The 72,089-nt window shown below is 38.7% G+C and overlaps 3 protein-coding genes, 1 long non-coding RNA gene and 1 pseudogene across 7 annotated transcripts; 3 read left to right on the forward strand and 2 right to left on the reverse strand.

The window, feature by feature from the left end:
- Positions 1 to 7,653: 7,653 nt before the first annotated feature.
- On the forward strand, positions 7,654 to 11,182 carry LOC147496249 (uncharacterized). The gene is made up of 7 exons (XM_086561546.1): positions 7,654 to 7,774; positions 7,880 to 7,963; positions 8,648 to 9,258; positions 9,434 to 9,599; positions 9,893 to 10,070; positions 10,144 to 10,381; positions 10,721 to 11,182. The coding sequence occupies exons 1-7, from the start codon at positions 7,654 to 7,656 to the stop codon at positions 11,180 to 11,182; spliced, it is 1,860 nt and encodes a 619-aa protein (XP_086417672.1).
- Positions 11,183 to 22,791: 11,609 nt separating this feature from the next.
- LOC147496250 (protein NUCLEAR FUSION DEFECTIVE 4 pseudogene) lies at positions 22,792 to 25,960 on the reverse strand (annotated as a pseudogene).
- A 2,726-nt stretch (positions 25,961 to 28,686) lies between these two features.
- LOC147496251 (uncharacterized) lies at positions 28,687 to 30,843 on the forward strand. Of its 3 annotated transcripts, XR_015196553.1 has the most exons (4): positions 28,687 to 28,896; positions 29,230 to 29,270; positions 29,805 to 29,921; positions 30,076 to 30,592. It is a non-coding gene; the product is annotated as an uncharacterized LOC147496251 (long non-coding RNA). The 3 variants fall into 3 exon arrangements; XR_015196552.1 differs by lacking the exon at positions 29,230 to 29,270; XR_015196554.1 differs by lacking the exons at positions 28,687 to 28,896; positions 29,230 to 29,270 and adding an exon at positions 30,602 to 30,843 and having other exon boundaries at positions 29,743 to 29,921; positions 30,076 to 30,184.
- A 6,822-nt stretch (positions 30,844 to 37,665) lies between these two features.
- Positions 37,666 to 38,547, forward strand: LOC147496252 (uncharacterized). The gene is made up of 2 exons (XM_086561557.1): positions 37,666 to 37,831; positions 38,066 to 38,547. Exons 1-2 carry the CDS (start codon positions 37,666 to 37,668, stop codon positions 38,545 to 38,547), a joined length of 648 nt encoding a protein of 215 aa, XP_086417683.1.
- A 419-nt stretch (positions 38,548 to 38,966) lies between these two features.
- Positions 38,967 to 55,719, reverse strand: LOC147496253 (uncharacterized). 2 transcript variants are annotated; one of them, XM_086559244.1, is made up of 5 exons: positions 55,330 to 55,719; positions 48,511 to 49,344; positions 47,724 to 47,873; positions 39,443 to 39,694; positions 38,967 to 39,259 (listed from the first exon to the last, which is right to left on the reverse strand). In XM_086559244.1, exons 2-5 carry the CDS (start codon positions 49,336 to 49,338, stop codon positions 39,251 to 39,253), a joined length of 1,239 nt encoding a protein of 412 aa, XP_086415370.1. In that variant the 5' UTR covers positions 49,339 to 49,344; positions 55,330 to 55,719; the 3' UTR covers positions 38,967 to 39,250. The 2 variants fall into 2 exon arrangements, with proteins under 2 accessions (XP_086415370.1, XP_086415371.1); XM_086559245.1 differs by having other exon boundaries at positions 55,071 to 55,345.
- Between the last annotated feature and the right edge of the window lie 16,370 nt (positions 55,720 to 72,089).

Raw genomic sequence — 72,089 nt, forward strand, 5'->3', positions numbered from 1 at the left:
ATTGGTTGTTTTGTTTTGTTGGGTTAGGTTGTTTGGAGTAGTGGGATTATGATGGGTGATAGTGGGGTGGCTGATTGTTGGTGATGGAAGCCGGTTTTCTTCATCGGGTGGAAGCTCGGAGAAAACATTAATGGCGGCTTGCCCAAACACTGCAGTAAAGCAGTTTGAATGGTTTTTAGTTGATATTGTTGGTTGTGGATGTTGGGTTGAGCGTTGTAGAGTGGTGGGGGCTGTTGAAAGCTTGTAGCGACCATTAATGGAGGCGAAAATTTCTTCCGTGATCTAGTTTTGGTGATGTTTGGATTGAATGATTTAGAGTTATTGGCTTTATTAAAGTTGTAGGGTTTGTGTATAGGAGTCGAACCGACTTGATGAAATGGGAGTGGGTGGCCGGCGCGATTTGGTGGCCGGTGGTGGAAGAGGTTGCTGGAACTAATGGAGAAGATGACGACTTGGGCCTGGGTCGGTTTCAGTTCTTGGGCCTTAGCTTGTTTTGTTTGGATGGGCCAGATTCTATTTTAGTTGGTTTGGTCCATTTTCTTTTAAGTCTTTGGGCCAGAACTTAGATTGTTTTGTTGGGCCGGTTTCAGTTTGATTTTTGGACCGAACCACTTAAACTGTTTATGAGTTTTTGGGAGTTGAGAGTGCGTCACACCTCGGAGATCGAAGAGTCGGGAACAAATAATGTTTTTCCGAATTCTGTCGAAATTCGGGGTGTGACATTCCCTTTATCCAGTTGCTTCTGTAAGTAGTTATTATGTTCTTTCTCTCTTCTGAATCTCTGACGCAACATTTCTAAAGGCACATCTTCATATCCTATCTCCATATTCTCTGAATCCGCTTTGTTTGCCTCTAGATCTTGAGAATGAGTTATTAGAGCCTGAAGTCGTGTACGTCTAGATCTGCGTTGTCGTGGCACCTGGAGGTTTGAAGGCTGAGCTTATAGATCTGGAGCGACTGGTTGATTCATCAAGGTCTGACTAATCGGAACTTCGGGATTGGGTAAGTTGTTTTCTTTTTCTTGTTGTAATCTTGCGTTCTTGCTCACTTGAGATCTTGTTGTTTTTGCCATTACCGAATCTTGGAAGAAAGAACGTGGATGGAGGTTCGTTAGTAAGAACCACAGACGGCGCCAATTATGTTTGGGTAAGAACTCGCCCAAACACACCAATGGTTTCGTAAGGGAGGTTGTTGTAATGAATTGTTGAGACTGTACCTTCAATGGCTGCCTATGTATCCAAATCGTTCTATGAAATCAAGTCTCTCAAATGAACGTAGTTCTTTGTTTCAAATGAATGGGGTATTTATAGGATAATAATGAGAAATATCATTTCCTTAATTGCTAGAAAATCTTATGTAATTATGTAAAGTCTTAATATATATGGAAGCATATCTTGACAAATATGTTTTATAAATCTAAACCTGCTATATCTAGCTTATGGCACCATAATTTTGGGCAGCACAGCCACGCCATAATTTTAGGCAGGGCAGGCACGCCATAATTTTGGGCAGGGCAGACACGCCATAATTTTGGGCAGGGCAGGCACGCTATAATTTTGGGCAGGGCCGGCACGCCATAATTTTGGGCAAGACAGACACGCCATAATTTTGGGCAGCACAGGCACGCCATAATTTTGGGCGGCGTTGGCATGCCATAATCTTGGGCATCGTGCCTAGTAGTGAGTGGCACTATAATGGTACCCAACAATGGTTGTTTATAAGGGTGCAGATATGGTGGCACATACAATAATGTCATCCACATATACAAGCAGATAAGTGCGGCCCCCAGAGTTATGCCTAACAAATAATGTATGGTCTGAGTGACACCTGGTAAATCCATACTGTAGCACAACCTCACTGAATCTAGTGAACCAGGCTCGTGGTGACTGCTTAAGCCCATATAAAGACTTACAGAGTCGACACACTTTCCCAGCATATTCCCCCTCACCACAAAAGCCTGGTGGGGGATCCATGTAAATTGTCTCGCCCAGATCTCTGTGAAAGAAGGCATTCTTCACATCCAACTGATGAAGATGCCAATCATAAGAGGCAGCCAGGGAAATAAGAAGTCGAACAGATTTTAACTTGGCTACCGGAGCAAAGGCCGAACCAAAGTCACATCTAGGTCCCTGTGTAAATCCCTTAGCAACCAAACGAGCCTTATACCGTTCAATTATACCATCTGCCAAGTACTTCACTGTAAAAACCCATTTGCATCCAACATGGCGAGTCTTGGGAGGTAAAACAACCATTTCCCAAGTCTGATTTTGCTCAAGGGCTGTCATCTCAGCCTGCATAGCGGCTACCCAATGTGGATCTGACAGAGCCTCATAAATTGATCGCGGTATCTGAATGGAGGAAACCGAAGTCAGATATGTCTGATAGGAAGTAGATACACCCTGATAAAAGACAAACTGTGTAATAGGATGGTTAGTGGGAAAACCGTATTTGTTTGGGGAATGCCTGGTCCTGGAAGGAAATCGAGGGGGCTCAACAACAGGAGCAATCATAGGGGAATCAACAGTATGAGCAATCACAGTAGGTAGATCACTAGAAGGTGAAGGAATGTTACCTGAGGCAGTGGGCAGAGCATGAGCATGAGTAGGAGTGCGACGGGTATACACCTGTAATGGTTTAGTAGGAGGGACCACCAGAGGAGTATCAAAGATAGGAACAGGGTAAACAGCGGAAGACACCTCCTCTGGGGAAGACAAAGGTTCCTGCACAGATGCATAAGGACAAAAATATGCACTGTGCTCAACAAATGTGACATCCAAGGTATGATAGAGGCGACGACTAGGTGGATGATAACAATGATACCCCTTGGACATAGGGGAATACCCTAGAAATACACACCGAATGGATTTATCATCCAATTTGGTTCGTGTAGGACTCTTATCACGAACATAGCAAACACAGCCAAACACCCAGGGAATAATGGAAAACAGAACACGACTGGGGTATACAACCTGAAGAGGGGCCTTACCATTAAGAACTCTACTGGGTGTGCGGTTTCGAAGGTAGGCAACGGTAAGAACCGCATAATGCCAGTAGGACTGAGGAACATGCATATCTTGCAACAAACACCGAACTACATCCATAAGACTTCAATTTTTTTGTTCAGCAACACCATTTTGCTCAGGTGTATAAGGACAGGTCAGTTGCTAAAGGATACCCTGTTGGTTAAGATGGGTGACAAATTCGTTGGAAACATACTCCTTCGCATTATCAAACCGAAGTTCGGGAACCACGATATTGAACTGAGTTTTAATGAGCTGGAGAAACTGAGTGAAAATAGGGAGAACCTCATATTTCTTGCGAAGTAAATAGATCCAAGTACACCGAGTATGGTCATCTATAAAGGCCACGTAGTACCTATGGCCAGAGAGGGTAGTCACAGGAGAAGGGTCCCAAACATCCGTATGAATCACATCAAGCATACAAGGAGATCTAGAAATGCGAGGAATATAAGAATAACGCATATGTTTAGACAAAGAACAAGTATCATAATGAAAAAGAGTATTTTTGCATGCTTTTATTAATTCATGAAATAAAGTACATAGATACTTGAAGTTGACATGGCCCAACCGAGCATGCCAACTTTTCAAAGACTCGGTAGAAAACAAATAACGGCCTAACACAGGCAACACACTAGCATGCAAACTCGATACTGGTGGAACAGGTACTGGGACAAGGGGGGGGATCTCCAAAGTAGTATAGTCTCGCATGCTCATAGCCCCTGCCAAAAATTTGCCTCGTACTCAGGTTCTGAAGATAACAAGAATGGGGTAAGAAAATAACAGAACAGTGATAATCTTTAGCAAGACGACTAACAAATAACAAGCTAAGTGCAAAGTGAGGAACATGTAAGACTGACTCTAAAGAGATAGCAGAGGATAACTGAATAGTACCTTTATGGGTAATAATGGTGTATGATCTATCCACAAGGTGGACGTGATGTGAAAAGGGTGTGCTATCAGACAATAATCTAGACTCACCAGTCATATGATCATTTGCCCCGGAATCAAGGACGTTCAACTAGATGGAGACGGGGAACGAACATGGAACGCAGTAGGTGTACCTGTGACAGCAGTCATGGCAGAATTGCTAGATGTCCCCTCATGTAGAGACATAACATGCATAAGCTGATCAATCTGTCTTTGGGTAAAAGTCCCAGAATCCTCAAAAATTCCCCCTGAATGATGACTACCAGAAATATCAGCAATAGCTGCAAAACGAGGCTTGCTGCCTCCTAAAACCCCCTTTTGGGATGAAGCTCTGGATGCAACTGATAGCAACTATCAATAAGGTGGCCACTGCCCTTGCAATGATTGCAAAAGCGTCCATGAGTGTTCCCGGATGGAACAATAGAACGAAAGCCAACAGAAGACCCCTGGGGTTGAATAGTAGCAACAAACGCCATCAGATCAGTAGAAGACGGTGCATCAGAAACCACTGGAGAAGAAGTAATCCGAACACGGTGCTCATGTTTCTCAATAACGGCATACTCCTCACCAAGAGATGGAAGAGGTGCAGTATTGAGAACTTGAGTGCGAATGGCTTCAAAATCATAGTGAATACCAATAAGGAACTGATGAACTCTCTGCTTTTCCTCACGCTTTTGAAGAGCGGCCATAATAGTCAGTGTCATACCAGTAATACTAGATAGGGAAGTGTAAGTATAAAGCTCCTCCCAGCGCTTCTTCAAGTACCCAAAGTAAGCTAAGACAGAAAGAGCCCCCTGTGTAGGCTGACCCAACTCATGGTAGAGCTCATAAATTCGAACCTCATTGTTCGTAGTAGCATAAATTTTGGAGATAGTGATATTAACCCTTTTTGTGGTGTAAAGAATTGATGATTCTTCTCCGTTCAGTGTTAACTCAAGTTCCTTACTCACGGTTATTCGTTTGTTTAGTTCGAGTAGGGATTCATTCCAACCTAAAGTCTAGGACAACATTACAACTTTATTGTGCTCTTTAGGAAACTAGTGAGTAAGTTTTTGATATATGCTAAGTCTTGATTGTTTTAATTCCTATCGGACACTTATCATGCAAGACACGAAAATAGATTGAAGTTGATGTTTGACAAGATAAATCAAAAGAAAGAAAAGGTAGGGGCTTATGCTACTCATGCAAGGTCTCACTATATTTCTTCTAGAATCGGATTACTATAATTTCTAATCCGTTTTGGGTTCATTAACAACCCCCAAACGGATTAAGAATCGATCCCTAGCGAGATAAACTCATCTCTAAGTCCATCTTACTAGCATGAGGAGTTGAACTGTTATTTCATCTCTGAAATACCATCTCAACTCCTGGACTCATACAACATACTCCTATCAATTAGAGGAACATGAGGTCAAATAGGACTCGCGCGCGCGCGGCTATCCCAGGCATGAAAAAGGTGGTGCATGCGAGTCATTCTCAACCTCCAGGCCTCAAGTTTGGCCGGACACTACCATTTTGGGGTAGGGTGCTACATGGGTCCTAAGTTCTAAGCAGTTAATCCTATTTCTAAGAAACATATACGAAACCTCACATGAGCATCATTAACCCTCCACCTTGGACGGTTTTAGCTCATGATCCTTTGATTATTGAAAGGTATGATTTATGTATGTTGAATTTCAAGAAAGAAGAAGAATAAGAATACAAGAGATAAATTTTTAAGCTAGAAAGGAATGACTTTTATTTTGAAACCTCATTTACCTTCTATTAACACTATTACACTAAGCCTAGTTCTAAAAAAGGAAAAATTACATTAAAAACATGGAATGAATGCTAGATTTCTTTTTCTTTACTCAGATGAGAGAATTCCTTCTCCATCCCACGGAAGCCCAAATATTAACTATCTTCTTATCTAAAAATTAAAAGCATTTTGACACCTTGCATTTTTTTCATTATTAGCACCTAATTCCATCTAAATCCATTAATTGCATGCAAGGTGTCCACTTTGTGCCAATTATTTGCACATTTGTCTTGACTTGCATGATGACTCATCAAATCTTGCAGGCCCGCATAGTGGGTCCACGTGTTGTGTCCAGTGGCGGGCCAGTCTTTTGGCATTTTTATAACTTCCCGCCTTTGCGTAGAGTTCGTCGCACTGATCGTCTGAGCAGCTCACTTGCCGAATTCGGAGTCCTGGTTCAAGAGATATGAGCTTGGAAGCTTTCTGTTTCTGTGCACATAATCCCGTTTCTGACTTGATTCTGTCCTGTTTGAGTCTTTGGGCTTTAGTCTGAATTTGTTAGGCTTCACATGGCTTAATCGGAAAGTTTTATGTATACTCCCTATTTCGTGCTTAAATGCTGGCTTTATTATCATTTTTACGTTGCTTGCTCCAACCTGCAAAAACACGAAAATACGATTATTTCATGATTATTAAGTACAAAATTAACTGAAATGTTATGTCTCTACGGGGTTTTATAATACAATTTTAGGTGCTTATCAGATAGCAGCCCACACACTACACCAAATTCGTTAGAAAAAGACAAGGCTACCGATGCCCCATTTTTGTCTTTTGTTCGCACGCACCACACGCGTCGTGGAACAAACCCTGAGTGTCGGATCATAGCCTATCAAAAACAAAAAAAGAAAAAGAAAAAGAAAAAAACCCATGACTTTTTCTTATTTCCACCACTCAAAACTAAAAAAACAAAAAACTCTCGCTCTCTCAAATCACTTTCCAAAGATTTGAAACTCACTCTCAAATCCCTCACAAAATTCAAATCACTCGCTCACTCAAATCACTCAATCTAATCGATTCTCTTAATCAAATCACTCAATCTCAAAACCTAATCAACTCTCTTCATCAAATCAACTCTCTCTTCATTATTGAGAATTTCAGGTAAACGCCTTCATCATTTGAGATCTCAAATAAACAATTTTAGCTGTTTTGATTAATTGTTTAACAAATTATTATTGTTTTGATTGATGTACAGGTTGAAAGTAGCTGTTTGATCTTAGTTTTGATCGATATCATCACTAAGTAAACAAACCTTGCTTACTAAAATGCATAATTAAAAGTTATGAAATTAAAAATTACCAATTTCAACATTAGTGTAATACCGTAATATAATGATGATGTTTAGTGGTGGGAAAATTTATTGTTTGGTGTTCTTGCATAGGTAAGGCATGTTTTTAGGTGGTAGAGCTTTGGGGAATATGTATTTGAAATGATAAATATGTATTAGTGGCAACTTAGCGTATTTTAAATGATAAATACATATTTTAAAGTCTTAAACTTGATGTTGTTAAATTGCAAATTAATGTTTCTATGCTGTTTCTCGACTTGGGTTTACCTTATTTTGATGTTTTGACATGTTTTCATTAGTTTTCATACACTTAACTAATTTTTGAATGAGCATGTGAAAATTTCATGAGTTTTTGTGAGTTTAAATGGATAATGAAGACTTATTATTTTGTTTTTAGTTATTGATTGTTCATAATGTTGTGAAATAATATGTACTTATCTACATATTGCATTAAGTAGGGATGAGTTTGTCACGTCCAGACAGAGAATGGATGAAGGAATCAGTGGGGAGTGATGCATATCTAGATGGAATCGAATCATTCCTTGAATTCATGAGAGATAGTTTAGGAAAAGGAATTTGGTCGATCTTCTTGTCCTTGTGCCAAGTGTTGCAATATTCGTGGAATGGTTGATCCAAAAACCATCTTTGCTCATTTGGTTCGTTATGGATTTGAGAAGTCTTACACTACATGGTATTTTCATGGGGAGTCATTTGTAAACAATGTTGGGAATTTTGAACCTTTTGGTTCATCCTCTCATAACTCTCCTGAAGATACCCATCCTCAAGAAATTAACTTTGTGAATGAAGAGCTTAGGACTGTCTAACTTGATGATTTGGATGAATGCGTAGATAATATTAGTTCAGATGAAGATTTCAATGCGGATGAGATTAGTTTGGATGAAGATGTGGATGTCGATTGCTATAATGAACAATGTAACCAAAATCCGGTTAATTTAAAAAAGGAGATGAAGTTCAATAATTTGTGGGAGGATGTGAAGAGACCAATATATTCCTCATGCAGACAAGAAAAAGACTAAGTTATCGAGAATATTGAGTTGATGAACCTCAAGACAAAACATCAGTGGTCTGATAATATCTTCACAGAAGTATTGGATATGCTAAGAGATATTCTTCCTGAAGATAATACATTGCCTCTGTCTGTATATAAGGCTAAAGGGATGATTAAATCTTTAGGTATGGACTATGAAACAATCGATGCATGTCCCAATAATTGCATTTTGTATTGGAAAAAACTTGAAGCTTTTCAAGATTGTCCTAAATGTGGTGTGAGCAGATGGAAGAATGTTGAAGTTGTTGATCTTGTAGTAAAAAAAAGGCTAAACCAGTACCAGCAAAAGTCTTGAGATACTTCCCATTAATACCTAGGTTACAAAGATTGTATAGGTAAGGCTTTGGCTTCAATACTTGTACGTTATCGCATTTACTTCTTACCTTTTTGAATCAATTAGTTTTTAATGAAATATATATATATATATATATATATATATATATATATATTATTGTTCCATGGATTATGGAGAACATGACATGGCATTCGAGGGTGGTGGTTGAAAAATTGAGTGAGACATCCGGTTGACTCTCTCAATTGGAGCACAGTTGATGCAAAGTGGCCAGAATTTTCTACTGAGCTACGCAATGTCCGTCTGGGACTTGCGACAAATGGATTTAATCCGTTTTCTCATTCTAATAGTTCTTATTCGTGTTGGCCCGTTATGATTGTTCCATATAATCTCTCGCCATCTCTTTGTATGGTTAAACAATTTATTATGTTGTCCATGTTGATACCTGGGAAAAGTAGTCCAGGGAAAGACATTGATGTCTATTTGCAACCCCTAATCTCCGAGTTGAATGAGTTGTGGTCTACAGGCACCAAAACATACGACTCTCATAGTAACACCACATTTACTATGAACGCAGTTTTGTTATGGGCCATACATGATTTTCCTGCGTTCGGCATGTTATTGGGTTGTAAGACTGGTGGAAATTATGGTTGTCCTCCATGTGGCAAAAATACATATTCAATTAGGTTAAAACATGGGAATAAGAATGCATATATGGGCACTAGGAGATTTCTTCCAGAGGATCATCCTTTTAGGCGACAAAAAAGACCATTTGATGGGAAGGATGAACATGGGGGAGCTCCAAGAAGATTGAGTGCTTCCGAGGTAAAAAGCAAAGTGGAAAGTTTTGAAACGGTTTATGGAAAGGTAGCACGAAAGAAAGGGAAAAAAATGTTGATGATGAGGGCATGACTGCATGGTCGAAAAAATCAAAACTCTTTAACTTGTCGTATTGGGAGGTAACTTAATTTTCCATTTCTTAATTTGGTTTGTCGTACATCATTATACATCATTGTAATTTGTGTGTTTTCGTGATTAATAGTTCTTGCTTAGTCCTCACAATGTGGATGTAATGCATGTGGAGAAAAACATAGCCGAGAACCTTATTGCGACAATTTTGGAAATGGACAAGAGCAAGGATGGTTTTCAAGCACGCTTAGACTTGAAGGAGCTAGATGAATATAAAGCAACACTTGTGGCCAAAAGAAGTGGGAAATAAGTTGTTGCTACCAAAGGCTGATTTTACTTTATCCCGATCTGAAAAAAAAAATGTTCTTTGAGACCTTGGTCACATTAAAGGTACCTATAGGATATAGTTCCAATTGGAAGCAACGGGTGACCAAGGAAGATTTTCAATTAAAAGGCTTGAAGTCACATGATTATCATGTAATGATGCAACAACTTTTGTCATTATTACTCATGCATTGCTTTAAAGAACATAAGCAATTGTGAGTAGCAATCCGACAATTGTCAACATTTTTCAACATCCTTTGCTCCAAAGAAATATACATCGATGAGCTTGAAGCTGCTAGACAAAGAGTGATCGAAGCGTTGTGCGTTTTTGAGAAGTATTTTCCTCCTTCATTCTTTGTCATCATGATGCACCTTGTTGTGCATTTGGCGGAAGAGATAGAACTTTGTGGACCTGTTTGGTGTCGGTGGATGTATGTTTTCGAACGGTAAGTTCTATGAGTGAGCTATCTATATTTTTGTTATTTTATATGAGTAATATATGTTGTTAATTTGTACTAGGATGATGAGAGACTACAAGAGGCATGTAAAGAATCCAACACATCCTGAAGGTTGTATTGCTGAGCGTTACGTCGTCGAGGAATCAATAATGTATTGTATGGAGCATATGCCTGATGGTTCAAAGGGAAGCTACAAGCGAGGTAAAGAGAGATTCATGAATGACACAGGAGGGCTGAAAAATGAGAAACCTCTCAATAAGAAAGGCGTATATAGATTGAGTAATGTGCAGTACGAACAAGTACGTAGATGGGTGTTACAGTGCTCAAAACTTTCTATTCCATGACAAAAGTAAGTCTACTCTTGTCATGTTTATAATGTTGTATATGAGACCGTGAAGCTCTAAAGACCTATTTAACTTGTCTCTTGTGTCATTTCATTGTAGGAAATACCAAATATACTTGCAAGGATTTAAACCGAGTGGTCGTAAGAGAAAAGGCAACACCGAAACACCAATGAGTTTTATTCCTTGGTTAAGGGAACAAGTATAGTTTCAGTACCTTAGTAATCACTTAGAGTAAATACGTAGGATCATGCAGTTCTTGCAGAATAATATTAGCTTTTGTGGATTTTTTGATAGCTACAAAATGAAGAGGTTTCTCCCATCAAGAGACTTGTTGATGGTCCCAACTTCCAAACGATTTCGTATAACACATACCAAGCCAATGGATATGTGTTTTCTACTGCTGAATGGGACACTAACAAGACAACTCAGAATTCTAGAATTAAAAAGAATGCGATGACTAACTTTCGTGCAAGTGCAAAGGATAAGAAGATTATGTATGATGATACTACTTATTATGGGCTCATTAGACAAATTCTTGAACTCGACTACTTTGATTTCACTATAACTGTTTTTTGTTGTGATTGGGTTCGTGTGGAAGATAAAGTGAATGGATGTTACACTGATCCATATATTAATTTAACATTCGTGGATTTGAGCAAGTTTAAAGGAAGTTCGAAGATTGTAGATGAACCATTTATTCTTGCCTCACAAGCATCACAGGTTTTTTATTGCAAAGACCTAACAAGGAGTGGTTAGAATGTCGTGTTACATGCTCCAGAGAGAATGACTAGAGACATGGATGCGTATGAAAACCCTTTAGTTTTTTAGTCAAGATTGTAACGAGACACTTTTGAGTTCATTAGTGTTAGAAGATAAATGATTGATGTTCACTAATATTAGGTAATATCTAAGTCAAGTGGCTTAACTAATAAAGTTCTTCTTAGTACACTGTCTTATAATGTTCATCTTAGTACAATGTTTTGACATGTTATTGATGATATACTTAAATCTGATTGCATGTATGGCATTATTTGCAGGTCAAGCATAGTGTTTTCCTTCCAACTGTGTTGGGGTTTCTGCTAAGTGTGTATTCGTTGAAATCCATAGGATTGGATATGTCGGGACAGGAGAGCACAGAGGTACTTTCTTTTAAATACGTAAAATTTTAGTTTGTTAATGGTTGCTGCCTAACCGTCTATCTTTTATCCTACTAAGAGCTCAAAGCAAGCGGAAAAGAGGGCTAGGAAGACAATGTTATGATGTGAGGCTGTGATGGCTAGAGATCTCAACGGTGGCATACATATTTCTGATTCAGATACAAAATTTAAATCTAATGAAGGGTTGTCAATTATAGGCACTCTATTTACTCAATACTAAGTTCGCTAGTCCTTTTATACTTGCAAACTCGAGGCCTTCCTTAGTACGTATCCCATTTTTTTTAGCATCTTGGGGGTAGGGATTTCCTTGCAACACAAATAAGAAAAACATTATAATCTATTAAATGTATTGCACCTGTACCTGTACTTGATATCATAACTTTTCTTGATTCCAGGATCATCATCTAGTGATTCCCAAGTTTCTAGAGGTGGAGGTTCTTGTGGTACATATAGTATTTGTTCAGTAATTTTATTTGTTGATAGTTATTCTTTTATATATTCCCACGAATTGACTGACATATTTTTGCCTTTTCAGTAATTTTTTTTAAAAAAAAAATTATAGTCTCTTCCAAGGGAAAGAAGAAAGTTGAATTTGACTCTGACGGATAGCCTGTTGGAGACGGTTCAAAAGGATTTTTTAGTTTGCTTGGTGGGACAACAAAGGCACATTGTCCTATCTCTTATGAGAGTTTCAAAAATGTGCCTAGTCCAACAAAAAACATAGTCTGGAGCAGCGTTGTGGTTAGTCTTATGCTCTTATCCATTATGGTTCTCTCTCTCTTTTTTTAGTGTGAGTCATGCGATGACGTTGATTTGTATTGAATTGCATGTTATACAATGAAGGCAGTTAGTGAGTCCGTAAGAAGTTTGAGAAGAATTCTTGAAACAGAAAGTAGTGATACGATGATTCATATTTGTCCAATGTTACTAATTCAATAGACACAGACACCACATAGTTATAAATTACTGGGTATTTAATTTTGGCAACAATGTTCCTTCCACCAGGTTTATAGTGACTCATAAAAGGTAAACATCTCATAGACATCAGGCTCCATAGAGTTGAACAACCAACTTAGAATCATACAATTGGTCATGGACCAACTATTGTAGGTAGGGTCTGTATTAGTTGGACAAATCATCTTGTTGGGAACAAGCCAATCCATCTTCCCTTTGGCCCCCAAAAATAATCGAACAGAGCGAGCCCAAGAGTGGAAATTCCGCCCATTAAGAATAGCGGTACTAATTTTCTTCGAAGAAGAGAAATTATTCAACAAGGAGACATCGTCCGTACCTTTAGAGTCTTTATCCATCATGATAAGGGATACAGTGCAAATGATAGTACCTTGATGTGAGAAAAAAAATTGAGAATCGCCGGAAACCTACCGGAAAAATGTTATAAATGCTGGAAACCCACAGGAAAACAGCACACGGCGCTCAGATGAGCAGCTCAATGCCATAGGTCAGGCGCAACATGCGTCGCTGCTCGGGCCATGAAGAAGGAAGGGGGTGGCGGCGGCGGCTAGGGTGGTGGTTAGGGTTTGATCTCCTTACTTTTCTCTTCCTGTTTTTTCTAGGAAAGTGTAATTATAACTACTGGCTTCTTTTATTGCAGCATACCACTCGTCTAGTCCAATCAATGGAATAAAGATTTGTTGCATAGAATTCAAAATATTACACAAGCCGTTATGGAGTGTGTTAGTGTGTATATCGTTAACAGTTTCTTTGCATGTTATGTTATATACAAAAGAGTATATTGTCAGAACTTTAACATATATTGTAATTACCACATATCAAACTTGAAAGAGTGTTGATTCATTCTGAAGTCCTGGGAACGGATTTATTGTCACGTCTCTTGTTTGGGGAGAAGGAAGAGAAAATGAATTACTTGCATTCCCTTGTAATCACATGAATGAAAAATTTAGTTCAGCAGGGTGTTGGTATTGAGGATTAGTACATTAAACCACGAGACTGTATATACTTCAAAATGGCTACTTTTGAGAAAACTTAGAGCATCTCTAGGTGGTAGTATCACCTCCAAATTTCTTCAAATTTGCTTCCAAAACTCCGAATTTTGCGGAAATCCAACTCTAGGTGGAAGCAAATCCGGTATTATCACCTGTCTAGCCGCATCCGTGGATGCAAATTTGGGGTTTCGGATCACGCTATTGCAAATGTCGCCCCAAATTTTTTTTTGACTTTGATCAGCACACCACGCCATTACTAATGTCACGTGCCATTTATACTATCGCGTGACACTATCATTGTCGCATGCTCCAATGAGAAAAAAATGGGCAAAAAATGGCCAAAATTCTACATCCATATATCTACACTCAATTCCTTCTTCATTTTACATACACTCAACCCAAACATTCTAATCAAACAACTCAACCATTTCACATCAATCTTCAACAAACAACACACACACATTGCAAAAAAATTGATCATGAAGTGTATAAGTTTTTTCCCCTTCAATCATCATTTTTGTCTTCATCTTCATCTTCTCCGGCAGAAGACTCGGTAGATAGTCTTGATGAGAAATTTGTTAACACCATTCCCCTAATTATGAAGCACAGTTTAGCTGTACTTGCACAAGCATAAGTACATGCTCCGAAGGCACCACATGGTGGTTTAAAGAAGGGTCGAAAAGTGAAACATAGAAACTATGTTTTGACTTTGGAAATATTGAAGGCCAACTACTTCGTCGATCGTCCTGTTTTTTCGAAAGAGGATTTCAAACGGCGCTTTCGTATGAAAAAATCTTTATTCTTTCACATCTTCAACGATATTTAGACTCATTTTAAGTACTTTCAGCCTAAACTTAACAATGCTGGTAAACCTGTGATAGATCCTCTGATCAAGGTGGCTGCAGTTTTGCGTATTATTGGTTATGGTATGGTGGCTAATCAAATTGACGATCAATTATACATTTTCGAGCAATCTAGAAACCAGGCGTTGAGGCATTTCTGTGATGCAATTATCAAATTGTACGGTTCAGCCTACTTGTGAAGGCCAAACATTGCAGACGCAGAACACTTGCTTGCACATTTTGCCAAACGTGGATGGCCGGGTATGTTGGGAAACATTGATTGCATGCATTAGAAATGACATAATTGTCCAACTGGATGGCAAGGTGCTTACAGTGGTCGTTCTGGAAAACCATCTATTATTCTCGAAACTGTTGCAACCGAAGACCTGTGGATATGACATTCTTTCTTTGGGATGCCAGGGTCACATAATGACATCAACGTGTTGGACAACTCACCGGCATTTGAGCACGTGATCAATGGTACTTCCCCATATGTTTATTTTGATGTAAATCATCATAGCTACAATATGGGTTATTATTTAGCTGATGGTATCTATCCTGACTATGTGACATTTATACAAGCAATTTCAAAACCTAATGTTCTAAAGACGAAGTGGTTCGCAACGATGCAGGAAGCTGCAAAGAAAGATATTGAAAGAGCTTTTAGGGTTTTGCAATCTAAATTTGGGATTTTGGCAAAAGCTTGCAAATTATGGTATGTAGAGACAATGGGTACTGTTATCAGAACATGTATCATATTGCACAATATGATAATTGGAGCTAAGAATAAAAATTATGAAATGAGGAGGTACATTCCTAATCCAGAAGAGTAACAACAGATCCCAAGCACCTACTCGGGAATACTACATTGAGGTGACTCCACGAGTTCAATCAAAGACTATGCATGATAGACTTAAAAGCGACCTTGTCGAGCATTTATGGAGCATTAGGGGTGACCGACGTTGATTGTTGTAATTTAATTTAATTTCGTAGATGCATGTTTCTTCTTAATAATCAGTAAACAATGTTAATCAATTTATTTATATATTATATATATATATATATATATATATATATATATATATATATATATATATATATATATATATATATATAGAAAATTAAAACAAACATAATTTAAACTAACATATATTTATAGAAAATAAAAGTTTATTCATATTAAAAAAAAACATATTACGTTACACAGTCATAGAAAATAAAATAATTAACCACTCTTGACCTTTTCCATTACAGCACCCAACCACTCACATTTTCCACACACTAAACACTTCAATATATCAAGACCTTTTCCTTCAAGGTTAGCGAACTTTTTCAGCTCTCTAATACCATTACAGCCATTTGAGCATGATATATGTGCATAGGGGTAATACTTATACCAATGATCATCCTCGCTACATTACGTGCATATTAACAAACTGTCTCCATATATATCTATATAATAAAACAGCTTGGTCTTTTTATGTTGTTATATCAAGCGGTCAAGGAGAAAACAGTTTTGGGATGATCTAATGGTGATCATAAGACTTTTTAATTTAAGAAATAACTAGAGACCTTTTAATTTAAGAAACAACTAAAACAGCCCACAAAGAAATGAAGAAATTGAGGCTATAATAAAGCAACTTGGTCTTTTTATGTTGTTATATCAAGGAGAAACCAGTTTTAGGATGATCTAACATTGACTACAAGACTTTTTAATTTAAGAAATAACTAAAGACTTTTTAATTTAAGAAACAACTAAAACAGCAAAGGAAATGAAGAAATTGAGGCTACGAGCTCCATCTCTTATTCTTTCGGTCTTCTCTCGTTCTTTGATATATCCTCTTCCACCTCACTCACAAAATAAAGCAGCTTGGTCTTTTTATGTTGTTATATCAAGCAGTCCAGGAGAAAACAGTTTTGGGATGATCTAGCGGTGATCACAAGACTTTTTAATTTAAGAAATAATTAAAGACTTTTTAATTTAAGAAACAACCAAAACAACCACAAGGAAATGAAGACATTGAATCTACGAGCTCCATCTCTTATTCTTTCAGTCTTCTCCCCTTCTTTGATATATCCTCTTCCACCTCACTCACAAAATCTCACCATCTCTCACTCACTGCAAATGTCTACATGTTTCCACATGGCCTTCTGTCAAATGCATCTATTATAACCTCATAGAGGTTATAATATGCGAGGCCTTGATCATAAATGGGACATTTTAAGTGTTGGAAGCCTACCGAATGAGTTCAAAAAATTGTTTAAGCTATTCAATTCCGTGTTGGCGCAAAAGAGAAATCAAAACTGTCGAGTGTCGAGATAAATTATCCCAGAGCTTTTCTATAAAGTAGGATGTTCAGTTCCATGGAAGGTGAATTAAACAGACTGAAAACAGGATAATGTTCTTTGAAACTCCAAGAATTAAGCCGGATATACCTAAGTAAAAACAAATCGAACTTCTACAATGCAATATCTGCACGGAGTTTCTCATTTTATCAGTGTGGACTGTGGAGGAATTGTATGCGTGTTCAACAAATAACAAATAGCGTTCGTCTCGAGTCGACTTACAAATAAGATCTAACTTCCATTAAAAAATATTGGATCTAATAACCATTTTGAGTAACATTCTCCCATACTATGACAACTTGGGTGACCTATGAACCATTAAGATAAACAGTTATTTCCTCTTCCATGGTGCTACCAGACAGGACTGGTTAACCAGCACCTTCCTGATCAGTATTATACTAACATAAAAGGAAATGAAGGAGAAAAGGGTCAGAGGCTGGGCTGCAAGAGACTCATCTGGAATTCTATCTCCATACTCATATACTATCAGGTAGGCTTGCATCCACCACCCTGTGCATATATTTCTCTTTCTTCTTTTGACGTCCATCAGTGAAATCAGGAAAACAGGACATGAGGATGTAACTTTCAAGGTTATTTATTGTGGCATAGATCACACTGATCTTCATCAGATGAGGAATGAGATTCACATGACCAATTACCCCTTGGTCCAGGCTAAGCATTTCTCCTATCACCAAACTATGAGAGAAAAATAATGTTTCAATGATAATAAGTGATCCACCTATGGAATGGAGCGCATGCATCCCATTGTAAGACTACTACACAATGTGAACCAATTCACACAATGCACAATTCTCTTTAAGTTGTAGTTCTATTGGTTGGTTAAATCTGATATATGCATGTGTATGAAACTTTATAGGCATGAGGTAGTAGGAGAAGTTTTGGAGGTCGGATCAAATGTAATGAAAAATATAAATTAAAATTGAAAGTGGAAAAGAGTTTGAACCTTTCTAAGTATATTTTTTTTTGGATTTCAATCAGGAGCCTATTTCCTTCAAGGAAACTAATTAACAAATGCTTCCGTTTATCATGTACAGATCATGGAATCATGGTACGTATTTCAACTATTGCTCCCAAAAACATGGTCATAAGGAGTCATGTAACATGCATATTCTCTATTAAGTGATTTCTCAACGGCAATGTATGAACATCAATATCAAAACACATTGAAGTAGTACCACAATTGAACTTATTAGAAAATTAATGTTTTCAAAGTGACATCCACGATATGAAGAAGGTTGCATACTCCCATTCAACTACAGGAAAACCGATTAAGTGATTGGTGGTTTCTCAATGCCATGGCATGCACAACAATATCAAAAGAGCTAGCAAAAACACATTATTGAAGCTAAGTAGCACAATAAATTCAACTTAATATAACATTATTCTTAAGTGGCATCCAAACTATGAAGAAGACATGCGGACTATGGATGAACAAATTGTTCTTAAACGTACATATAGTAAGCCAAGATGATTTTCTATTGCATATTTAGCTAAGGGTATCATAATGACACGAACATGTTCAATTTCAATGTCGGAAAACAGGGGTTAGTGTATAATGACTCGAGTGGCAAAACCACGGGTTAAATTCTAGTATATATATATACCAGGGCATATATCATATATCATTTCAAAAATCTTACTTCTTCACCATCTTCGTTACAGCTTCTATATATGAGTATATAACTTTGGCAATATAGTGCTTTATGACACCTTGCATTCAGATACTTGCATGATAATGCAAGGTGTTTTCTTGAGGTGCAAATTTGGCACCTCTCTTGATCAAGTGTATCAAAATAACATGATTGTTGAGTTGATTCGCTAACGTTAGTATGTTAGCTAGTTTTTTACAATGATTGGCACCTCTCTTGATCGAGTGTATCAAAATAACATGATTGTTGAGTTGATTCGCTAACGTTAGTATGTTAGCTAGTTTTTTACAATGATGAAGAAGAAGCCATGGTAAAATGAAATGGTTGTGGAGATAGTTTTGGAGTATGAGGTGAGAATGAAGCAATTTGCGAATTTTGCGTCTTTTTACTCGATAACACGCACCATTATTGGTAATGACGCGTGACACTGTCGCGCGTAATTACTAATGACGCGCGTGGTAAACCCTACATACAAATTTGCGTTCGATATTTGAGACCACTTAGAATTGGTCAAAATTTGAGGATACTTTTCTTCAAATTTCGCTCTCAAACTTGCAGGTAATACTACTACCTAGAGATGCTCTTAGTATCTAAAAATGAGACTTTACGCTGGAGTGATAGCGGATGCAGTTTGTAACAGTGCAAACCGATTTATAACTAAGATTGAGCATATGATCATACAATTTAGGAATAGTTATCCGAGCATTTGATGACGAAATTGGAGTGGGAGTCTTGTACATTAGAATCGTAGGGAGGTCTCTTGGGAGACAAAATCAATGATTTGAAAATTAAAAGCATACCAACATTTCAAAGAGAAGAAAAAATTGCATTTTTCACATTTTGTATATCCAATCCAGAGAGGCAACTCAAATTGTGATATAAAAAACGGATTCCATTGAATTAAATCACAAGTTGCCAGCTACAACAACTACTCGACATTCGTTGCAAACAAATATTTATTTTCACAGTCCTTTATCCTGAATGGGCATCCTTCAGTCAATTGAACACGGCGCAACTCAGTTTTCACGGGAGGGCATATGAGAGTGCCCCTGTGGAGATTAAAAAGGAAGAGCTGTACGTTATGAAATGATAAGCACACAAAGAAGATGCAAATATCTTGGTTTTTTCGAATTATTTTGTGAAACTTACATGGAGGAGAAGCAAGGACATCCCGAAAGAGTCCAAACAAAGAAGAGATTTTATGTGCTGAAACGAAGGAGAGAGATTTTATGACTGTAGTATATACCTTGAAGAATTCAGCAGGAGACTTGGCATGACGTTTGAGCTTGCCAAGCTCTGCTGGAGGAGGATTCAGAAGATTGCTAAAAACAACACGTACACGATTACAAAGGCGTACTACATTTGCAGCATGCCATACCATTATAGTACCAATATGAATATGCCATGTTGAGTGACATACACTAAATAAATAAAAATATAAAGTGATGCAGTTAGTTTGGCTGCCATGGGTAGGAAAATCATGCGTGTCATCATGGCATACTGATGGTAGCTAGGCTAAAGAATATGGTTACATGGTGTATATGCACTGCTGGAGTGACAAATAGCATTTGCTATTTGCTATTCACTTGCATAACTGGAAAATCACTTAAAACGCCAGGCTACAACTTAGTTGTGCTATCAGGAACAGATAAGCTCAAGTTCAGCCGTTCTAGTCAGGAAATAAGTCGACAAAACTTATTCCTCCAGAAGTGTATAGAGAAATTCACTCAAGAGTTGCATAATCACTCTTCAATATCTTGAACCTGCTTAGAAGAATTGGGAAAACACCAAGTACCCTTGAATGTTGTTGGCTAGCATAGTAGCATTGTGAAGGTAGAATCTAAATGGGACTGGGGCTGCATATCTGGTGAATTTAGTTAATGAACTCAGTGGCTTTCACACATATTTCTCACGACTTATCATAACAACAGATTAGGTTCGTACTTCTTAGTCCCAAGACCAGTAATCAAATTTTCACACCCTTTGAAGTCTTGAGACTGCTGAGCATTAAGAATTTGCAAATCTGAAGCATATAAATGATTGGCTTGCACTAAAAGATTGACAAAAATAATCAGCTAATTTAGCTATATTAACAAAGCTAAGTAAGTTAAAAAACAGGGTTGAAAAATGAATAAGTAAATAAAAACACCAAAATGGTTGGTTCTACAAAAGATTCGGTGTAATCCAAACAGGTGGAGAGTACCGCAAAAGAATGGCCTTGCTTTCGTACAAAAGCTTTATTGTCTCAGTTTCCAGATTGTATATTCCCATATCATGATCAACTAAGCGTCCATAAGTATCAATGCTGACTTTGGGGATGTAGATACAACTTGCCAACTTAGCTTTCATTCGTCCAGGGTACTAGCGTACTCAGTGGCCTTGACAGAGAAAGAAGTATTACTTCAAGGATTCCTCTGTAGATTGAGACAGTCTCCCAACTAAGTTTGCAGCTCTTGCCAGTTGTGCACATGCGCGTACCAACTTATTAGAATATGTCAGTATTAGAATATGTCCAATATGGAAAGTCTCATGTTTCTATAAGTGTGGACATCCATATCTAGTAGTTTCTATTATCATGTTTTAGTTTAGTATAAGTATATAACTTTGGGTAGAGAACAAAGTCTCTCAACCTAAGAACTCTTTAACCCTAATCAATCTCTAGTCTTCTTTGGTCTTCTTCTTGGTATCTCTAATATATCAATGTCACAACTCTCCTAACATCACCACTAACACATAATTCTACATGGTATCGGAGTGACGTTCAGTGGTATGTTAGGAGAGGAAACCCTCACAAGAAAAAAATCAAAATCAGTTTGTTTTAATTTTCAGTATAGTATTCAAGTCAAGTTTCAAGAAGAAGAAGGATTTCTCACAAGAAGAAGTTCTTATATCTCAATTCAAGTTTCACTTTTTTCCCTGGCGGGTTTACTGTTCACCGGCACGATTCACGGGTACTATTCACCGACACTGTTCACGGTACTATTCACCAACACTGTTCATGGTTACTATTCACTGGCATTGTTCACGGTACTGTTCATCGTCATTTTAAAGTAAGTTTTCAAGATTCCACTAGTGTTTAAAGTTTGTTTGAAGAATGTTAGGAGAGAGATCCAAAGTTTCTCAGTATTGGTTTCTTAGTATTGTTTCGCTTCCGCAATCTCTCTGTCTTAGTATTGATAATAGAGGCACAACCTCTCTGTATTCCGGAGTCTTTGAAGTTAGTATTGGACAGGTGCGCACGCTCTCAGTCCGCACGTCAAAAGTTGTTTTCAATATTGTTCCTATTGTATTCAGAAAAGAGAGCGTGGGGCGCGCTCCGGAATTGCCTGAGATGGGTGCGGGGTGCGCTCTTGCTTGACTCAACTTCCAGGTAGTTGGGTGCGGGGAGTGCTCCAATATGCCTTGACGAAGGCGCGCCCGCGCTCTAGCTTCCACTCATCAGTTTTCGAGATTTTTGAAGTATCAAGCCTTTAGAAGGTAGTTTACACTCTCATCCAGGATTGGAGGGGTAATATTGTTTGTATGCCGTTATGGATGTTTGGATTTCTAGCTTCCGCGCAGTTGGTATTGATGTCGTCTTCTATCTCAGTTTCTAGAACATGATCAAGTTGTTTGTTTGAAGTATTATAGGGACACATGACCTCTATCTCACGAGGAATTATTCTTTCTATTTTCTAATGTTCTAGAAGTTCGCAGTCATAAAAAGGCGCGACCCACCCTCCACCTTCTATCGTGAGTATTGTTTGATGCATGTTCTGTTAGAATTTTTTGTGTATTGGAGTATGAAGTATTGTTTTTTAAAGTGGGCATTGGTTGGTTGTATAAGTTGGTATTTGGTTTTCTCTGTTTCAAGTTCAAGTCGGAATAGACAAGTTTTTGTATGTTCGTACTCAGCCTTGTATATTCCAACTTGAGAGGGGGAATAGGGAGATATGAAGACATTCAGAGTATATGAGGGAAGGAGAATATAGAGACGTATGAAAAAGAGTACTCATGTCTCCATATTCCAGCATGCCTTGACATCCCCACTATTCAGTCTTCAGTATTCAGGTAGCAGTCAAGCCTAAACTGCAAGTATGTTACAGTGCGATCAAGCCTAAACCGCACTCATCAGATTCGTAGCGATCCAAGTTATAACTGCACCAGTATTCAGGAGTACCCATAATAGTATTTTGTTAACATTAATAGTGATATTGATAGTAGCAGCCAAGAAGCGTACATCAAGTCAGTGTTATTATTTTCAATTTATATTAGGGTAATTTTGATTTAACCCCCCACAGATGAGTAGCGGTTTGACTAAACCCCCATTTTAAAATCATTTGAGTTTGCCCCCACTCCGGTCAATTTTGTGTGTATGCAATGCATTGGTATTTTAGCTATTGACCATTTTACCCTTATGAAATATTGCCCCCCACATTAACACGTTAAACCTAGCTTTGCGAAAACCCCCCAAACGTTGCCATTATTTAATTCTTACTCTCTCTCTCTCTCGTATTTTACATAATGGCCATTTTGCCCTTATGAAAAGCGTAGTGGCCAAAGGAGCACGAGGAGTACAGTGTGACAAGCGTAGTGGCCTTTGGACTATTCCCGAGTGACTGAGCAATTTGTCCAAGATTGTTACTGTAAACCAATCCAATTGTTCCCCCGCAGAAATATGCAACATAGTAGAGCCAGAAATCACATCTCCTTATAAGCAAATGAGCCGGGTGTTCTTCACCAAGCACTGTTAGTTGATCCTTCACAATTGCCTTCTCACAACACCCTTCCTTCTCTGCCATGTTATACCCAACATCTCCATTGCCATTGTCATTGTAGTTCTCTCGTCCAAGTAGCTCTTTGTGAAGCTCAAGGTCATCAACCTCAACAAGATTAAAACCAGAACCTTCGAGACGAAAGCTAGTATGGATGGTGCAGCGAGCCCATTCTCTTGCAAAGACAATTCCTGGGATACCCAAGGGGAAGACCAATAAGAGAATGGCACCACTGAACAGTAGACGTGCAGTATATGCTGAAGATGAGATTGAATTGAAGAAGAGGAGGTAGAGGCCAGTGAAGACAGCAAGGATGTTGAGGAGTAGGAAAATGAGGGAATCACGGCGAGCGGCTTTGGTAGAGAGGGGTTCAAGGGGAGGTTGGCGTAGTATTGGAATAAGCGCGGCAAAGGAAGTAACTAGAGGGACAAGGGAATTGAGGACAAGGTAGAGTGATGAGCTATCTGTTGAAGAGATTGCATTGGCAATAAGAGTGTATAAAGCTGGGCTTACACCATTAAAGCTAATGGTAAGGGACAATGCAAGAGCTCTATTTGTCGGAAAATTTTTAATGCAGAGGACAAAGCATACAGTATTGAACCAACAGATGCTACAGCCTGCTAGCAAGCACAGAAGAAACACCTACAAACCGAATCATAGACAAGGATAATTAATCATCACAGATATTTCAGGACACCTACAGCAGAAGAGTTTCATAAGAGTAGTTATGCGCAAGTGAAAACTCAGAAAAGCTACATCTTCATTTTTCAAACCAAAGGTGATATATGCTTATGAGTTGATCTGGTGTTACGTATATACTACAGACACTTAGTATTTTAGACACGTTAGAGTTACCTACAATGAGTTCGGATTCCCCTGTACTGGGTGGTGTGTTAACTTTCGCCAACCATAGAGAAAAGTGAAACACAACTTGATCTTCCAGTTTTTAGATCAATCGTGTCGATACCATTGCTAATGATTCAAATTGGTAAGAGCATCTTCAGTGCGGTTATAGGATGTTTATAGTTGAGAAGGCAAACAGTAACTTCAATGAAGAAGATGCCCCATATAAGGGGTAAAGTACGGTGTTAAGCTTTATGGCAACTCCTTATAGTAAAAACAAGAGAAGAGTCGCTGGATAAAACAGTCTAGTGAACTTTTTTTTTTTTTTTTTTTTTCGATAATTCAGTCTAGTGAACTTTACCCAAATAATAAAACAGTAATGAATTTGTTGAGCAGCAAACCAATTGATTATGTTCGTTGATGACATTTGAAAGCAAATTCAACCAAAATCAACAAATTGTCTTAATTGAGAAAATAGATATATTTTAATATTATTATTTTTTTTCACAAAAGACATGCATACAAAAATCGGGCCAGAAAAATTTGGACTGAGCACGCACAGCAGCCTCAGCAAATGTGGTGTATCCAGCAGCAACAACAGTGGAGAGTATTAAATCAGCTTCACTATCACTATCTCTCCAAAAGGTCGCGCTCAAGACGGAAACTCGACACAAATTAGTAAGCCCATCTCTTAAGGTCTTGTCACTCTCCGACGCCTTAATATTCGGCAAGGGTCCATACAACTATACAAGTCATTCCAATTTCAAAAGGAGTTGAGTAGTTGACATACGCACTAATTGATTAATAGAGTTTTCAGCAGTCAAGAGAGAGAGAGAGAATAGAGAGAGTTAGATTAGGGCAATATTTGGGTGGTTTTTCCAAATGGGTATTACGTTTTAATGTGGCGGGAAACCCAACATAAGGGCAAAATGGCCATTATGTAAAATACGAGAGAGAGAGGGTAAGAATTAAATAATGGCAACGTTTGGGGGGTTTTCGCAAAACTAGGTTTAACGTGTTAATGTGGGGGGCAATATTTCATAAGGGTAAAATGGTCAATAGTTAAAATACCAACGTCTGTTACACACAAAATTGACGGAGTGGGGGGCAAACTCAAATGATTTTAAAAATGGGGGGTTTAGTCAAACCGCTACTCATCTGTGGGGGGTTAAGTCAAAATTACCCTTTATATTATGACAGCCATAATAGCGAATGGAGTGAGTAGTAGCCAAGCAGCGCGCCACTAAACCGATGTTATGATTTCAGTTTGTGACTATGGTACACCTTCAGTATTCAGGTTAGGTCATTGCCTACACCGACAGTTTCACCTCCAGAACGTCTCAACAGTTGTTCGAGTTCTTCAACTAAAGACAGTTCTATGCGAAAGGGGGAGCAGTATTCTTATCTTTTGTTTTTTGTAATCCAAGCTGTAATTTGTATAGTTTGCGTAATTATAGCTTGAGGGGGAGTATTAGAATGTCCAATATGGAAAGTCTCATGTTTCTATAAGTGTGGACATCTATATCTAGTAGTTTCTATTATCATGTTTTAGTTTAGTATAAGTATGTAACTCTGGGTAGAAAACAAAGTCTCTCAACCTAAGAACTCTTTAACCCTAATCAATCTCTAGTCTTCCTTGGTCTTCTTCTTGGTGTCTCTAATATATCAATGTCACAACTCTCCTAGCATCACCACTAACACAGAATTCTACACAACTTGTAGACTTCAATTAGTTAAGTATATAGAGGGTCTTATCATATGATGGTGCAAGTGATGTTACACAGTAGGCACAAGGAATTCTGCAAAATCTAATTCCTCTCTGCCTCAATTCGACAAATAAAATTTATCCATCATTCTATCTCCTCTTGAAAATGCAAACTGATTACGAAGCCAAGGTATCCAGCAAGAATCGACTGAATGGTATTGCTGGCTATTTGAGCATTTGGGCATTCTATCATCTCAAATTCTCAATTATGCAACATATGTAGTAAGATTCATTTAATTTTTTTTATCCCTTCCCTTCCCTTCATATATGATATAAGATCTATGTTAATGGAGGGGAGACTATTTTCTGGGATGCTTATTGCATCTGGTTCAAAGCAGAGATAGTTATTTTATTTTATTCATTACAAATTAAAATCTTCAAAACTTAGGGGTTGTTTGTTTTTTTATTTTTAAGCATTCAACACGGAGCGAAAGGTAAATTGTTTGTTTTTATTGGAGTCTTCAGCATTCAAAGGTACCAAACCAACTTCAGCATTCCGCGTTTCTTTTCTCACTGAACGATGAAGAAAGAGTCGCTCAAGTTAGATTTCCACCTATACCCTCTACCCTTCCATAACTTGATAACCCTTCCATAACTCATCTTCTCCTACTTTTGGTTGCTGCGCTCTAATAACTAGGTACGTAAATACCGATTTCTCTACTCTATTTATCTTTGATCCATTCTTAATTAATATGTGTTATGTGTACCGTTTATATAAGATATTATGTAGCCGTCAGTGATAGGTGTAAGCTTGTTAGTTTTAATGAAGAAATTTGTTTCATTCCATAGATTATCTTGTGTTGGTTTGGATCAGTTTTCTTTGTTTTGTATTCTACTATTGTGCATAATTGAGCTATTCAGTGTAGGGAAAAAGATTGCCAAACGTTGGTCTCTTATTTGTCCTATTTAGTGTAAGGAAGCATCAATATTTTTTGCATGCTGATTATCTGTGTTTGGTGGTGTACTAGTCTGAGAAAATCATGTTGCAATATTTGAGTTCCAGAGTTGATGTTTTGTGCCTAGGGATAATTGTAGAATTTTTCAGTAATACACAACGAACATTTATGCTTTGATCGACTTAATCCTTGGATAACCTAAGTCAAGTTTAATCCACTGGCGAACTTTTGGAGAACATATTAGTAAGGCAAAAATCAATGGCTATTGTACCTTAGTCGCCGGCCTTCCCTCGGAACCCAAGTCTATTTTACTTGTGTCTTGAAGAGTGATTTTTGACATATGAGGAGTCTCTTCATTGTTACTCTCAATCTTCACCACTCACGATCCCATTTCAACCTTGGTTGGCGAGAGCTCTAGCTTTTTCAATAAGGGGAGCTATATCGCGGTATCACCCAACCCTCAGCCCGTAGAAGCTTATCTATCTCTGTGAATAAATCAAGTGTTGTACACCTCTTTGGTTGGTTAGTTTCAACCGATAGGAATCCATTTGCGTGCACCATATCGTAGGTTCTAGGGTATGTTGGGAATGTTGGAATCTCTTGTGTATTTCTAAATACTAGTGTGTGTGTGCAAAGTGGAGGAGATGAACAAATGGTATTCTCGCCACTTTAGTGCATAGTAGATAGTCCCACATTGGTTATCCACCACATCGGGGTAGGGTTCGGCCCGGGCTTGGGCTTCTTGTTGTGGGTAGTGGTTTGACCAATAGCCTAAACTTGTTTTGCCTTTTTCTTGAGCAAAGAAGTTTCGAGTGTTCTATTAGGAGTTGGTCTCTCTTTCTCCTAACCTCTATAAATAAGACTGTGAGTCCATAGAGAAAATAGACTTGATCGAAAACTCAACTCGAGAAACGTAAAACTCAAACCAAATTTTTTCTTTCTTCTTCCGGCCGCCGAGAGAGTTATATTGTTTGTTCTAGAGGGTAGTCGTTTCTAGTGCAAAGTCAGGCTACTGTTAACCATTGAATCCTGTGAGGAAGACGCCACTGTTGCCTTTCTGCATCATTGGAAGGGGCGAAATCTTTCCTTAAGATTGTTAGAATCCTCCTTCTAGAAAAACAGTTCAAAAGAACTGTAATTCTAAATCAGCTCAGGACGAATTGGGTATCAAGCCTTATACCACTGGAAAGCTCTTTGAATCAGCTATCCAACACAAGAAGCGGATTGCAAAACCGAGCTCTGAGCTGAAAGTTATAGCAGTTTCCGTAACAAGTGACGTAGCTGTCAAAAAGACGAACTTTGACGTTTTTCTTGATAGAAATCTCATATTTGACTCCCACAAACGTAGGAGAAAGGTCTACAACCATATAGGGTTTGATAAACCACAAAAGATCAATAAATATTGAATCTTTAATTGGTTTCCCTAACAAAAACGAAATTATTAGAAAATTTCTAAAGTCATAACACAATTGAATGACTGGTGAATATAGGAATTAAAACTCATGTTGGTCTCATTATATTGTTATAGCACTTAGTAGAAATATTTTTCATTGAAAAGTATGGGTATTATGATAGTAAGCGTGTGTTAACACATTTTTGGCAAAAATATCCATCTTATGAAAAATAATCTCCTTGTGTTTTCTCATACTAAATATGTCAATATCATTGGTAGAAATTAATCAGATTTTTGATGATAATGTATGTGAGACACACATTCCTACATTAATGGCATAATCGAAATGATAACCCATTGTGTCCTTATAAGGAACTTTGATGTATATTGTCAGATTATCCAAGTACTATAGCAGAGCCATTGATTATGGACTGATATTTAGTAGATTTCCACACTACTACAAAAATGTCAATAGATAGCATTTATTTAATTGCATTTGTAAAAAAACGCTATCTAAAAAACAGATATTGCGTTTGTCAAAGTTAACGCTATCTTTTACTTGTACGTTTTCTGATTCAATTGCGTTTTATGCTTGCCCGCTGTCCCCAAATCCTAGAAAACGCTATCTCAAATTCACACGTGGGTAGAGCGGGCACTTAAGGTTCACACACGCGACAGAACTAGTGAAGGATATAACTCAATTAGAATCTTCAAATCACTAACTTCAGTGAAAAAAACGAAAATGAACACCCTAGAAACAAAATCTGAGAAAGGAACATGATGGTTGATGCAATTTGAAGTTGGAACCGCCGTCATCCCTAGATTGCTGCTACAGGAAACGTAAATATCTCTTTCTAACCCTTCTCTATTTCAAATTGATTTACTTTCTTGTCAAAATCTCCATATATTCTTTTGAAAGTTCGCCCCAATCTTAAAAGTCCAATTTTTTCTTTTAGGTATACCTTCGAGATCCAATTATTCCTTCTTAAATCTGGTTGAAGAACTCTTTCAATATTATAGAATTTATCTAATTTAATTTTCTCTGTTGAATTTTATGCTATTTTGTAGTAGTGGGGCTCCTGTAGAAATGATATACGATGGACCTAGTTCTTTATTCAAATCTTTAGTAGCCATGACACTTTTCAATGATTTGAACTCTTTGAATCAAAACAGGACACTTGTAAATTGGATTGGATAGCTTCCCCTTTGTAAAGGTGAACACTTTCACCTTGAATTGTAAATCATTGTTTTTTAGTGTTGGTAACATGTCAAGACATATCTATTTCTTAGAGTTGTCTTTTCTGGGTATAAAATCTTTTGGATCAAAGTTTACTAATAGCTTATACTATTAGCTGCCCACTTGTGTATTTTTTTCTCTTGCAAGTTCCAATGTCATCTTTAGACTTTGTTTTTGTCGCTTCTTCATAGGTCCTGCCAAAGGAAGGTTGTAAATGTCTCTATGGGAATGATGTACCTACTTGACTTTGCAAAACTACTTGAATTTCTTCTCTGTATTTTTCTTAACTTGTCTTCGCTTCAAAACTGTTTTTTTTTAAGCAAACAATATGTATCAAGATTCAGTCTTCTCTTCTGTCCAGGAATTATGTATTGTTTCTATAGATAGGGCGCCACAACACAATATACATACTTCTACTTGTTAACTGTAGTACTGCAATAATCAACATTTTTGCTACTTGTAACAAAGAAACCTGATAGTTCTGTAAAATCTAATTTGTTTTTTTTTACAGTATTACTATGAACCGATAAAGAACCGCCAGTTTTGTTCGAAAAGAGAGGTCCTTGAATATATAGCAGGTAAAACTTGTGCAAGATCACATAAGAAATCGAAGAATAACTAAGAGACTGTGAGTAGTTTGGTATAAGATATATAATGTATTCTTTTCACAGTCAACTTTTTTTTTTCATGCTTTCTGACTGTTGATAATTGTATATTTATATAGAAGAGCTCTCAACCTATCAAGGTGAAACTTAGATATAATTGTTCCTATTTTGTTGCAGGTATTTCGTGTATGCTGATGGGATATGTGTTGGCTATTCTTTTCTTTCTGCTTTGTTCACAACGAAGGATCGCATGTCTCTGGCATGGACTGACTTCTTCTTTGATCAGGTGACTATAATAACTTGTCAAATGTATCATGCATGAACATAAACAGTCCATATCAGTTATGAAACTTACACACTACCTATGAGAATGATAACTCAATGAAACAAATGTTGTACGTACTACTAGTAGACTCAGAGAACATAGATAAAAAATGAGAACTGAGAACATTACCTGGTTGGTTGCTACCGACTGTGTTGTTCCCGGTTACTTTGTTTAGACTGTAAAGGTTAGTGTAATGTTGAGGTCTTTTAGGTCTGTCTATGCTAATAAATTAGATAATGTAGGTAGTATGTAGGAATGCAGTAGCTTAAATAATCTTTTGGCTTAATTTTGTGTAATTTCTGTCAAGTATCAATGCTAGGGATGAAATATAGACCTAGAAGCTTCAATTTAGATTGAAATTTTGTTGGTAATGAGCAGGTTCGGGATCTGTCACTTAGTAGATTGGTCCAACATTCATTGGTGTCCCAAAGACAGTTAGTAGCCTATTTTTTCTGGAGGGCACTTGTACATTTCTTAAATATCATTCTTGAACCTGTTTTGTACGTCTGCAAAGACTGTTTTGATGTTTCCTAATAGTTCACATTGCCATCTCCCTCGGATTGTAAATTAACCAATGTCAGTATTGCTTATTAACAAAGAAGGGGTGACCATTTACTTTCCTTTATTGTCTCCTCATTTGTTTTTTTGTATTCTTTTTATTAATGTGTTTGTACATGCACACTTTGTTATAAATGTCAGACAGGAACCATTCATAGCTATGGTGCATAATATTGGCTATGGACAAGCCGCGATGATATAAACATTAAACAAGGAGCTGGTTGCTATGGTAAAGAGCATTGTTATCCACATTATTGGATTTATAGTAACTTCCACTACTAGAAAAAGGCACACATATAGCTTTTGTTTAATAGCTTATGTTAAAAAGCGCTATACAAAAAAAATAAGATTGCGTTTGCAAGTGTTTTGCTATCATTTTTATTGAATGGTTCCCAGTGCAATTGTGTTCTTTTGTGGGCGCTGTCGATTAATTCTCTAATCTCTATTCACATGGTTTTCCTATAGTTATATTGGGGAATTGGTAGTTGTTGTAGTGTCTAGGTCCTGGTATACTTTTGGATCCTTATATTGATATTTGTTTAAGAATTGTTAGTATATGAAAGTTGTTTCTTGAACATTATTCCTCCATCTGGTTTTGAATTTCATCCGAAGCTTGTTTTTTTCATGGTACTCAAATCTATTATAGGAGTTTTTTTTTCTCATGCAAGACATTAGTGGTCTAAATATCTATGACATCCTTGAGCCTTGCTACCACAATCCGTAAGCAAGAGAGGTTTCAAATGTTCAAACAAACAAAGAAAGGACTTGTGGGTAAAAGGAAGATACACCGACGCTTATTTGAGGAAGGACTACTTTCTTTGTAAATAACCTAGCTATTGATCCAGGCAAGTGATTTTCACTTTCTACCTTGCTTTTCTAAATTGGATAATTGTAGTTTGAATGAAATCATATTTTAATCTTGCATTGTATTTTACTATGCATGCATATGATTTTCTAGATTCATATTTAGATGTATACGCTCATATGATACTCACATGCTAATATGCTATGTTACATTGTCATGATACATATGCATACTTGGCTTGTAACAAATTATCACTTTATAATTTCATGGGCCTTTTCAACTGAAATATGGTCATATATAGTATAATGTAAGTTATACACAGAACTTAAGTTCTTCCAAGTACTCACTGGTAGACTGCCTAGCCCGAGGGTTGAATCTTAGCTGTCCACATGTGTATTTTTTCTCTTGCAAGTTCTAATGTCATTATTAAACTTTGTTTTTGTCGCTTCTTCGTAGGTCTTGACAAAGGGTTATGTTCACTAACAAAAGATAAGCTGAAGTGATTGGTTGCTCAACTGAATTTTGTTTTGATGTGTTTAACAATAACTCAGGTATATATTCCTTTGTATATTTTGTGATAGTGTGGAATTATCTATGTCTTCTAGCGTGTATATTTATTTTTTTTCTACCGTGTAATTTAGACCACAATAACCCGGCAGGAAGGTTGAATGTATAGGTTGTCAAATTTTGTTTTAAAGGTTACTTTAGATTGATGGAGTGCTCTTGATTCTTTGACTAGTTCCATTGTAAAGTTTGAGATGAAACTAGGCCGCCATTCATGTATAAGTTTTATATTGACTACAACCGGCTTACAACATGTAATATGTTTCTGTCATGTGTAGTAGTTCCTTATGTAACTCATATATTGTTATCTCTACGAAGATAATCACATGCAGGTTAACTCGTTATATTATTCTAGTTATAACCACATATAATTAAGTAATCTTCACGGTCATAATTTGATGTAGTGATTTTTTTCCCTTCAAATCCATTGTATTTCAGTTATTTATTTATTTATTTGATGGATCTATAAGCTCAAAATGGAAAGAGCTCCGCTAGTTGGTAGTGAGAGGTTGATGGTTCAAATCCATCTAGATTCAATTGAATTTGTTTTTGCTGATTTTTAGTTTTGAAATAAAAATTAATGGTGATTCTCAAAAGCAAATTAAAAAGATAATTTATTAAAAGTGCATCTGGATAATAGCATTTTCTAAACACTATAAACCAACAATTGTGTGTATGCAAACGCAATAAATACCATAGCATTTTCTGCAAAACGCAATTAAAATGTTGATAGCGTTTGTAAAATGTGCTATCGATTTGATAGCATTTTTCCACAAAACGCAATAACAATACCCATAAGCGTTTGTAAAATGTCTTTATCGGTTTGATAAATTTTTATCCGAAGTGCTATCGTTTAAAAGCATAGCGAGCCAATTGATAAGCGTTTGTGAAAACGCGTTATCGTTTACTTTTATAAGCGTTTTCGAAAGTGCTATCTATTAACATTTTGTAGTAGTGCCATCATTGTTAGAAGGGTAATATGTTATAAACCTGGATCCAAAGAATGTTTATGTGTTTACCTTTGGTGGAAATTGAGTGTCTTGGATATCATCCAAATTAATCGCCTAGAAAAGGCATGTGATGATCTTTGAGTGGGTTAGCAACCTCTTGGCAAATCTTCCCATTGGCTCTAAACAAACCTCCCGATGTGTATATGTTTTGCAAACCGTCTCATTCGCAATAATAGCTAAGACATGTTATCTTATGTGCAATGGGAAAAATAATACATGTAAGTTGAGATATAACTTAATCAAGCCGCTAGAGATTATGTTAGGTTGGACTTAGTTTGGCCACATGTCTAACTGCGCACCACTTCTTTGGAGGCAAGTGGTTATCGTCGAGGGGATGGGACTTTTGCCTTTAGATAGAGGCGACAGCGACCGACGCAACCCCACCTATGTGATTGGAGATCCCATGAATTAGGTTCAAAGGGAAAAACAAGTCACCTCGCCGCCTCGTATGCTATTGTCTTTCTTTGAGACGTCCCACCCTATGACTAGATAGCATTATTGTATACTTTGTATAACTTGAATAGCAATGAGAAAAGGTTATTTTACTCTTAATGGAATCCATAGTCCATTATTTTTTATGAGATAGTGTATTCTAACCGCTATGTACACTTGATGGATATCCACCTACGTGAATGTAGAACTGGTCGGGTTCTTATGAGTATTCGTGCAAGTACTCTAGAGCATTCACATAACACAGCGTATGAGCTAAAAAGCGCAACACCGCGGTAATCGCATATAATGAAAGAGCAATGTGGGTGCATGTCCTCTATTTTACTACAAGGGAATGTTGGTTCAAAGATTTTTAATCCACCACTTTCACGTATTATAAGACATGTTACCCTATGACCGTTCAAGCCCGTAAAAGCACCGATATCTTATGCATTGTTTTTTTCGATTCTCTCGGCATTTCGTTAACCCATTTCTTTTGTAATATCCTATTCCAAAATAGTGGGGACTATTAGTATTTTGAAATAGTGGGGATTGTTGGAATCTCTTGTGTATTTCTAAATACTAGTGTGTGTGTGCAAAGTGGAGGAGATGAACAAATGGTATTCTCGCCACTTTAGTGCATAGTAGATAGTCCCACATTGGTTATCCACCACATCGGGTAGGGTTGGGCCCGGGCTTGGGCTTATCATTGTTGTGGGTAGTGGTTTGACCAATAGCCTAAACTTGTTTTGCCTTTTTTCTTGAGCGAAGAAGTTTCAGGTGTTCTATTAGGAGTTGGTCTCTCTTTCTCCTAACCTCTATAAATAAGACTGTGAGTCCATAGAAAATAGACTTGATCGAAAACTCAACTCGAGAAAACGTAAAACTCAAACCGGTCATTTTCTTCTTCTTCTTCTTCTTCCGGCCGGCCGAGAGAGTTATATTGTCGTTCTAGAGGGTAGTCCGTTCTAGTGCAAAGTCGGGCTGCTACTTGTTAACCATTGAATCCTCGTGGGAGGAAGACGCCACCGTTGCCTTTACTCATCATTGGAAGGGGCGAAATCTTTCCTTAAGGACTGACTAATCCGCGCCTTGGTTATTCCCGATTCTGCGTCCTTGTTTCTTCATTGCTCTTGTTCCTTTTGTTCTACTTTAGTTGTTCTTTGTGTTCATACAACTATTCTAACAGGGAATGCTTCACACCAATCATGCAATACACCTAAAAATCCCCATCAACGATTAGTGGAAGGTAGTTTTGAGAACTTGTAGGAACCACATTCATGACCCACACGATTTCCCCGCTTCCATAAAGCGAGTTCGGACCACCAAAACGAGCATTCATATCCAAAGACATTTCTCATGTTGTTGTAAGGTGGGGAAGGATCCTCATCACCGTGTCTTTTTGGCTGATCTAAGAATAGAAAGGGCGAGTAGAGACCAATAATTACTTAATCGAAAGGTTGAATTCCAGTTTAGTGCATCCTCGGCAAAGTCCTCACGGTAGTACACTCAATTTCAAGTTCACCGAGCTTGGCTTGAGTCTAGAAGGCGGTATGCCTAGACTTTGAACTGTATGCAAGACTTGTGCTAATCCCAAGAGATTTTGAATCTCAAAGCTTTCTAGTCTGCAAGTTTAAAGCATCTTCTTTTTTTAAGTCCTTTTTCAGTTTTTCCATTCTCAAATTGTTTTGGTGTTAGTGTGTTACACATTGCAGTGGTTTAGACTTTAGATACAATTCAACATGGTTAATAGGGTCCTTCAATTATGGTTGGTTCTAATTTAACCTTTTGTCCTATGTGTGCAACTCCAATAATTTAATATAGAATCTTCTTCTTAACGGAGAATACTGACCTTAAAGGATCACTGAAATGTCAAGAGAAAAAGAAAAAAAGATGATGAAGAGTGAGACCCTTATCCTGTGAATAAGAATGTCCTCTTAGGTAGACTTTCCAAATGCAAAACTGCTCAGGTTCAACTATTTTCCTCCACGGCTCCACTTTCTTTTACATTAGAGAACTTTACCACAAATTTCACTTATATCATTTTCTCAGACTGTAGGATTTTTTCCAGCAATTTTTCGTACTTCTTCTTGTACTTGCTTCATCACATCCGGGTGATTGACAAGTTGAACCATTATGCATATATACAATTCACCATATATACTTTTTCACAATATTTGTTTTTCTTCAAAATTGCATTCGTCTATGCTTCTATGTATTTTTTATTTTATTAGTGCATTACTTTAAATTCATTTAAATAGCTAATGAGTGACATTAGGCATGGGTCTCCAGAAGAAAAAATTAACTCCAAGAGTTAAGAAAGAGAAAAAAAGCAACTCAGGAGGTGGTTGAGAAATCTGCTCCAAATCCTAGGTTAAAGACCGATGATACGTGGAAAAAATGTTTTATCGAAATGTATTTGGACGAGATTAATAGTAAAGGCTTTAGTGAAACTTCATTAAAATTAGAGTCATGGACTAAGATTATTGAAAAAATGAGTAAGAATTACAATGTCCTATACACACAAAGGCAACTCAAGAACCAATGGGATTACCTTAGAAAGCAATATGCGGCATGGAGGTTACTATCAAAACGGACGGGACACGGAGTCGATTTTGTTGGAGGTGTCTTTGAATTCCCGGATGAAGTTTGGGATGACTTAATTGAGGTAGAAACTCACATTTTTTTTGTTCATACAAGTTATATAAGCGTATGTATATTATTTTATTTGTTTAATTTGATTTTTTTTTTGCTATAAACAGAAATATCCATTGACGGGTCAATTTAGGCATGCTCCGTTGGTGAATAGGGAGTTGTTAGAATCCTTGTTTGAGCCCACCCTAGCTTCTGGTGATGAAATGTTTAATCATAAGCATCAAATTCCAATGACGAATCCCCCCAATAATCATATTGCAAAGGTTCAGAATATTGAAAGTGATGGAGATGAGGATAACCAGATTCATGGAGCTGATTACTTCTCTAATGTCACAATTTGTGAAGACTATGATCCCTACACATCACAGGATGTACCCATGGATGACACACAATATAATCCTTCTCATGATATTTCATCTGATAATGAAGAATCTCCTACATATGCACAGAATACTCCAGCAGATGGACCACCTAACCAAAGACAGGTTCCGACTACGTCACGAGTAAAGAGTGACGCAAGTAGCTCGCAACAAAAACGTAAGAGAGATTCGCTTGAGCCAGCAAATCCTCTTGTTAAGAGTATTGGGGAGCTTGTGGAGATGGTGAAGAATGAAACCATGGGAGACAAGAAGCTTGTGGATGAAGGTGATGCGCAGGTGCAAGAGTTATATGTTTTGGGTTTGCTGGATGATTCTCTTTATCTTAACTCCTTGGAAGCTCTTTCCCTCCACTCTTCTCATAACAAGAAGCTTCTGAATCTTCAAGAAAATAGGCTTAAGATCCAATTCCTGAAGAATATTACTTCTAGGATGACATAATTTTTACAAATAATGTGCGTTAATTACTTGGATGACTATCGTATTTACATTTTGTTGACTTGGATTATTGTCATATTATGGTTATTATGATTCAACATTTATGAGTATTTTTGTTGACTTTGATTGTGTATGGTTGCTTTAAACTTGTTACTTTGAGGTTAACATTTGATTTTGTTTTGTTTTGTTTTTTTAAACTTTAATTCAGGGAAAATGACACCACGACAATGGTTATTAGTGTATTTAATCATAATATTCACATGGCTTTTGACAAAGCGTAAGCATATAAGGCAGAAGATATGCATATCCGCGCTTACTGGGAAAATGTATGTACAAGAGCTTCTACATGGAACTTCCACACATATGTTTAACATGTTAAGGTTGAAGAAGCCTGCCTTCATTATGCTATGTGATCACTTTCGGCAAATGGAGTGGCTTCATGATAGTAAACATATTAATGTAGAGGAAAAAATGGCTATGTTTTTAATGACTATTGGTCACAATAAGCGAAATCGATCAATAGTGGATCGATTTCAACATTCAACACAAACCATTAGTAAGTGTTTTCATGAGGTGCTAGTGACAATGCTCTATTTCTCAAAGGAAATGATAATTGATTCACCATTTGACGGGGTTATTCATAAAGGTGGATCTCGTTACCAACGCTGTCTTAAGAGAGGGCCATTTAAAGGAGCAGTTGGAGCTTTGGATGGTACACTAGTAGATGCACACATTCTACTTGATAAGCAAATTCTTTTTCGAGGAAGAGGAGGTAAGGATTGTTTCCAAAATGTTCTTGGTGTATGTGATTTTGATATGAAATTTACTTATGTGATGGTTGGATGGGAAAGGATTGCACATGATGCTCGTGTATTAAACGAGACATTAAGATGGCCTGAAAAAAAACGGATTTCCATTGCCTCCTGAAGGTGCGTATCAAAACAACCTCATCGATCAAATATATATTTTTGGTTTACATACTTATTTATGTGTTTCATTATTATAGGTATGTATTACTTGTGTGATGCTACATACACACATACTAGGGGCTTTATGTGTCTTTATAGGAATGCTAGGTATTGGTTGGCAGATTTTAAGTGCGGTGGTCGTCCTAAAAACAAAGAGGAGAAGTTTAATCAGGCACATTCTTCGCTAAGAAATGTAATTGAGAGAACATTTGGTTTCTTGAAAGCAAGATTCAAGATATTGAAGAAGATGGCTCCATATAGTTTTCGCACACAAGTTCAAATTGTTGTGGCATGCATGGCGATACACAATTTTCTCCGTTGCGTGGCCATTGATGATGATGATCGATTGTTCAAGCGATATGAAAAAGAAAATGTGACTATTCCAGTGAGGTCTTCAATTAACTTTGACAGACCAGAAGCACCACCAAGTATAAATCACACATTTGGACCCGAGGCACATGAATACATGATCAACTTGCGTGATCAAATTGCGGAACAATTGTTTAGTGGACATATATGATCAAGTTTACAAGAGCCGCACTTTGGAGTTACTTGTAATGTCATTTAACTTGGTATTCAGATTTTATGGATGACCTTATGGTTATTGAACTATTATTTATATTTATATTTTTAGTATTTTTTTTTTTATCTCATATTACTATACGAGTCTTTTAGGTGTCAAAATGTTGAATAAACAAAGGAAATTCTGTCAAATCCATTTTTAACTTTTTTGTTTTACAAGTAATCAAGTTAGTGTTTAAAATAGATTGCAAGGGTAAAAATGTCTAAATTATTTATATTCAGCATTCAGAGTCAGGTCATTCTGACAGAAAACAAACATGTTTTTCTGAGTTCAGCATTCAGAATTCAGCATTCAAAAGGTGGGCCATTTAGCATTCAGCATTCAGAGGCTCAAAAAAATAAACGACCCCTTAGACATAGTAATGTTTCACAACTAATAGGAAAGAAGTATACAATGTTATATTCAACTCTAAGTTGAAAATTACCATAACTATATATCTATTATTCCCTTTTGCACAAACATGACACCTTATTTATACTCATTATGGTGTATTGCCAAACTTTCATTTACGGAAATAGTTTGCCTATAGTACTAAGGATTGGTATCCTTCTTCTCGTTCATTCCTTCGACGATAACCAATGGCCACAAGAAAGGTTATTGCTACTCCTACGAGAACCAATGGAAAAGAGTACTTGGTGTACTAGTTGTCCTGCATTAGCAAACAGCATTGAAGTAGTGAACATGGGTTCTAAAATTAACATCTACTAAGAATATAGAAATAATGAGTTTAAAATAGGAATTCAAAGCCCTTTAGGCACAAAATTCAAGTATGCAAGATCATGAGAAAAACTTAGCATGCATCATGAGGGTGGAGAGGAAAATAACGTCATACCTTAACTGGTACACTTAGCAACATATTTTTCGGCAGTTGCTCAGCAATCATAAGGTAGAAGAGTCCCATAACTCCAGTATGCCTTTGGCTGCTGCTGTAATTTGATTCTAAGACTAGAGCCTCTCCATCAGATATCTTGACAGATCCAGGCTGAGGATAACAAGTGGACATTCCTACAATGTAGCCAGCCTCATTGCCCGCTTCTTTACCTTCTCCATAAGCTGCTATAGAAGAGCATATCATCCGACCATCCTAATACATTAGAAAGAGAAATCAGATTGACTCTTTTAGTAGCATTAATACAATTTCCTTAAGCTATGAAGAAACTTCCAAGAAGAAAGAGAGTATGAGGGAGTGGAGGAATGGAAAGATATTTTGGTTTGGCATTTCCTTGAAAAAAGGTTAGCCTTTCCATATGTTAAAAGCACTCTTGAAAAGGCATAGAAATTGAAAGCTTCGATGGAAATTACTACTGATAAAGACCTTTTCTATTCCCAGTTCTCACTTGAGGATAGAAAAATGGTGCTCGAGGAAGGACCAATTTTTATTGCTGGGAGAATTTTTGTAGTAAGGCCATGGTCAGTTGACGCTGAAGTAATGAGGAGCAAGATTGCTACTGTACCAATCTGGATCAAGCTGAGTTGTGGACTTTCTTACCTTGCAAGCTTAATTGTGGACCCTAGGTGTATGGATGAAGCCACCGCAAACAAGAAAAGACTCGATTTCACTAAGGTATAAGTTGAGATACCCTTGTTATTTGAATTCCCTAGTACGGTTTCTACAGAAGTCGGTGGAAGAGACGTACGCCTTGGGATTGAATACCCATGGAAACCCTCATCATGTGCCAAATGTATGAGATTTGGTCATAACACTAATGTAGTAGCCATATTCAGGGATGTATCACATAGGTACTGGGCCAAGAGATAAGACCCAGATCATAGTATGTATTAGGCCCAGAGAATAGGCCCAAGAGCAGACTATGCCCCATGAGTAACCCTAAGAGAGGGATATAAAAAGGAAAGAGGAGAGAAGAGAAAGAGGGGGGAGCTGATAAGAGGGGCAGAGAGGGGTGAGGAAAGAGAGGTGAACTACGGCTTGATCCCTAAATGGGTGCGTAGGGCAATCTAATTGGTGCAGGCCGATCCAAAATAGAGAGGAGTACCAAAGAAAATTAGGTCAGCGGTAATTGGTTATGACAAATGGCGCCGTCTGTAGGGACGATGAGTAGAGAGATGGGGGGGGTGAGAAAAAATGTGGCGGCAAACACTATTTGGGATTTAGAAAAACCAGAGAAAGGTAGGACCTTTCCAGAGAACCTTAACAGAGAGAAGAGGGAAGTTAACAGAAGTACATTGAAGACACTCGTATAAACTTGTCTTGCTTATCATTTCCACCAATTCCAACACTATCATCTCTCCAACCCCAAAACCCAAACCCGACAAAAGAAGAATGGCTATATACTTCACTCAAGTCACCTAAAACACCAACCCAACTCAAAACCCTCCACGCTCAAATCATCAAAATTGGTTTAACACAAAACGACCTTGTCTGCGGTCAACTCTTCTTATATTGCTCTATTTCCAATACCATGAACTATGCTCGTCACCTTTTTGATAAACGCCATCACCCCGAACTCTTCTTTTACAATGCGATGATTAAAGGCTACTCACTAAATGACTTCCATCAAGAGGCATTGACTTTTTATACACTAATGAGGTATTGTTCTGTTACTTGTGATTCTTTTACTTTTCCTGGTGTTTTAAGATCAGTTTCTACTTTTGGAAAGATTCACATTGGTAAAGAGTTGCATGGACTTGGTTTAAAAATGGGTTGTGCTGAAAAACTGATTGTTCAGACTGCTTTGATAGATATGTATTGTGATTATGGTTTGTCGAGTTATGGACGTTGGGTGTTTGATAAGATTGTTGATAAAGATGTTATTTGTTGGAATACTATGATAGCTGGTTATATAAAATGTGGGGAGTATGGGTATGCGAAAGAGGTTTTTGAACTGATGCATTTTAGGAAGGTTTCGAGTTGGAATACTATTGTGGATATTATAAATGTGGGAAACGCGAGGAAGCTATTTATTTGTTTGGGCAAATGTTGGTTTCTGATTTGGTTCCTAAGGAATTCACGTTTCTAGTGTCTTGCGGTCTTGTTCTTCTTGGGAGGATTTTGTGTTGGGGATGTGTAGTCAGAGTCAGAAGATGAAACTTGGGTTTAAGTCAAATCCAGTCTTGGGGAGTGCTTTGGTTGATTTTTATTCTAAATGTGGGTGCTTTCCGAAAGCTTTTGAAATATTCCAGGCTACGGATTGCGGTGATGTAATTTCTCGGACGACGATGATCTCTTCATGTGTAATAGCTCGGGAATGGGGCCTAGCTCTAAGGCTTTATTGTCGGATGATTAAGGTGGGAATTACTCCTAATGAGTTCACTTTTGCAAAGCTCATGATGGCATATTGTTTTCTTGGGTTGAAATATGCTAAATTGGTTCATGCTCATGTGGTGCTATGGGGGATCAGACTGAACAGGAAAATTATATTCCTGCAAGTGCTATAGGTGGCCGGCCAAATGTTGGTAAAAGTAGCATGTTTAATGCATTAGTTGGAGAGGACAGGACAATTGTTAGCCCTATCAATGGTACTACTTGAGATGCAATTGAAACAGAACTTACTGGGCCAGATGGTCAGAAGTTCAAGCTTATTGACACAACTTGGATTAGAAGAAGGGCGGTGGTAGTTTCATTTGGTAGCATAACAAAGGCATTATCAGTGAATTGGGTGCTTCAGGCTATTCGTCTCGCGGATGTCATTGATCTTGTTATTGAGGCTCTGGCTTGTAGAATAGAGCGGGATTACAAGATGGCGGAAAGAATCGAGAGAGAAGGGAAAGGTTGCGTGACCCTTGTTAACAAATGGGATACCATACCAAATAAAAAGTTGCAGACAGCGAGCTATTATGAAGAGGATGTCAGGGAGAGGCTTCGGAGCCTTAATTGGGCGCCAATAGTTTATTCCACTGCAATGGTTGGCCACAGTGTTGAAAAGGTCATGGCTGCTGCTAGTAGTGTGGAAAAAGGTCGAGAAGATGGGAATAGAGTTGGAAAATTACAAGTTCACCTATACAATTTGACTGTAGTCTTACAAAAAGACTGGAAAATTTTGGGTTAGACTCCACCCTTGTTTCTGGGTGTCGCCATCTTCTTCTCACTAGATCTACGGCTTGGAGCCAAACTAGGCAGGCAACACTGGTGGCCAGTCCTGGACGATTTCAGAAATTGAATCTCTACTCGGAGTTTTCGTGCTATTACTGTCAGAATTTGTGCCAGATGTATATGGGCTTTCATGACTTGAGTTCGATTGAATACCAAGTTTTGTGGGTTTAACTTTGAGCGTTCCATCATCTGTATTTCGATCGCCAGAATCTTCATCAACTTGAAAGCTCTCTCGGAAGAGGTCAAATAGCTTCTTTTTCTTACCAGTTGGCAAGAATTCGGGTTTCATGTTTTCTGCTGTACCCATAAAAATAGTTTTATTAAGTTGAGGAGTCCTTATGAAGCTACTCTGACGGTTGGGAGTATTGCCACGAGATGGGGTATTGCCGCGGGATGGAGTAAAATCACCATTGACACTCAGGAAGTCATCGTCGCAATCAGATTCTGACCATGCTTGGGAGTAGAAGAAGATCTCCTCTTTACTACCAAAGTCTCGAAACCCAGTTTGTGGAAGCATCGGAGAAGACTGAGATTTGAAACTCAGTACAGAAACAGACTTGAACTAACCGCCATACCATGAACGAAGGTGATTGGAATCTGATTTGGGTATCTATTTCTTGCTTGTTTGATTCTATGTGTGGCGAAAATTGTTGGATTTGCTGGGACTGAAAACGGATAGAGAAGAAGGTGAATTGGGTCAGGTTCAACCCATTCCAGTTCTGCTGGGCCTGTTCCTATTCTGTGGCAGGTGCACGGTCATAAGTTCTAGCAGTAAGTTATGTGCAAGGTTTGGGTATTGGGTCCTCGTTGAGAGTTTGGTGATGCCATGATGGACATGTGGTTTGCATTGGATATAAACAGTGTGCGTGGTTTGGTGCGCCAATGTAAACATTCATTTGCATGTACATTGTGTGAAATTTGAAGTTGCTACTGCCATCGATTCTGAAGGAAGCAACTTTTTGCGTGCTGAGGGTGTGCTACACGTTGTTATGCATGTATTATACGCTTTATATGTTGCCATTATACAGAAGTTAGTTTCAATGGTGGATACGAGGGGTGTGAACAACTGGTGCTCTGTGAATTCGGATGCGGTCTATGATTGTGGTGGTGATCGACAGATGAGGACAATGATGTAATAAGTTGTATGTCTCGAGTTTAGCTGAGCTTGCACATATGCATGAGTGCGGGGGGAAAAGCCCTCCGCGGACCCTTGTGTCCGAATCAAATAAGGGGCAGGCTGAGCTGTTCCTGGATGTGCATTCCAAAGGAGAGTGGAGGGGTTCGAGAAGACCCTTCGCGGATATGTCATAGGGCTATCCGAGTGAGTGCGGGGGGGATGAGCCCTCCGTGGACCCTCGTGTCCGAATCAAACATGGGGCAGGCTGAGCTGTTCCCGGATAAGCATTCCAAAAGAGAGCGGAGGGGTTCGAAGACCCTTCGCAGATATGTCGTGGGGCTATCTGAATAAGTGCGGGGGGGATGAGCCATCCGTGGACCCTCGTGTCCAAACGTGTGTGGGGGAGGCAGAGCTGTCTCGGACCGGCGTGTCCAAAGCTTCGAGCGGGATAGGATCTGTGGACCCTCGTGTCCAAATAAGCGTGTGGGCGGCGAGCTCGTCCCGACCGGCGTGTCCGGCCTTCGAAAGCGGGATAGGATCCGCATGGACCCTCCGTGTCCAAACAGGCGTGTGGGGCATGCGAGTCATCCGGACCTTCGTCCGGCCTCCAGCCAGATAGGATCCGCGGACATGAGATCCGAATCAAACATGGGGGCAAAGCCGAAGTTGCCCCTCATCGATCTCCACTCCCCGCGAGGCGGTGGGGATGAGCCCTCCGCGGACATGAGATCCGAATCAAACATGGGGGCAAAGCCGAAGTTGCCCACTTTATCGGACTCCATTCCGAGGCGAGGCGGGAGGGATGAGCCCAGCTGCGGACATGAGATCCGAATCAAACATGGGGAAAGGCGAGTTGCCTTCATTGGACTCCATTCCGGAGGCGAGACGGCGGGGGGATGAGCCCTCCGCAGACATGAGATCCGAATCAAACATGGGGGCAAGCTAAGTTGCCCTTCATCAGACTCCATTTCAGAGCAGAGACATCAGGAGGGATGAACCTTCCGCAGACATGAGATCCGAATCAAACATGGGGGCAAGCTGAGTTACCCCTTATCAGACTCCACTCCTGAGCAGAGACAGCGGGGGGGGATGAGCCCTCCGCGGACATGAGATTCGAATCAAGCTTGGGGGCAAGCTGAGTTGCCCCTCATCAGATTTCATTCCAGAGCAGAGACAGCAGGGGGGATGAACCTTCCGCGAGCCGGAGTTCCAAATTACAATTGGTAGCAAGCAGCGTATCCAGATGAAACAATACTATTGAGTTCGACAAAAGAGAAATAGAGGGAACGAGGCCCTTTGCGGACGGGATATCGAGTTCCATGAGTAAGTGCAAAGGGAATGAGACCCTTCGGATCTGAGGTTGAGTTTCTGAAGGGGAAGACTCGTGGATATAGTAGTGAGTTACGTGAAGGAGAGCTTATGCGCAGTGGTGAGACACTCGCGGACATAGTGACAAGCTTTTGAAGAAGGAGAGATGTTGGATGAGGTGAGACACTTCATGGACATAGTAGTGAGTTACGTGAAGGAGAGCTTATGGTCAGGTTGAGACACTCCGGGAAATAGTGGTGAGTTCTCCGGGAGGGATGGTGGTTGAGGTGATACACTCAGGTGGACAGTCGATGAGTTTCGAGAAGGAGAAAGCGGTTAGGCGGAGAAGCGTTCCCACGACATGGTAGTGAGTTCTATGTGAGAGGTCTTTGGCCGGTTGAGACACATCGTGGGGCATTTTATTGAGTTGAAGAGAGAGAGAAAGGGGGAGACCGCCCGTGGATACGCTAATAGGGTATATGAGCGAGAACCGATGGATTGAGTACTTCCGCACATACGGTCCAAAGATCGATGCTGAGTACATGGATATGAAATGTCCCGGAGGAGAAAGACTACGTCTGATCCGCGGATCTTGTGGATATCTAGAGTTCAAAGAGAGAGACAAGGAAGTTTGAGGACTTCTCGGGTCCGCCATCGTCATCGCCGCCGAACCCGAGAGGGGGCAAATGTAGTAGCCATATTCAGGGATGTATCACATAGGTACTGGGCCAAGAGATAAGACCCAGATCATAGTATGTATTAGGCCCAGAGAATAGGCCCAAGAGCAGACTATGCCCCATGAGTAACCCTAAGAGAGGGATATAAAAAGGAAAGAGGAGAGAAGAGAAAGAGGGGGGAGCTGATAAGAGAGGCAGAAAGGGGTGAGGAAAGAGAGGTGAACTACGGCGGCTTGATCCCGAAATGGGTACGTAGGCAACCTAATTGGTGCAGCCGATCCAAAATAGAGAGGAGTACCAGTAAAATTAGAGGCCGCAGTAATTGGTTGCGACAACTAACAAGTGCAGTAATGTTACCCCGCTGCACCTAACACTTCTAGGACCGCAGAACAAGGAGTGGGGACTGAGTGACACTAATACTTCAATTGTGGAAGGAGTTAATTGGCAACCACCAATTCAGGTGGTTATTCAAAATTTAGAGCAACGAACATCTCCTTGTGTGGAGGTACCAAGTGCACCCACAACAGTGGTCGTATTACCAGCTCCAATAGCTCTTTTAAATGGTATTGATAGTGCTCAAGTTGCTGCTACTAGAGCTTAAATGGTAATGGTTGTGGCTACCCCTGCTACTAGTGGTGCTCAAGCTATCATTGGAGACGCACCTTTCAAAACTCAAGTGGTGCTATTAGAACTCTTGCTATGACTGGCTCAAATAGACAAGGTGGAGATCACTTAAATGCTGAAAACCAAGTGCAAAATTTTGATGCAAATATTGCTAGTGGAAACTTCTATACCCCGTTGGTAGATGAACCAAATGGTGGGACAAGTGAACACCATAATAATAACTTGGACAGCCCTGCAAAGTCTCAGGAGCAAGTGATCAATGAAGCTCATCACATTCTTTTGTTGGTGAATACAAGGCTCGAGGGTACCAGGGAAGAAGGTGAAAGGGGATTCACACAGGTCATGTCAAACAATAAGAAAGCAAAGCAGGCCAAGAGAACTAGTGGGTGGCAGCAGTCCCATGTTTCACCACCAAACACTAGATCCAAGCAGATAGAGTAGCTACGGATAGAGCCAGTGCTACAGGGTTAATAGCTGAATTTGAGGAAGGAAGTCCGCATTGGCGTGAAGATGGATCTTTTCCGACAGTGCATTTTGTAGGCTCAATAACTTAAGCCACTTCACAGTGGATAGTTAGCTAGTTTTGTTTGTGCTTTGGGTGTTCAAGTGCTTTTTATAAAGCATTTCTGTAGGCGTCCCCCACCCCCTCTTTCTTAGTCATAAAGTTACTCAGCTTACCTAGCAAAAAAAAAACAGAGAAAGAAGCTTAAAAAGAAGGGAGAAAGCTGGAAAGTTGTTACAGATCTGGACTCAGGAGCATCATGAACCATGGTATTTAAAGTGAAAATGCAATGGGAGCACAATTGACCAGTACTTTGAATGGAACATGAAAAAGACAAGTTGCTTTGTTGTGAGAAAAACCGATAGATGAAAGTAATAGCCACCGGTCAAAAACACAGCAATACGCATTTCCATCTTCTACGAGAACTCCATCTGTTCAGGTATGTTATGCTGACAATCTCAAGCTAATAGTCTTATTCACGACAACTACATCAGTTCAGGCATGTGGTGCTGGTTTGCTAAAAACAGGTGGAGTCCAGTAACTTGAGTATTGTACAGATCGAGGTTTGGTAAGAAAAGTGTACTAGAGCAAAAGGAAAAAGAAAGTATCCTAATACATAGGAAACAGATTGCTCTGGAATACAAAACCTACAGTCTGTAAGTCTCTTCGAGCTTCTTAAGACATTGTTTCCTGACATTTAGATCCTTTTTAACTTTCTTGCTTTCTCCTGCTTGTGCTTGAGCAGGATGCATAGCATCAGAAAGCAAAAAGAAATGACATTGAATAATATAAACAATGATGCTCTGTTAGGAAACAAGGGTAAGTTTATATTACCTCCCCATAAAGAGCTGATCCGAGCCCCCCTGAGTGTAAGTGAGCAACACCATAGACAACATAACCCGCCTTCTGCATGACTATACTAGTTTTTTTGTTATCCAAGCATCCATTTCTAGAAACACCACAGGCCTCAACTTGATATTCAACCTGTGCCAGGAAACATTAGGTGATTTAATATCCAGAGTAATCATAACTTCCAAAATTGTTAGTGTCTTATTTAATAAAATTTGTAACTATTGCATTATACTCATACAGTGCTCAGTAAAGAAATCTATTCAATCCATATCCATCTTGAGGCTTTATTGCAAGGAAATATTTTAATCGTGGTTGGTGCTTAGGCCAACATTTTCAGATTCGGAATCCATAAATGGTGTTGCCAACATTCTCTTCCGATCCTACTTTTTATCATTCAATTACAAAATTTCTTTCACGAGTTTGAGCAAACACTTCAACCCCTAAACTGGTGAGAATGCATCTAAGAAACCAAAGAGCCAAAAAGGACAAAAAAAAAAATTGCATTCCTATTAGATCATACATGTGTGCAAGATTTGAATCAATGTCATGCCCGATAACAAGTATAATAGCAGTTGGAATTTCGAGATGATCTATGCTGCCAACTTAACAATTCTACAAAATCATAGTGTTCAGTAACTATAAAATGCACTCACATCTGTTTTCCTCACTCAGTCTTAATTTAAAAGGTTCTTGAGTGTATCTAGTTGATCTTTTTGAGATGTCTAGATATCTTATAAAAGCATTCTAACTAGTGAGGTTAGTTATATACCTTGCAATCATGTTCAGCAGTGCGCCTCACTGAATCATTCATTCTTCCAGTTCTGTCCCCAGTATCAGTGACATCTAATATATATATTTTGACTGGCACAATGGAATCCACCCAATCAGTCCATTTCACTGTGTATCTCAAGTACAAGTTTCTTTTTATGCTATTGAATCCTTCTTTTATTCTGCATTGAGTCTGATCATAACAACATAGCAACCCTCCGATATAATCCGGCCTCAAAGGTCGATCATATGCATCCCTTGTTATGTTATAAAGATCACACCTGCACTCTGTGCATCCCAAACTATCTACTGCACCTCGTGTATCGATTGCGTGGACATTAACAGACCATCTCTCCTCGTACCCCTCTGGAATATCTGCTGGATTCCCAACTTGTATACCAAAGGGATCAGGAACGTATGTCTCCGTGCGTCGTGTTTCTGATCCAAGCCCATAATACTGCCCAAGATTCTGGCACACTCCACTGTTTCTCAATCGTATAATTTTCAACTCTGTGTCACCATTGTCCTCTTTGGGTGCATAGTATCTTGATATGACCCAATGATGGAGATAGGTTTCATGGAGAGGGATAGGAATCCCCTGCTCATTGACTACTTCAGCATTGAATGATTTAAGAGCAATATGACCTCTTGGAAAGTCGATATTGAAATAAACTTTGTTCACCACAGAACCGGCTCCCTGGACAAACTTAGGGGAGTGGTAGACACCAGTTTTCAATCCATTTTCTTCACTAACAAGAACTTCAAATGCTTGAGCGACTGAGACTAGCAGCAGTGTGGATAACAGATGCAACCAACATGTACGCAACATGTTTTTCTGCAGAAATAAACACCTTGTTAGAACCATACATTTCAATGAAACATGCATATAATTTGCCCATAAGAGATTAAAATAGGTAATGCAAATCATAATGCCGATACTTTTGATGTTTAGAATAGACAGAGGTACACCTTATATTCTTTAACATAAATTTCTTTTTGCTTTTTGTAGAATTTAACACCTAAATAAATAGACAAGACACAATCATTTATAGTGGTTCGGTGCCAATGCGGCGACCTACGTCCACGGGAGAAAAAAGATTTTTTATTTTGCTTGAGATAATAAGAGTTTAGGTTACAGAGAGTTTATATAGCACAACATGAGTGCATATTCGTGTTTATATGTTTCTATAAAGGATTGGAGACTTTCCTTTATAGAAAACATAAGAATCTGATAAATCTCTGCAAACACCGACTAGAGCACTCAAGGCTCCAACTAGCCTTTCAAAGGCGCATCATGCTGCCTTGCCTTTCTTCTCCACACCCCCCCTCAAGTTGGTGCGAAGATATCCAAATGAACCCAACTTGGAGAAATATCATGGAACTTGGAAGGCGGAAGTCCCCTCGGTAAAATGTTCGCAAGCCGTTGGTCACTTCGAACAAAGGAGGTAGTGACAATGTTGAATCAGACTTTTTACGCACAAAGTGACCGTCAATTTCGATATGCTTAGTTCTCTCATGAAATATTGGATTTGCCGCAATATGCATAGCGGCTTGATTATCACAAGAAAGTGTAGTTGGCATATGCAACCCAAAACACAAATCCTTCGGGAAGAGTCGCGAAGCCATATGATTTCACCGGTGGTGGAAGCCATAGCCCCTCAGACTTCGGCTTACGCACTAGAGCGAGCCACTACATTCTCGTTTCTTGCTCTTCCAAGTGACTAAATTACCTCCCACAAAGGTACAATAACCGGAAGTAGACCTCCGATCAACTGGACATCCTGCCCAATCGGCATCTGTGTACGCAGTAATAGATGTATGCCCATTTTTCCGCATCCAAATACCTGCGCTGGTGACCGCTTTCGATATCTGCGGTATTCTAGAAACTGCATTCATATGTGGAGTCCTTGGAGCATGCATAAAACGACTAACCAAGCTCACTGCATAAGAAATATCTGGTTGGATAATAGTTAAATATATTAGTTTACCAACTAATCGCTGATACTGACCAATGTCAGTAAGAAGATCACCAGTGTTGTCCAACTTGGCTCCACTATCAGTTGGAGAATCAGATGGTTTTACCCCCAACTTTCCTGCTTCACTCAAAATATCCAACACATACTTTCTTTGATTCAGAAATATACCTTTTTTTGAATAAGCAATTTCGATCCCAAGAAAATACTTCATAATACCCAGATCCTTGATGGCAAACTTCTTGTGCAGTAACTCCTTGAGCTTAGAAATCTCGATAAGGTCATCACCTGCGATAACTATATCATCAACATAAATAAGAACTATAACCAAGCCTGTCCTGCTAGATTTAACAAATAAGGAAGGATCAGCATCACTCCACTTAAGACCAGTCATAGCTAGAATAGAACTGAGCTTGGCATACCACGCTCGTGGGGATTGTTTAAGTCCATAGATAGCCTTTTTTAACTTGCATACTAATCCGACCTTAGTCTCCTTCGGATGTCCAGGTGGGATGCTCATATACACTTCTTCTTTAAGATCTCCGTGTAAGAATGCATTTTTCACATCCATCTCAAATAATTTCCAGGTCTTGATTCACGACTAGAGATACAAGAACTCTAAACGTATTCACGCTTTGCAACCGGTGCAAAGGTCTCCTTATAGTCCCCGACCATACGTTTGGGTGAATCCCTTGCAACAAGTCGAGCTTTAGACCTCTAATGAACCATCATCGTTGAACTTATTTACGAACACTCACCGACAATCAACGGTTTTCTTTCCATACGGTAGCATAACAATATCCCAAGTGTTATTCTCGTCAGAGCACGAAGTTCTTCTTTGCATCGCCTTTCTCCATCTTGGGCGAGAGTTAGCTTCTCTAAAGTTCTTGGGTTCTTGCACATCATCAACTCCGTGTACTTAGGAAAGCATGATGAGATGAAGTGATATTAGCATACGTTATATACTCACGTAGAGGATATGTAACGTTATCAAAGAATAAAAATTCCCGAGTCAATCGGAGGATGCCTTTCTCTATCGATTTATAGTAATCCTTGAGAGTTCTTGGAGGTCGTTTCTCTCGCTCGCATTGTCTAGAAACCGGAGGAGCTGGAGAGGTGGAGAATCACCGAGCGCGCACTTCGGTTTACTAAAGCGCTGCCACTACCGAGCGCACTGTGTGCCCATCTACCGGAAGTCGTGGATCACTTTGCTTAATCTACAAGCACACCTCGCCCCAACCAAAGCGCATTGCGCCCCATCTATCGAAGTCGTGGATCACTTTGCTCAATCTGTGCAAGTGCACTTCACCCCAGCAGCGCGCTTCATCCATCGGAAGTCGTGGATTACCGGGAGCGCACGCACTTCGCTGCTCGCAAAAGCGCCTGGCTTCGCTTTCAAGATTTCAATTCTTTAGTGGCCGAAACGTACCTTCACCAACCATTGGGACAAATGCCTTCACCAACCACCGGAAGAGGAGCCAACTTCGGCCGTAATAATAGGCGGGAGAGGTGCCAAATCTGCCAAACACTCCCCACAGGACCGATTCGAACACAATTTGAATCATGAAAGAAGCGCTTCGATTCCACAAAGCGGACACCACGAGACAACTAATTTCCTTGTCGCAGATCAGAACATATGTAGCCTTTCTTGTGGTGGAATAACCAACAAACACACATTGAGTAGCCCGAGCATCAAATTTATCTCGATGAATGGCTGGCGATGCATATAACGCATACACCCAAATACTTCGCGGTGAGAGATCCAATGACCCCGGCTTTGAGCACTTCCAATGGCAATTTAAAACCAAGGACCCGGACCGGAAAGACGATTAATCAAATATGAAGCAGTTAAGACGCCATGAGACCAGTAGTGCTTAGGAACATTCATGCCCAACATAAGAGCACGAGTGGTCTCCAAAAGGTGTCTGTTCTTTCTTTCAGCCACGCCATTCTACTGAGGTGTGCCAACACAACTAGTTTGATGAATTATCCCCTGGCTACGAAGATACTCAGGTAACATACCTTTACAAAACTCAGTGCCATTGTCAGATCTAAACATCTTGATATTAGCACCAAACCGGTTAGTAATCATAGTATGAAAATCCTTGAATCTGATCCACAACCTCGGTTTTTCGATTTTAATAAATATAACCATGTAGCACGAGATTTATCATTAATGAACAACCTGAAAATACTTATAGCCATCATAGGAATTAACGAGCGGTCCCCATAAATCGAATGAATTAACTTCGAACAACTTATTTGACCGCGAGAATTGAAATGGAAAAGATAACCGAGTTTGTTTAGAAAATTGACAAACATCACAAATATCATCGAGTTTAAAGAAACATCACGAAACAAATTTGAAAGGACATGACTAGATGGATGCCCAAGTATTTTATGCAAAATCGACTCTCAAGTAAATCACTAGCTTGATCGCTTTTATTACGACTTGACAAGTAGAGTCCATTAGAATAAATTCCTTCACCAATCGTCCTTTTCAACTTTCAATCTTGAAAGACGACAGAGTTAGGAGAAAAAATGACATCACAATTTAATGAATTGGTAAATTTTCCAACAGATAGAAGTTGAACAGGGAATGACGGAACGACTAGAGCATCACTCTTGAGATTTTTATCAAAAAAATTCACTTGACCACTACCTAGAATGGGAACTGTGGAACCATTTGCTATGGAAATATTATGTTTTCCAAGTTTGGACACAAAATTATGGACAGAGGCAGGGCAGTTAGCCATATGATCAGTAGCCCCAGAATCAATTATCCATGAGTTACTGTTTTTTGGCATAGTAAAATAGGCATGTAAATTACGACCACGTGAGTTGAGGCAAACTGACCTTTGCTAGAAGACATGGACTTAGTGAGTTGTTAGAGAATTTGACTCAACTGATAACTAATATCTGAGTTGGACATTGATGTCTCGGCAACAGCGGCATGCTCTTTCTTGGACAATTCCTTTTCCTTCTTAAGATGTGGATATAATTCCCGACAAACGGTCCTTGGTGTGCCGTTCTTTCCACAATGATCACGATTGAGATGGTTCCCTTTTTCCTTTACCATTTTCAAATCCACGTGACTTCTTCCTAAAATCGTTTTTACTGCAAACAATATAATAGATTCAGAGATTGAGGACTTTACCTCGGAGTTCATGGTTTTCTTTCTTGTTTCCTCCCTTTGAATAGTTGCTCAAACAGCAGCAAGTGATGGAAGAGTGCTTTCCATTAGAATGTTGCTTTCCAGATTTTCATATCCTGGTTTAAGACTACGAAATACTGTGAAGATTTTATCCTCCTCAGCCCGTTTCAATAGAGTCTTCGCATCAGTGGTGTGGGGACGGTAAATGTTTAACTCATCCCACAATTTCTTCAAATTCCCAAGGTGTTCTGTAAAAGTTTTCTCACCTTGTTGCAAAGCACCGATTGCGAGTTGAAGTTCAAACACACGGGCATAATTATTTTGGTTTCCGTATAAATCTTCAATTAAATCCCATATCTTCTTCGCAGAATCAGAGAAAGTAAAAATCCCAGCAATAGTAGACTCCATAGAATTTAGTAACCAAGATCGAACAAGCTGATCATTGGAAACCCATTCTCATATTAAATCATCAATGGCGAACATACCTTTGCACCATTAATGAACCCCAATTTCCTTTTTCCACCAAGCGATAGAAACCGCCTAGACGAGGTATGTAGTTCGTTCCATTCAAAAGAACTGATGACAACTTCCAACCAGGATTAGAATCAGTCTCTGTAGTAACAGCCGACTTTGGGTTTGGATTTGGATTTGGATCTGACATAATGTATTGTGTTTATCTAGATTGATTTAGAGAGAGATTAGGAGCTCCACTCTGATACCATGTAGAATTTAACACCTAAATAAATAGACAAAACACAATAATTTATAGTGGTTCGGTGCCAATGCGGCGACCTACGTCCACGGAAGAAGAAAGGTTTTTTTATTTTGCTTGAGATAATAGGAGTTTAGGTTCTGAGAGAGTTTATATAGCCAACATGAGTGCATATTAGGTGTTTATATGTTTCTATAAAGGATTGGAGACTTTCCTTTATAGAAAACATAAGAATCTGATAAATCTCTACAAACACCGACTAGGGCGCACCTGCGCTCCAACTAGCCTTGGTCAAGGCGCGACTGCGCCCTTGCCTTTCTTCTCCCACACTTTTCAGCAAGCAAGATATTCAATTTCAATAACTTTGGTTGGTACTCAACCATACCGAAACCAACTATATATAGAGGTTTCATTAGCTGATTTTCCGGTGAACATATTCAAAAGAATTCTACAGCTTATACTGCTAAGAATCATATGATTACATGTGTAATTTTACGATTATTTGTATGATTGTATCTATACAATGCAATTCACTGAGCAGCACAATGGAATAGCAAGGGAAAAATGGCCATTCACTTTTACTATTTTACATTAGCTAATCAAGTAATCGAACACCATCTAACCAAAAGCAAAATATTATAAAAAGATAAGAAAAAGAAGAGAAGAAACACAGTCACACGTACACTATCAAATAACAGAAAGAAACAAAAAAAAGTCAATACCATCAATTCAATCCAAAATCACAGTTTGGTACCACCATTTTTCTTTCTCGATCACCAAAAGTTTTGCTACTATTCTTCTTCTATTGCTTTATTAGAAAGTAAAAGAAATGAAGAAGAGCAGAAGGAACAAGTTTTGTACGTAGTAACAAATTATATTTCTAAATCAATCCATAACCAGGACAAGGAGAGATGCATCATATACGTTGAGTTCATTGCAACAAGAAGATTAACGCGATGAAGAAGCTGAGTTCGTTGTTACCTTTTTTTTCCCAGACAGAGCAGAGAGAGAAAATGAGAGTGCACGTGCAGTTTCAGGTGTGTAAGATCAGCATCGGACTTTTTTATTTATACGAGAAAACACAGAGCCATCATCATTGAACGTATAACTCTTTAAATCATTGTTTCACTCTCACGAGCCATCATCATTGAACATAAAATATTCATACCTACTAATTTAGACCATCCTCTTCTATCCATCTCTCTCAGAATCTTCTTTTTCAATGTAGGAGTTTTAGAATAGGCCTGCTGCCCCGGTACGCATGAATTTGGGTCACCACTCACTCTTGTGCGCACACTAGATTTTCTCTAATGTACCAGCAAAAAAGTGCATAGTACGCAAGTTTGCAATGTGTTGCAGCTATTGTTGACCAAGTTTTGTGTAACAGTGTAACAATCAGCTATTGTCGACACAGTTTTAGAATAGGACAGTCGATAATTACATTTTTACTCTGAAAAGTCTAAATATTTACTTATGGGTTTTCATAAAAACACTTAAACACTACAGTTTTTATTTTTTACCAAGCGCACCACTATTCTAATTATAAACAAATAGACCAAAGTGATAAAGACACCACAAAACACCTTAAAAAACATAATACTATGTTTGCCTCCACCAACTTTGCTAATTCCCATGCTCATCTCCATTTTTCTTTCTCATTTTTTTTCTTCCAATTGAATGCAACACAAGAAGATAGTTTTTATTCAAGTGTGGAAGAAAAAAAAAATAGCGAACAACAGGTTTACTGGTGTCTCTCAAATCAAATAAGCTAAAATAATTAAATCAATAATATTTTGTCCAATATGAATGTGAATGTGTTCAAACACAGACTTGTTGGAGTTTATACCAATACCAATTGATTCCCCCACTACACAGATTACTTGTATTTGAACACAATTCAACTTTAGACAAATTCTAAATATCAACTATAACCTATACTAATATTCCCAACTCGCTAAACAATTATTAACAACAGATAATAATGTAAAGCAGAATTAAATGCATACCACAACACAAAGATATACCATGGTTCGGCCAATTTTGCCTACTTCCACAAGAGTTAGTTCTTTATAAAGTGGGAAGGAAGATTACAATCTCTCCTTTTAGTCTCTCACCTTACTAAATAACTCTTCTCTCTTTACAGGGTTGTCTCTCTGTAAAGATTATCTCTCAATCTTGATAGCTTTCAAGATTGGGTTTTCTCTGACTTTTGTGCTGCCTTTCGTGTGTTTTCTGGGTGTTAGGTTTTACCAAAAACTCTAACTCTTATTGCAAACTCGCGGTCTTAATTTTTTTTTTTCCGGTAATAGACTTGACTTGGTCGGTTACCGAAGTTCTTGGAAGTCTTCCACGGCATGATGGGGCGTCGCTTTGGTCAAAACTTAATCTGGCGAATTGGTCGCTCGACATTTTCACCTTGAAATGAACCGTTTTCTCTCCTCATGTGAGGGATAATGCCAACAATCTCCCCCTCCCGAACAGTGAGGGGGGCTTCCTACATGCAATTTCCAAATCAACAGGAGGAGTGTGCTGCCATTCCGACAATAGCCCAACAAACATCAAACTTACCTTTCGGTAAAGACTTTGGTCATCATATCCGACTGTTCTTGTCGGTATGGATCTTCTCGATACCGCAATGCTTGTCTTCGAAAGTACTTTCTAATCCAATGATAACGCGTGTATGTTCTTGGATCTAGAATAAAAACTTCGGATTCTTGCTAAAATGGATGGCGCTCGACTATCACATAGAACTACAAACCTGTTTTACGCTTTAGCCCTAGTTAGTCGAAGAACCTCTTCATCCATAGCAACTCTTTGCGACACTCGGTGGTGGCAATATACTTTCGAAAACCATATAGTGGAGAGGGCAACACACTTTTGCAACTTTGATTGCCCGAAAGCTCCCCCTACAAAAGTAACCCGGATAATCCGGAGGTGGACTTCATCGAGTCAACATCACCGCATGTCAGATCGGTGTAGCCTTCAAGTAAGGGCTTACTTTCACCAAAAACACAAACCGATTTGGAAGTGCCTTTGAGATATCTCAATATCCACTTAATACCTTCCCAATGCTCTTTCCCGGTTGTGACGCGGCGGCTTACAAACGCTTCTGGCGAAAAGCAATATCCGGTCTTGTACACACCATTGCGTACATCAAGTTGCCTACTGCGGATGCATAAGGAATCTTTTCTATCTGACTCTGCTCATGTTCACCCTTTGGACACATCTCTTTGGTCATGCGGAACTGGCCACCAAGCGGACAACTGACTGGCTTTGCTTGATCCATATTAAATCTCTTCAACACCTTCTCAATGTAGCTTTCTTGAGAAAGCCACAACTTCTCACTCTTTCTGTCACGAGTGATCTGCATCCCAAGTATCTGCTTTGCTTGACCCAAATCCTTCATCTCAAAGGACTTACTCAAGTCTTTTTTCAGTTTGGATATCTTGTTGATATTTGGGCCAACTATCAACATATCATCCACATACAGCAATAACACAATGAAATCCCTGTATGGAAATCTCTGAACAAATACACAATGATCGGAAGCAGACTTCTTATATCTTTGTTTCGCCATAAAAGAATCAAACTTTATGTACCACTGTCTCGGTGCTTGCTTCAACCCATACAAGCTCTTTATCAGCTTACATACTAGGTGCTCCTTATCTTTAACCTCAAACCCCTCTGGCTGATCCATGTAGACATCTTCTTCAAGGTCTCCATGAAGAAAAGTTATCTTAACATCTAGCTGCTCAACCTCTAGATTCATACTTGCGGTCATACCTAATTCCACCCGGATAGAAGTCATCTTCACTACAGGAGAGAAAATCTCATCAAAGTCAATCCCTTTTCTTTGACCAAATCCCTTCACAACAAGGTGAGTTTTGTGCCTTGGGTGAGAATTGTTCTCCTCATGCTTGATTTTGTATATCAACTTATTCTTGAGAATTTTTCGTCCTTACAGTTTCTCAACTAACTTATAAGTGTGATTCTTATGCAAAGAATCCATCTCGTCATGCATGGCCTTCAACCACTTTTCTTTGTCTATACCTTCAAGTGCCTCTTGATAGTACATAGGTTCTCCACCATCCGATAGTAGCACGTACATATGTGGTGGATACCTGGTTGAAACTAGTCTCTCTTTGTTTGACCTCCTTGCCCCATCTGCAGGTGCCTCAGGAGGATGCACTTATGCTTGCTCTGGTGATGGTTCATGCATCTCATCTGCATCTTCTATACCAATAGGTTCTATCCCATCATGAGCAATAGGATTCTCATCATGAGCTTCAAACTCATGGTTCTCTGCATTCTCAATGCCTTTTACACGTTCCACAGTAGGAACTTCTGGTTCTGAATCAACAAGATCATTGGTGAACGCCTGTAGCTTCTCACTCTCCTCAAAGTTTGCTATAGTTTGGTCTTCCAGGAACACAACATCTCGACTTCGGATTACCTTCTTGTTAATCGGATCATAGAGTTTGTAACCAAACTTTTCATCTCCATAATCCAGAAAAATATATTGCTTGGCTTTGTCATCAAGTTTGGATCTCTCATCCTTCAGAATATGCACAAATGCCCTGCACCCAAATACCCTCAAGTATCCATAATCAACATCTCTGCCTAACCATACTCTCTCTGGATAATCACTATTCAGAGGCTTTGACGGCGATAGGTTGATCACATGCACGGCTGTACGCATTGCTTCTACCCAGTAGGTTCTAGGTAGCTTAAAGTGAGATAGCATGCATCTCATCCTCTTTACAATGGTACGGTTCATTATCTCTGCTATTCCATTCTGTTGTGGTGTCTTGGGAACAGTCTACTCTTGACGAATCCCATGACTTTGGCAATACTCTTCAAACGACCCTATGTACTCACCCCCATTATCTGAGCGAATACACTTCAACAACTTCCCAGTCTCTCTTTCCACCATGCTGTGGAATTTCTCAAACACACCAAATACTTCATCCTTAGTCTTCAGACTAGAGGCCCATATATTTCTTGACGTATCATCAATGAATGTCAAGAAGTACAAAGCTCCCTGGTGGGACTTTACTCTCATAGGACCACATAAATTAGTATGCACTAGTTCAAGGACATTGTCCTTTCTGTGAGACGGGAATATTTGGAAAGAAACCTTGTGTTGCTTTCCTACCAAACAGTGAGTACATGTATTTAAATGTGTACCTTTGATGTCTGGCAAGGCCTTTTGCTTAGCAAGAACTTCCATCCCTTTTATGCCCATATGACACAGTCTCTTGTGCTACAGTTCGAAGGAAGCTTCTTCTTCTGCTGTATTCACTTTTGCTTTACACAAACTAGCCTGTGTTTTGTAAAGAGAGCAAGTTTTCTTTCCTCTAGCTACTACAATGGAACCTCTGCTCAGTTTCCATGCCCCGTTACCAAACGAGTTTACAAAGCCATCGTCATCTAATTTCCCAGCCGAAATTAGGCTTAACCGTATGTCAAGGACATGTCTTACATCCTTGAGTGTCAAGGTGTAGCCGACATTGGTTTCTACATGAATGTCACCAATACCTATAATCTTCGAGACTCCACTGTTGCCTATCTTTACTTCACCAAAATCACCAAATTTGTAGGTAGTGAAGAAACTCTTATGGGATGTGACGTGGTAAGAAGCACCTGTATCTACCACCCACTCTGTACCCTGGGCTGAAGTGCTCAAGCATAATTCGTCACCATCTGACACAATTCCTATTTCACCATGTGAAGCGATATCTGTGGCGTCTCTACCGGTGTTGCTTTCTTTTAACTCTAACTTGTCTTCATGTACGGTACTAGTTTTCTCATTCCTCTTCAATTCTATGCATTCATACTTGAAGTGGCATGGATACCACAATAATTGCAAGACAAGTCTTTCTTAGGAGGTCTGCTCGCGCTCCTAGATTTTCTTTTGTCATCACCTCTAGAATGTGATGGTTTTATGCTTTTACCTCTCTCTTATTTTTTTGTAACAAGGATCTCTGAGTGACAGGAGCTATTCTGTGCGTCATTTCTTGGCTTCTTGTAGAGGTCTTCTAAAGTCTTCCACAGGCTGAAAGTTGTGGTGGCTGAAAGTTGTGGTCTCTTGGGATACAAGGCGGATTACATTGTTGTCAATCCGTTGTCTAATGCACCCAATCGCTTTTTCATTAAGTGTCTTCCAATCGGCATCGGATACTGTATCCGGTTTTAGTCCCCCGTTCTCAATGGGTTGTGTCAGGTCCTTGCAATAGAGCAAGTCTTCCATCCTGGTTTTCCACATGGTGTAGTTATTCCTATTCAGACTCGTCATGCGAGTGTTCACGGAATGGTCCATTTCCACAAGTTATTTAAACTCAAATCTTCTCTCAGGAATTTTGTCAAACACCTTCCAACCAAGATTTGGATAACACCCTAGGCTAATCTAACCAAGACTCTGATACCACTTGTTGGGGTTTATACCAATACCAATCGATTCCCCCACTACACAGATAACTTGTATTTGAACACAATTCAACTCCAGACAAATTCTAAATATCAACTACAACCTATACTAACATGCCCAACTCGTTAAACAACTATTAATAACGGATAATAATATAAAATAGAATTAAACGCATACCACAACACAAAGATATACCGTGGTTCGGCCAATGGTGCCTACTTCCACAAGAGCTAGTTCTTTATAAAGTAGGAAGGAAGATTACAATCTCTCCTTTCAGTCTCTCACCTTACTAGATCACTCTTCTCTCTTTACAGGGTTATTGTCTCTCTGTAAATGTTATCTCTCAATCTTGATAGCTTTCAAGATTGGGTTTTCTCTGACTTTTGTGCTGTCTCTCATGTGTTTTTTGGGTGTTAGGTTTTGCCAAAAATTCTAACTCATATTGCAAACTCGCGGTCCCAATTTTCTTCTGAAAATAGACTTGGGCGCAGGTCGCGCATCGGGCAAGACCAAGTCAAGCGCAGTCGCGACCGGTTAAGTTCTTGGAAGTCTTCCACGGCATGAAGGGGCTGGTCGCTGGTGGTCAAAAGGCCAATCCAATCTGGTCACGCTCTGACATTTCCACACAGAATGAACTTCGTTTTCTCTCCTTATGTGAGGGATAACGCCAACAAGATTCACGACCTATTATAGCAATCATATTGCCATTGACAACAATTGATTATTCAGAGTTCACTTGATTCTACTGAGTAATTGTTGAGCGAGTGAAAGAGAGAGGAAGTGATAATATTGGTACAACGACAATATATAATAACAACAATGACGATAATGATCGATTCAAGTTGGAGAAAGGTAGAAGAAAAGTGGTGGTGTCCTTAAAACTATTTTAGGCTCTGTTTGTTTTTAGTTAGAATAGTGGTGCCCTTGGCAAGTGGTGTTTTTATGAAAATCCTTACTTATCTATTAAATGTGCTGGTTGGAATTTAATATTTTTAATAAGAACAAAAACGTCAAAAAAAAAAAGTGATGAAGAGATGCAGAAATACATATAAAAAACATTAAAACACTATTACCCGACTATATATGAGGGGCGCGATTATTAGAGTATTACAAAATATGATACGAGGAGAATCTGATCCATGCTCCACATTTGTTAACAAGATCAATACATGGATAATTCTATATGCATCTTCTCCATCGGTCCATCTATTTGTTGGGTGTTAACAAGATCAATACATGGATAATTCTATATGCATCTTCTCCATCGGTCCATCTATTTGTTGGGTGTGAGTCCCTCACCAGGTGGCATGAAGAAGTATTGTTCGTGTGAAGAAGTGAAAAAATGCGCGCCTTCAAATTGGCCTTGCCATGAGCGCGCGCGCCCCGCACCCTTGCCTGAAAAAAATAGATACTTTTTTTCTGCTGTTTACGAAACATGTGGACTGGAAGTTGGTATACCTTTTGAAACATCGGCAATATAGCTCCCGACTAAACTAAGAGGCGCTGCATCGAGAATTGATAGTACTTGACCAGTTACTCGGGGCACCCACTGACAATCCTTGCTCATCGGACGGACTTCTTTTTGTGGACTAGGTGAAGAACTTTCACCAACAGGAAAGGCAACTGATCAGACGCTGATGGCTGGATGTAAGGAGGGTGAAAGCAATAATCAGGATAGGGAACCTTTCTCTGTGACAATAATACTTTGTCTCGACTATGAACCAATTCTGATAACAATCTTCGAGTTTCAACAGCAATTTCCTGACGAGAAGGATCAAGAACAGACAGAGAGAACACCTGAACAAGAAGCTAAGTATGCTTGTGTACTAAACAATGTAATTGTCCTATTTGATGTGGAGTGAAACCGCTTACTGTACCACCAGACGATTCGGAGAGCTCTTGGGAAATGAATATTTCTATGTAAGAGCAGGATAAGGTACAAAGGGTATTAGAGGGTGCAACGGTCTGGTCTGTTACCTTGCCCTAAGAACTTTGTATTGCGTCAATTGTTATGTCTAGTCTCAGGCCGACGACCTTCACCTCTCTTATTTCTCTCCAAGTTTTCATAGAGATCACTATTATCGAGTGCCTCTTCAATTTCAATCTCAAAGTCAGCATCATTATCTTCATCATCTACATTTCCATTTTCCTCTACACACTGGTCTTCGCTTTCTCCCCCACCCAGTAATACAACAGCAAGAAACTTATGATACTCTTGTTCGTCGTTGACATTACAGTCCTCATCGTCATCTGTTCCCTGGAGAAACGTCTCCAATTCATCAAGTGAAAAATTGGCAAGCGAATAACGAGCCCAAGTGCGTCTACAAATAGCATCCTCATCCAATTCCATAATATTGTCATCATTAACAGCATTTCCAGTATGATTCTCCTCCGGTACGTGTACTGTGGTTTGGGGTTGAGGAAATTTCCTCCTTTTAACAGAAGAATGTGGTGGTGCTCCTTTATCGTCGTCTACAGGAATGGGTGATAAATGTTCGTTTTCAGAGCTGAGACTAGAGGAGGCTTCGGGTGAACAAGGGTGGTCCTTGATAAATGGATTGAAATCAACATCATTGTCTTCTTCTTCGTCATCTACTACATTTTCTTCTTCGAATTCTACTTATTCTTCTTCATCGTCTTCGCCGGGTGGCAAAGAATTGCAATTTAATAATGGCCTCACTTTCTTTCTCATTCTCATTTTATTATTATTATTATTTTCAACTTTATTTTGCTTTTAATAATAATAATAATAATAATAATAATAATAAATTAATTGTTAAAGAGAATATAAAACAATCACTTTTGCTTCTTTCTAGATGAGTTTGGGGAGGGAGGTACGAAGATCAATCAGTCAATCAAACGTTGTTTTGTTTTGTCGAGTGTTCCAGTTTCTACCGACGCTGGCCCAACCAATTCGCCCACGTTACGACTCGTATGAAGTGGTGTCCAACATGTATACAATGTTAGCTGCTACTATACAGGATATTTTTAGTATTAGTTTAAGTTTAATATAATTAGAACAAAAAGAATTTGTGCTTAGTTGGATAAGATTGTGGTTGCCATATGAGACCGAGGTATAACTCCCATGACCAGCAAACAATTTTTGAGAAATTAATTGTTATATTTCTGGATTTATATTGAGAAAAGAGTAAAGTCAATTTTTAATGGGACCAGCTATACTGTTACAGTGTTACTTCATGCAACAAATATAACTTAGCAGAGTTTCTTGCCATACATGTTGTATGGGGTTCAATTGTTGTTGCATAAACTTCGACTTGAAAAATGTGATATTAGAAATTGATTCACAACTCTTGTGCCGATTGTTTTGCATCTCATGTTGCTAATCAAGTTGCCCAAGATAATTGGTGAGAACAATCAACTGTTGACACCTACTGGCATATGGATTTCTCTTTTCTTCATCTTTTCTCTTCTGTTTGGTGGCTTAGAGCACCTACATTTGTTTTCTGTAGATCTTTGTAAAAATGTCATGGGCATGTGTATAGCCTCGTACTGTTTATAAGTTTAAATAACACTTAGTTTCAACCAAAATAATAATAATAATAATAAGTAAATAGCATATAAGTTGTCAATAAGTTGCTCTTCTGCTCCCATAAATTGAAAATATATAATCCCAATGGTGCTATGGCCGTGAACACATCTCACATGGTAGTTTAAACTTGGTAGTGGTGCACTTTCTAAATTTCAAAAATCATCGCATAAAATATTATACATTATAATCGACTCATGTATGTACTAGTTGTTTTTTTTATTCAAGTTTATAATTAGTTGACTAAAGAGATACGATGATATGATCAAGATGATAGAGATACATAGTTGCATTAGGTCAATTTTTCAGCCATTATGTTTGTAGGGGAAATTCCAAGTATCCCCTAACCTTCCTTTGTGCCTTGTGATCTGGAATCCTTTGCTGAATAGAGAAGGGATGAGATGATGGTGAGTTCAGGGTTGAACCGTCTGACGGCTGCCTACGTATCTCCTTTTTTCTATTGGAGAATCAAAATCGATTTTGCGTAGTTCCTAAGAGCGAATCCCTATGATTTATATAGGAACGGCTACGAGAGTCCTAGGGTTAGGGCTGTCTTCACCGTTTGTTAATTCCCTTCCATCTTTGGACTCTGCCTTCCTATTAGGATTCTTTTTTTTATGGAAGTTGATAAGAGCCCAAAACTGTAGTTTTAACCCCTTAACAATCATACTTTTAGACCAATTATGTGAGTAATAATTAAGAGTTAATACTGATTACGTGTTTTTATGTATTTCGGGCTTCAAAGTCTATTATGTGCGAAAATGTGCTACTTTAGCGAGATAAAGGAGCAAAGGTCGGTTGCTAAGGAGTTACGTGAATAAAGGCCAAGATTCAAGAAGACAAAGCCTTTGTAAAGCCCCGGCCAAAAGCTGAAAAGTCAACACGGCGTAAACAAAGACAAGTCGTGAACTTCCGGGCGGCCGTATCTTTGGACTCGGACCCTCGAAATTGGGAGTATCTTATGTCAAAACGACCGGCCCGGAAAGAGCTTTCCAATGGTCCAAGCCTTGGGCCAATCAGAGGAGCAGAAGTGGACGAAACATCTGTCGAAGCCAACTACAGCTGAAGAGCCCATTTTGGACTAAAGAAATTGGGTTTTGGGCCAGATTTTCCGGCCCAAAACATGGCTCCAAACCCATGCACAATTTTTGGATCTGAAAGTATAAAAACAAAAGCTTGACTCTTTGTTAATGACAGTTAGGTTAGGAAGCTAATGTTAATGGAGTTTAGGGTTAGAAAAAGATAGTTAGATCTAGATTAGTTAAATACTTAGTTTTCATTCCATTAATTAGTTTCATTCTTTGTTTTAGATTAGTTATTTAAATCATTGAATATCATTCATTAGAGAAATAAAATAGTTGTTATTCATTCAATCATATCTTGTTCTTATTGTTCTATTAGATAAATAAAGTTAATTAGTTCTCCATAATCTAGTTTCATTTTCATTTATTTATTAGCTTAAATCCTTAGATTTACTTATTTGTCATTATTAGTTTAATTCAATTATTGCATGAGTAGTTTCGAATTGAGTTTAAACAAATAAAGTTCAAATCTTTATATTATGTCTTGTTTAGATTCAATTGTTGGGAATGGTAGAATAGAAATTTCACATCAAATCATTACTCTCACCATTGTTCCTTTTGGGTTTGATTAGTTGAATCTGTTTAAGTCTTGAGGTTTAAGAGTGGAACGAATCCTGACTCTCTTATATTACTTCGTTATTGAGAGTAGGAATATTGATATAAACACGTATTTACGTAAATTGATTATTTGTGTTTATGCATAGATAGTTAGAATACGTAAAATAACTCTTGTTATCAAATGGCCACTGCCATCTTAATCTCGTTCAAGACAAGAATTCAATTGCTTGAATCCAAGGGGCAATCCCCATTCTCTACCCACCCACCCTTTTTAATTTTTCATTCTTATTTCTTGAATTTTTTGAACTGCTTCAATTGTTTTAGGCATAGAGTCTCATGGATTCACAGAGAAAAACACTGCGGTGAAGGTATTTCTAAATTTTCGAAAATTCTGAAAATTTTCAAACATAATATTTAATGTGTTTTTGATTTACTGGAATATTTTCAGAGTTTTCAAAGTTGGTTTACCTTGTGAAAAAATACGATCCTTACAGTGCTGCATTTCAGTTTTCACACCATATGTTATTGAAAAACAGACGAGTATGGTTACTTAGGGAGTTCTAAAAATTCTATAATTTATACAGGAGTATCTATCCTAAGTGAGGAGTTTGCAGTAAAAATTTGACGAGTTTTTTATTTGTTTTGACCTCCTAAATAGTGGAGTGTTTCCAGTGTGTTTCTGTAGTGTTGCAAACACTTAATATCTAGAACACCAGACGATAAGGAGAACTCCAATTGCTCTAAATTTTTTACAGGAACAAGTAGGATCTGTCAGGAGTCTCCAGTACAAATTTGGTAATTTTTGGCTTTGTTTTGATGGGTTAACCATTTGGTTTTTTGTATTGTGTCCGAAAACTGTTTCACAAACTTTGCAGGGCAGTAGAGGGACTTTCATAGCTCCGATTAATCTGAAATTTTACAGGCTACTTGATAGATGTCTTAGCAAATTACTGTAAAAATTTCAAATTTTTTGGAGTACGATAAAAGGCCTAAAACTCGAAAACCCTGAAGCGCGATCCGCGCCCAAACCGAGCGCGACCGCGCCCAAAACACTGGACATTCGAAAACCCTGAGCGCACCCGCGCCCTCGAAGGAAAATTCAGCGTGAATAGCCCAATTTTCACAGGTTAGTTCAAATTTCTATTTCTTCAAGTTATTCAGTGTTTCTAACTTGTTAAATACACTGAGATTGCGATACAAGACGCTTATTCAAACGCTGTGTAGCAAGGAGGCATTCGTGTACTCCTTCTTCCACTCCTCCCTCTTACGTCGAGGAGTTTTAATTCTAGTATAATCAGGCTTGTTTTTCATAGAAATAAATACAACACGCCTATCTAGAATTTCACACACTACACTTGCATCAATGGCTAAAGAACAAGAGACTCCTCTCTCGATTTTTATAAAGCCCTAAACGATGGCCCTAAGTCGCATCGTTCTTGCGACCTAGTGGGGATTTTCGAATCCCCTAATATATTTAACTTGTTACCAGTTTTTCATGGTTTAGACCACGAGAAGCCTTACCAGCACATGCGTAGGATAGACCAAGTTCTCACTACATTCCATCATCCTAGCGTAAGTCCAGATCAAGTTAAACTTAGGGTGTTTCCTTTCACCCTAGCCGACAAGGCGGCGTCTTGGTTAATTGCCCAAACGCCAAACTCTGTGGACTCATGGGCTCAACTTGTTCAATTATTCATGGAACAATTTTACCCACCACTAAAGACAGATGAAATGCTTCACAAGATTCATTTCTTCAGCCAGAATCCTTATGAATCCTTTTCAGAGGCATGGAATCGTTTCACTGATCTTCTCTTTGAATGCCCGCATCATAATCTTGCGAAAGACACACATGTTCGTGCTTTCTTCAAGGGGCTTTCACACTATCATAAGGAGGTTCTAGATATCATGACTGGGGGTAGTTTTCTTAGTAAAGGAGCCTTGGAGGCTTATAAATTCTTAGAAGATCAATCTAAGAAGAACAACAATTGGGGAGGTAACGATTCCTCCCGCTCCTCTCCTTCTTCTCTTGAGGTTAAACATGATCCCGAGCTTAAAACTCTTATCGATGCCCTCACTAAAAAGGTAGATGCCATCTCGTTTCAACAACAACCCACTCCAGGTCATGAACATTAACTCTACTCGTTGTAATGTGCGTCATAGTCTTGAGCATTCCGACTTCTATTGTTCTCTTGTCTATGCACAAACACCACCACAACCATCACACTTTAACCAGGTTAACTCAACATCAAGGACAAGGGAACTTAGGTGACCAGAATAGAGGTTTAGTACCCATAACCCGAACTATCAACATCAAGACATGAACGCCAACAAGCTTTAATTCCAATACAACCATCTACAGACAAAGTAGTAGTGACCTTGTTGGAGAAACAAAATCAAATTATGCAACAAAACTCCAACTTGATGAAAGATCGGCATGATCAAAACTCTAATATAATGAAAAACAAACGATGCAAATGATGCGAGTCTTTGTGCCAAAAGGTTATTGACATGTCTTTTAACCAAAATAATAACCAAACCGGGCGTGTTTCCAAGTCAAGCGATTGCCTAATCCTAAGTTAACAAACACCGCCAAAATAAAAAGTATTCAAGTAATGGTAATATAAACCAAGGGGACCTACAGTGATCACTACCCCGTTCGGGGAGAGTAGTTGATAACCAAGTGACTATGCCTAAAGATCACCTGCAAAACTATAAATGATACCATACCAAATCTTTGTCATAGAAATTGAAGACCCTACACTGTAGAGGTTCCAATATGGAAACCTAGTTGGAAAGTGCTAAAAGATAAAGCAACGGTTAACAAATATGTTCCCCTCATATTAGGTATAGGGATAAAACACCGCATGAACAACTAGATTTTCCTAGAAGGTGAAGTTAAGTCTATTGAGAGTTTTGTATATCACATTAGTGCTTCCGGCGATGTCGTCCCTACACTAGTACATATCCCTCTTATGGAAGAAGACAAAGATCACAATTTTGACTCTTTGAACATAACCTGAACTAGAAAAAATTTTCAACCCTACCTTCCTCACCATAGAAGAGATGGACTAAACCTCACAATAGACGAGATAGATGAATTCCTCAAAGATGGAGATGAATACCATAATTATATGGATGCGAACAACCTAGATGAGGAATTGACGAAGTTTCTAAGAGCCCTGTGATGATCCACCTTCTCAAGCACTACCTAGAGCACTACCCTACCACCATCCACCTGAGTTAATCCCTCATAAAATCCAATCATTCTTCCCACCCTTTTCTTCTAACACTTATCCACATTCAAAGTATTTTCCAAAACCATTCATTTACTCACGATCATTCACTTGGACACCTTCTTATTCAACTAAGTTGCGTCGTAGAAAGTTTTGGAGCTTGATTCTGTTTGGTGGTGCATTCCATGTTAACTATTTGTGGAAAGATCTACAATTGTTTAGATTATTGATATATGGGAAACTGCATGTAAATACATATATATTACTTTAAGTGTAGGAAATCTGACTTTAAAAGACCCACGTTTTAAAACAAATTTTTACAAACCTGTTTTCAAAAATTTGTTTGGGGGTAGGGTGTTTGGTTTTTCCATGCTTGATCACTAAACTTCCTATTCTTATCCCCACCTCGCTCCCTTTAAGAGTAGCTAGATTTCTCCTTGTTTGTTGTTTTGATGTTGTTTTTTATTATTTTTAGTAGATAGGATGTTACGTTGTTAAATTCCGTAGTTAACTTTGAATTTGGTAGTTAAATGTTGTTTGAATTTCAATTTTAATATAATGTTGTTCTTTTCAAATTGTGCATGGATTTTATTGTTAATCCCACCTTCCCGAATTGTTTGGGGGTGGTATTATTTATTCTATCATGATTTGTAGAAGATCCTCCATTTTAGAGTTTGTTTTGGAGTGAAGGTTGAGAATATTGTCGTAATTGGCATACCTATGATTAGATGTGGTGGTAGGATAAAATCTAAGAGAGTTTAGAAGTTACTATTCTAAATCCAGTATAAAAGATACCAGGGTTGTTATAAAATCAAAAATATGGTTTGTTTTCGTTTTGGGTTTGGAAATTTTCTATTTCCGAAATTGCCTTAAACAATTTGGAAACTTGCCGATTCGTTTTGGAAGCTCGAACCTATTTAAACTTCCTTCATTCTACACTCACAACCCACACTACACCCCACCATCATCATCTCACCTTTCACTCCAAGCTTTCCTTTTTTTTTTCTCTTAAACTTCGTTTTCAAGATTCTACGAGCGCACTTCGCGCCCTAGACAATTCAGAAAGTTTACTCGAGAGCGCCGACCGCGCCCCAAACTTGAGCGACTCGGCGCTCAAAACACTGTAACTCCAAAACCTCGTGAGCGCGACCACGCCCAAGTGGAGCGCGACTCAGCTCTGCCTTCGTGAACACGGAAAATTCCGGTTTTCTGCGGGGTGTTCCGGGTGATTTGCAAAATGTTCCAGAGGCGTAGTGTTGAGATGACATCTCCTACAATAATACCGGAATAGTCTTTCGAAGATTTGTTTCAAAGCACTACTTATGGTGCTTGGGTTAGCGAGGTGATCACACACGTAGGTTGGGAACCGCTTATGGTTCTTGCTAGCATTTGTTCTTGGACTTGCCATGCCCGCTGAAATACAAGACCCATGATGCTATTGGGTAGATAATATGCATGTCTACACTTATGACTTTTTGCATGAGGCTTATGGGGCAGGCATTTTCCGTATCGAGGACCAAGGCGAATATAACGTCACCCTTGGTAGCCTGTCCATGAACATAGGAACTGTTATGTTTTGGATCATGCTAAACATTTTAGGGGAATGGCATTTTTCTTCGTGAATGATGCCACTTTGCGCGTCTTCCTTGCTTTAGCCATGGGGCGTATGTGCCATGACCTTCCCAGAACCTTGAAGTCTAGTTTAGCATGAGCCCATAGCATGAGGCATAAGTATCTTCTTATGCCTATTTTAGTTTGCCGTATTATGCTATGTTTCTTCCCTATTTTTTGTGCCCGTTTCACGGATTGGGTTGGGGTCGAAATTGTGAGACCCACCAATTGTATTATCCGATCTTTCCGTCGTAATGACTTGGCAGGGTGGAGGATGCAACCTTATCGGGTTGCACCTTACACCCCATCCCACCAAGTGGCGCTTTTAACGTGTTAGCATCCGTAGATGATAAATGGCGACAAGCTTGGCAAATTATAATGGCATGGCAGGATCGCGAAGGAACCTCACTTCTTTATAGAAGAGGAGGATGACGAGTAAACTACGCTTGGAGTGGAGGTAAGTTTTAGTTTCAGTTAGTGTCCGCTTATGTCCCAAGCAATTTAATTATGTTAACCCCATAATGGGTGGAACTCTTATAGAGTTGCGTCGGTTTTTTATTTCCTATATTAGTATGTTCTAACCTTGTTTTGCGGATGTTCCGAATTTCACGCGTTTCCATGATATTTTTCTACCCTCTTTATTTAAATGCTTTGAGGACAAAGCATGCTTCTTGTTTGGGGGCATAGAAACACGTGTAATTAAAACATCTGTTAGGATATAGATATGTATAATATGCATTTGTTTTCAAGTTAAAAATTTCAAAAATATAAATAAATAAGTTTATGCTATACACTTAGGAATATTGGTATTATTTTCTTTCTCTATGCTCTTAACAATCTAGAAGTCTCACGTAGCTTTTGTATCAGAATAATTGTTAGAAACTTAGGTTAATATGTAGGTAATAATTTTTGCATCTATCTATAAATATATTACATGAGTATCTATGATTGTTAGCAGTAAGTTTCTGAAATCTAGGCTAGAGTACTTATTCTACAAATCATGTGAGAATATAGCCTAAAGCCTTATATGAGCAAAACATTTGAGAAATGACACAAGGGAGAAGTAAAATCCGATAAAGAAATCACACGTCCACTTGCTTGATCACTATGCCATATCCTAAGCGAGAATTTAGGCCCTCTTTGGATCGATATAGCCAGAAATTCAAACCTATGAATTATTTTCCGCTAGTCGCCTCTCTGAGCCTTTCTTTAGCCTTCCATAAACCACAATTCCTTTACCCTATTACAAAAACAAAACAAAATAAAAAAATTCAACTTACCCA

This window comes from Coptis chinensis, chromosome 5 (assembly GCF_015680905.1).
Source record: "Coptis chinensis isolate HL-2020 chromosome 5, ASM1568090v1, whole genome shotgun sequence".
Taxonomy (NCBI): domain Eukaryota; kingdom Viridiplantae; phylum Streptophyta; class Magnoliopsida; order Ranunculales; family Ranunculaceae; genus Coptis; species Coptis chinensis.

Coding starts and splice junctions, on each gene's coding strand:
- LOC147496252 (XM_086561557.1), top strand. CDS start 37,666: ATGATAATTGATTCACCATTTGACGGGGTTATTCATAAAGGTGGATCT. Junction 37,832..38,065: donor TCTTTTTCGAGGAAGAGGAG/GTAAGGATTGTT, acceptor TCATTATTATAG/GTATGTATTACTTGTGTGAT.
- LOC147496249 (XM_086561546.1), top strand. CDS start 7,654: ATGGTTGATCCAAAAACCATCTTTGCTCATTTGGTTCGTTATGGATTT. Junction 7,964..8,647: donor CGATTGCTATAATGAACAAT/GTAACCAAAATC, acceptor ATTGGAGCACAG/TTGATGCAAAGTGGCCAGAA. Junction 9,259..9,433: donor TTGAAACGGTTTATGGAAAG/GTAGCACGAAAG, acceptor CGTGATTAATAG/TTCTTGCTTAGTCCTCACAA.
- LOC147496253 (XM_086559245.1), bottom strand. Junction 47,874..48,510: donor CTGCTGAACATGATTGCAAG/GTATATAACTAA, acceptor TTCCTGGCACAG/GTTGAATATCAAGTTGAGGC. Junction 39,695..47,723: donor GATCAGCTCTTTATGGGGAG/GTAATATAAACT, acceptor CTAATGTATTAG/GATGGTCGGATGATATGCTC.